This window comes from Mesocricetus auratus, unplaced genomic scaffold (assembly GCF_017639785.1).
Source record: "Mesocricetus auratus isolate SY011 unplaced genomic scaffold, BCM_Maur_2.0 Super-Scaffold_100011, whole genome shotgun sequence".
Classification (NCBI taxonomy): domain Eukaryota; kingdom Metazoa; phylum Chordata; class Mammalia; order Rodentia; family Cricetidae; genus Mesocricetus; species Mesocricetus auratus.
The window spans coordinates 25,959,073-26,030,449 of record NW_024429195.1 but is presented as its reverse complement, the minus strand read 5'-3'; the positions used below and the strand labels follow the sequence as shown (position 1 = coordinate 26,030,449).

Genomic DNA, 71,377 nt, shown 5'->3' with positions numbered 1-71,377 from the left:
GTTGATTTTGTGGGCCATGTTCTCCTGGTGTCCTGAACTCTCTGGCTCCTTTAATTCTTTCTCCCCATCTTCTTGTGGGGTTCCCTGAGCTCTAAGGGGAGGGACCCGATGGAGATCTCCAATTTGGGCTCTCTCTTTGCCTAATGTTTGGCTGTGGGTCTCTGCATCTGCTCCCATCAGCTGCCGGAGGAAGCCTGTCTGATGATGATTGGGCTAAGCACTGATCTGTGAGTATAACAGAACAGCATTAGGAATTATTTCATGGGTTTTTTTTTTAACTCTAGGTCTCTAGGCCTTCTGTGCCTGGTCATGCAGGCAGTGCCAAGCATGAGCTCCTTTTTATGGTGGGGTCTCAGATTATCATGGCTGGCTACTTACAAGTTCTACACCACCATTGCCCCAGCATGCTTTGCAGGTAGGACAGATTAAAGGTCGAAGGGTTTGTGCCTGGGTTGGTGGCCCAGTTCCACCAATGGAAGCCTTGCCTGGTGACAGATGTTGGCTGGTTCAGGTTCCATTTACTCCTTTACTATGAGTCCTTGCTAGGGTCACCCCCAAAGAATCCTGAATGTTTTCACTGCACTAGGTTTCCACATTGTCCCCTAAATACCCTCCAATTCCAGTTACCTCTCCCAGAACTCTCTCCCTCCATTCCTCCCTGTGGTGGTTTGAAAGAATATGGCCCCCATAGGGAGTGGTGTTAGTAGGAGGTGTGGCCTTATTGGAGGAAGTGTGTCACTGTGGGGGTGGGCTTTGAGGTCTCCTCTGCTCAATTTATGCCCAGTGCCACAGTTCACTTCCTGTTGCCTGCAAGTCAAGATGCAGAACTCTCAGTTTCTCCAGCACCATGTCTGCCTGCATGCTGCCATGTCCAGTTAGGATGATAATGTACTGAGCCTCTGAAACTGTGAGCCAGCCTCCATTAAATGTTTTCCTTTATAAGAGTTGCTGTGTTATTTGTAATAGCCAGAACCTGGAAGCAACCTGGATGCCCCTCAGCTGAAGAGTGGATAGCAAAAATGAGGTACGTTTACACAATGGAGTACTATTCAGCAGAAAAAAAAACAATGGAATCTTGAAATTTGCAGGCAAATGGACAGCACTAGAAGGAGCCATCCTGACTGAGGTAACCCAGTCACAAAAAGACAAACATGGCAAGTACTCTCTCATATATGGATTTTAGACATGGATCAGGGGAGTGCCAGCCTACAATCCCAGAGCCAGTGAGTCTGGGAAACAGAACCTTCATCCAGCAGACACCCACAGCTAAACACAGAACTGAACTCCTGGAATCCAGTGACAGAGAGGGAGGAGTGATGAGCAAAGGGGTCAAGACTGGGCTGGTTTAACCCACAGAAACAGCTGACCTGAACAAGGGGGAGCTCTTGGACCCCAGACTGATGGCTGGGAGGCCAGCATGGGACTGATCCAGCCCCCCTGAATGTGGGTGTCAGTGAGGAGGTCTAGGCAATCTATGGGGCTATGGGTAGTAGGTCAGTATTTATCCCTGGCATACAAATGGACTTTGGGTGCACATCCCACAATGAAGGATGCTCTCTCAGTCTGGCCTCTTGTGGGAGGGCCTAGGCCCTGCCCTGAATGAAATGACAGTCACTGGAGATCCCCCATGGAGGGCCTCACCCTCCCTGGGGAACAGAGTGGGGATTGGGTGGGGGGCTAGGGGACCTGGTGGGGGAGGGTGGGAGAGGAGGGGAAGGAGAGGGAGCTGGGATTGACATGTGAAGCAAGCTTGTTTCTAATTTAAATATAAAAATTAAATACCTCATTCAAAAAGAAAAAAGAGTTGTTGTGGTCATAGTGTCTCTTGACAGCAACAGAAACCCAAACTAAGACACTCCCCTCCAAACCTGATCCCTCCTGTTCCCACCCCCACCTGCCCCGAGGACATCTACAAAATCAATTGTTTCCCCAGGAAGATACTTTTGCGTCCCCCATAGATCTCTCCTTGTTACATAGCCTCTATGGGTCATATGTGGACTAATTATCAGGATTTCTGGGAAGGACGTGCCCCTAAAGACACTGGAAAATCAGGCCCATCAAAATCTTGAATCAGAGGGAGATGTACTAACATCAAAGGGAATTTGTTGTTTCTCTTCTTAAAGGCTAGGATTGGGTTGTTTAAATAAATGGTGGTATATTCTTTGATGTCTCTCAGGCTTATTGGTTATAAGGAACCAAATCTGGCCCCAAGCAAAGATAGTAAAAAGGGAGGAAGGAATTGAATGGAATTCAAAGCTTTATCTGTGGTGTGGCTGTGACACCTCAGGAGTCTGTGAGTTCACCAGGTCACTGGCTGCTGGCGGCTCCTCAGGGTCAGAGCAGCCTGTAATTATTACCATAGCCTAACTATCTGTTTCCACCATCTCCTCTCCTTTGCTTTGTCTACAGGTTCACACCCTTATCCTGCCACTTGATGGGTATCTGGTCATTATTGTCTGAGGAGGGAGAGAAGCCATGCTAGTTATTGTGTGTCCAGTGCTGAGGTGCACAACGCTATCCTCCTTTCAGGCCTTTGACACTGACTGCCTGGCAGTCAGGTTGTTATTATCTGTCTAAGTGGGACCATTCATCCAGGCTAAGTGGACAATATGAATTCAGGATGGTATCTAAAAGCCTTCTGCTTATACTTTTTGATAACAGGACATCTTGACATTAAAACTTAGAGGTCTGGAAAGAAAACCAAGGAACAGTGTACAGTCCCCTGCAGAACTGCTGTCTTTGCTCAGAATTCTGGCCTAGCACTCTGTCTGGGCCAAATCTGAACTTGTGGTTTGATTTTGAAGAGTGTGTGTCCTTTAGGAGGTGGGGCTTGGCTCAGGGTTGAGGTTTAAAAATACACCTGCCCTGGTTCCTGGTTAACCCTCATGTGAGTAGCTTTCTGTCCCATACTCCTGCCACCAGACAGCTGCAGACACCGTTGCTTCCCCATGATGGTGGCCTAAACCCCTCTGAAACCATGAGCCAGAAGAATCCCCCTCTCCCTTAAGCCTTGGGTGATAATGCAATGACACCGTCATACCCTGCCCCAAAGATATCCAGATGGGCCAGACTGTGAGTGTGAGGACCTGTAGGAACTTTGAACAATCTGACTTACCTATAGTTTCTTTTTTAGACACACACACACAGCAATGATGTATAGTGAAAATATGCCCAAGTCAACATTAGAAAGTCATTTCAAGGGACTGAGAGAGACACCTCAACAGTTAAGGGTGCACACTGCTCTTGAAGAAGACCTAAGTTTGGTTCCCAGCACCCATGTTGGATCTCTCATGACCCATTGATCCAACTCCAGGGGATTAATTACCTTCTGACCTTTGCAGGCACCTATGCTCACGTGACACACTAATTAAGTAAACTATTTTAAAAGTCATTTCAGAAAAAGTGAGACTAGAATAAGTGACTGTTGTGTAGGAAGAAAACATCTCCCCATAGGTTAGTCACTGCCATGGAAAAATGTCATCATGCTTACAGAGTGAAAGTATGCTATACAATCAAAGTCTTAGACTGCTATTTATTTAGTTATTAACTTTTGCCTAGCATGGTTTGTTTGCTTCCAGCATTCACTTACCTTTTTTAAATAGCGCAAAAACTTATTTACTAACCAAAGGAACCATCCTCACTAAACAAGCACAGGAAATAATTGCATGTAAAATAATTGTGGTGAAGATATTTGATCCCCAAAACAAAAGTAAGCAGCAGTGTGGAATGGAGCATGTTCATAGCTCTTTCTGCCTCTTATCATGATGTCAGAGGCTGCTTTTACAGACTCATGGACAGGTGACATTGTTTATTTGTTCTCTCCTTTTCCTAGTTACAGCCTTTCTTTCCTGGCCCACTGTCTTAGTTAGGGTTTCTATTGCTGTGAAAAGACACCATGACCATGACAACTCTTATTAAGGAAAACATTTAATTGGGTGGCAGTTTACAGTTTCAGAGGTTTAGTTCATTGTCATCATGGTGGGACATAGTGGCATGCAGGCAGATATGGTGCTGGAGAAGTAGCTGAGTATTCTACATCTTGACTTGCGGGCAACAGGAAGTGGTCTGAAACACTGGGTATGGCTTGAGCATATATGAAACCTCAAAGCCCGCCTTCACAGTGACACACTTCCTCCAACAAGGCCATGCCTCCTAATAGTGCTACTCTCTTTGGAAGCCATTTCCTTTCAAACCACCACACCCTCTCTAGGCGTCCATCCAGCACAAGGGCTGAACAGCTGCAGACAGGCTGCTTTCCCTGCTTTCCTGCCATCAGCTACAAGTTCTTCAACTTGTCTCCCCCAAGGACAGGTGCTCCCAGTCCTGAAGTGAAGTTTTTGTGGTGGTAAGTTGTAACACGATCTTGTTCCTTCCTGTGTGCATTCTCGAAAACCTTTGTGATTCATGGGTACCACCAGCAGTTCCATGGTGGCCATGGGAGTCCTGGTGTGAGACACCAGGGTAGAGCTCAGTGAAGAAGCCTGTCCTGCCTCCTGATTACTACTTGGTGACTTCAGATTGATACAGTTGTTGCCTATTCTTTATACAATTTTCTACCTGGACCAATTAATTCTCTATGTTCTCCACCCCTCCCCCCACTACTCATTTCCTTAAATCCACAGCTGTGGGATGGAGCAGGATGCTATAGCCTGGCATTTCTTTTTTGTTTTGTTTCCTTTTTCTCTCTCTTTGTCTCCCCATCATGTCTTACTCCCCTTTCTTTCATCTGAGATATGATGTCATGTAGCCCGGGCTAGCCTCGAATTCACTCTGTGACCAAGGATGACCTCGAGCTCCTGACCATCCTGCATTCACTTTCTGGGTACTAGGATTTCAGGCCTACCCACTGTGAGGTTTGTGAGTTTATGTGGTGCTGGGGGCTTGAACCCATGGCTTTGAACATGCTAAGCAAGCACTGTACCAATAGAGCAGCAGCTCTAGGCCAGGAGCTCGTTTTCTGCCACACACACAGAGAACCAGCAAGTGAGCAAAGTCCATGACTCTCCCACACAATTTGACAATGGATTGTAAAGTTTAAAAAGAAATTTAGGAGCCAGAGAGGGGCTCAGTGGATAAAGGAGCTTGCTGTTAAGGCTGACAACTTGAGATGGAGCCCTGGGATCCACATGGCAGAAGGACTTTCTCTGGGAGACAATCCATGAATTGTCCTCTGACCCTCACATGCACTCTGCGTCACATGGACACTATCACATTCACCCACATATGTAATACATTTTTTTAAAAAATTCAGCAAATACTATCTCTTAATTTACTGAATATGTACCAGTGTGACCCTGATTTCCCGTAAATGTAGGGCTTGAGTTATGTTATGACTAAGGCCTTCCTATAGCCTCATGCTGTCCTGACTCAGAGAATTTGGGGTAACTATTTTGATGCCCTGACTAACTCCAATGGAACATCAGCACTGCTTGATTAGTGCAGTGTAACAGCTTGATATGTCCAACTTTGACCCTGAAGTGGGTAGATACAGCTGCAAACATTAGGAGCTCTCATCACCACCAATTTCCCTGCAAACATTGACAGCTGGATGCAAGAGACCAACAATATCTTTCTCTTCGATAGACAGTCTCCTTTTCATCCTAAAGACCCCAGTGTCAAGTCATCTCTGTGTGTTCAAGTCTCCTTCATGACTGGCTATTTCCAGTCAGGACCCTTAGTGTGACTAAGATAGGTTAACCTTCCATTTCTCTTAGGTTTTGCTAAGACCCGTGGGGAAGACTTCAACCTTCTGCCATGCCATCATTTGGGAAGGGACAGTTAATTTGGACATGACTCTTTTCCTCCTTTTACATGGCCACTCCCAGTTGCTCCACAGTCTTCCCTCCAACCCACTTGGGTTACCACGGCATCCCTCAGCCAGCCCCAGGACAGCAGCCTCCTCTTGGTGCAATCATGTGGTCTGATGAATTTTCTGGGAAGAGACCCTTGCGCAGGCTGACTCCCTTGTACTATACTGAAATTTCATTGTCTTTGGGATGGAGCCCAAATCTTCACTGTAACATTGAAATTCTGGTATAATTTGTCCTTAGCTTACTTACTCAATTTTGACAATTACAACCTTACAAAGGGAAATTTCCGGTGCCCTCGAGTTACTCTGGCTGACTGGCTGCAATCCTAAAGTAACTACAGTCTGCTAATGAGTTGTCCTTTTCTTTTCCTGTTCCATAAGCCCTACTTTTGTTCTGTAATGAGGCTCAAGACCTTTGTTCTACAAGAATGCCTTTTATTTTACAGTAATATGTAACTTGTACTCTGTTCTGTCTTAGAAGATGGTATCAGATCTAGAATTGAAATCAGGGATGGTGTTGAGCCATCGCGTAGGTAGAGGGAACTGAACCTAGGTCCTGTAAAGAGCAGCCAGTGCTCTTAACTGCTGAGCCATCTCAGAGCTAATGAATGAGCACCCACATTAACTTACAATCACCTGTGGATCCAATGCCTTCTATTCTCTGTGGGTACCAGGTATGCACATGGTGCACGGACATACATGCAGCCATGCACATTAGGTAAATGAATGAATAAAGTAAATTAGTTAATTGATTAATTTTATAATGTGTGTATGTGTACATGTGCGCAAACATGCGAGTGTGCTTGGGGTTCCTTCCCAAGGAGCTGTCCCTATTTTTGGAGACGGGGTCTCTATGCTATACCCTATGCTAACTGGTCAGTGAACCCTAGGGATCTGCCTGTCTCTGAGTCTCCAGTATGGGGATTAGAGTCACACACTAGGCCCAGTGTTTAAAAACAAAAACAAAAACAAAAAGCAAAACCATGGGTTCTGGGCTTTAACTTTGGTTCTCATGCTTAAAAAGCAAGAACTTTACTGAACCATCTCCCTAGTCCCCAAATTTTGAGTTTGAAGTATAAGTCACAAGTTTGGTATTCAAGAAGGGAGATTTGAAGAAATAATTCAGCCAGAGGAGGGGAAAACTGAGAGGCTTGCCATTCCACGCTGCCTTGTTTCCCTGTCCACCACTGTTCTCCTGGTGGGGAGGCACCTTAAAGAAAATGAATCCTATGATACCTGCATCCAACTCCCTGTCCTCCAGGGTACAACATGCATACTTCAGGACACTGCCATTACTTCAAAGCTCAGTGTGTGTGTGTGTGTGTGTGTGTGTGTGTGTGTGTGTGTACATCTCCATGTCAATGCACACATTGTGCATTGTGTGTGTGTATGTGTGTGTATGATCAGAGGGCAACTTGTGAGAGTTGATTCTTTCCTTCTATTATTCTTTTGAGAGATCCTAACACTTTCGGTCCTGGGGATTGAACTCAGGTCATCGGGCTTGGTGGCAAGAGCTTTTACCCACTGAGCCCTCTCACCACCCCACAGAAAGCATTTTGGAACCCTCTGTCTCAAAAGTGCCCTCATTTGATTTAGAGTAATCAAAGTAACAATCCGGATCTTGTTGCTTTTCTGTTGACAAGGTCCCAAACTATTTCTCAGTGTACTCGGTGCTGTTGAATTCATTAAGAAAACCCAAATGCAGCCCCAGAACGTGTGACATTGCCATGATGTGGCCATGCAACACAGGACCCTTTGAGCTGTCCAAGTATCTGCCTGAATGCCTGTATGCCTGTCTCTCCCATTGTCAGGGAGCGGGGTCAGCATAATGCCAGAAGGTATTAGATCTTTCAAGAGACTGATGTCAGTCAAATTGATACAAGGATTGTAAAGAAAGCTTTTGCTTCAGTTAGGTTTGTATTGCTGTGATAAAACACCATGACCAAAAGCAACTTGGGGAGGAAAGGGTTTATTTCATCTTACAATTTGTAGCCCATCATCCAAGGAGGTCAGGGCAGGAATTCAAGGCAGGAACCTGGAAGCAGAAGCTGATACAGAGGCTACGGAGGAATACTCTTTATTTACTAGCTTGCTCCCCATGGCTTGCTCAGCCTGCTTTCTCAAATAGTTCAGGACTGCTTTTCTAGTGACAGCCTGCCCACATCAATCATTAATCAAGAAAATGCCCCACAGAATCTGCCTACAGGAAATCTGATGGAGGCGTTTCCACAATTGAGGGTTTCTCTTCGTATGTGGGTCTAGGTTTGGGTCAAGTTGACAATACCCAATCAGGTATAATCAGGTCACCGTTGGACAAAGTGCATACATTTTCTGGGACGTCCTCTTCTTGGTTATATTGGTTCTCATGTGTTAGTTAAAAGTCACTTGCTACTCTAATTTCTTTATATTAATCTTGTAACTTTCTGTGAATGCAGTGTCTCACACGAATTCCTTAAAAAGCAGTTGGTATATACAGATTGCACTTTGTAACTTCACTGAAGACTAACACCCAAAGTTATATGGTGATCTCTAAAAGAAAAAGAGTAAAAGACGCCTTTTTAAAGAACTGAAGTGTAATCCCCAAGCTTGTTCCATTGTCACTGAAATTTGAAATGACTTGTTTCCAACAATAGGTGGCGCTTCACGAAGCTGTTGTTCATTGATGTTCACCGCCTACCGACCTTTGCTTTCAGTTTTCAAAATCAACACAAAATTCATGATGCTGAAATACTTCCATGGTTGATGGAATGCATCTACTACCAACTTTGATATTTGTTATGGAGGGCCAAAACTATTGTAAAAGTCCATAACAAACCATGACAACAAGTAGAAGCATCTTCAGACTTTTAAAAAATATTTTTACTTTGACTTTTAAAGTTCTTCAATTTATTTTTAAAATATTTATTTGCTTTTTAAACACTTGATAATATGAGTTTAAAATTTTATAGTAAGGATTTAAATTTTTCTATTTTTATTTCAAATCATATGTTTATGTTTATTTTTCTATGTGGGTTTGTCCACACTAGCACAGGTGCCCAGGAAGGCCAGAGGCTTCAGATCTCCTGGAGGTGGAGTTATAGGAGGTGTGGACCATGTAACATGTGTGCTGGGAATCAAACCTGCGTCCTCTGGAAGAAATGCAAGCTCTTGTAACCACTGAGCTGTCTTTTCAGCCCCTGTGAGGATTTTAATGTTTACAATGTTCAATGTCTTAACTGGAAATAAAAGTTAAATCACTAAAAGCCCCCAGATAAATGTTAAAGTTACACGTCTTAACCTGAACTTAATGGGCAGCTGCTGCAAAATTCCAGTCAAGATATGCATGTGTACATGCACACGCTCTCTCTCTCTCTCTCTCTCTCTCTCTCTCTCTCTCTCTCTCTCTCTCTCTCTCTCTCTCTCTCTCTCTCACACACACACACACACACACACTCACATGTGAATATGGCAAGACAATTGGCCAAACCTAAAAATTTGTCTTAGAACGAACATGAAACCCAATTGACATGAAAAGTTATAAGGCAAACTAAACTTATTATTTAGGGATGAAACTCTAGGAAATGAGGGTTCTCATATTTCTTCTTTATTCAGTATGTTGACACAACACCAACTGATTATTTATAGATTTTTCCCAGCTCACAAAGCACTTGTATGTGTTTGACTCCATCCTGAGCATCAGGGCATCAGAAACCTACAGTGTTTCTTTTAGCTTCAGGAGAAAACAAAGACCACTTAACTACACAAGTCAGAGCTGGGACTTCTCCCAGTAGGGTCCTCCATCTAGCTTGCTTCAGGACACAGTGTTCTTCCTACTGCCTGTCTGTAATACTGGACAGAGGGCCTATGGGTAAACAGGACACATTCGAGATGTGAGACCATGGAGCAGAAGGAGGATACAGTCAAAACTCAGCCCTTTGTACGTGATCAGTCACTATAGAGAAACTGAGTTTTTTAATGGGATTACTTTAAATGCCATGACAATTACAAAGTAAGGAAATTAAGTATACACTTAAACTTCTTGTGTCCTTTGTCTATAGTGAGACCTACAATATGCTACTTTTTCATAAAAAGGACAAACTGTGGTTCCTGACAATTATTTCATTAGGAAGCAAACATTAAAGGAGACAAGTCCTGGGAGACGTTTCAAATCTTACGTGTTTTAATGAGAAGATACCCTGCTCTGTCTTGATGAGGTTCTTAAGCACATCTGTAATGATGAAGGCGGTAGGAAGAGCTCAGGTTAGGATGTGTTGCTGACCAGAACTGACAAATCAAGTTCATTGCTTTAAGGGACCTTTTGCTCCTCATCCCAAGCTTCTGAAAATGAGAGGAATGTTTATGGAAGTCTTACAGAATACATTAGTCTACTTCTGTCTTCTACAAAGGCTGTTCACAAAAGGAAACTGAAAATAACATGGCCCATCCTTGCAGCTTTTCTGAGGACTTTCAGTAATACAGTGATTATTGCCCTAAAAGGAAAGGAAGGAAATTTTCCATTGCTGGCTCCTTATCGATGGATCCAACTCCGCTGATGCGCCAACTTCCGTGGTGTTTTGGTTTCAAGTTTGTTTCTCAACAGGATGCAAGGCTATGTATGAATGACAATATAGTTAATTTCACCATTAATAACGTAACATGACTAAATACTAGGAAATGTAGAAGGTATTGCTTGTCAGCCTGGAAGCACACACACAATGGCTCTGATGTTTTTATTTGAGCAAACAAATAAATCAACAAGTCTTTGAGTCCTTTAATTTCTTTTAAGTCATCAGCACTTCTGAAGCATTTGCCAAATGAGTTTGTCACTTTATTCTCTTTCAACAAAGGAGATGGCTAATTGTGTTTTCCCATGGAACTGAAGAACGAATTGAGTCTCTCTTCCCACCCCACTCTGTCGATACAGGGAACTAGAAATTACTGTGAGTTCCCCACTCATCCTTGTGTCCTCTTTTTCAAAAATGTTTCCTACATCAGTTGCTATTCCTAGACTAAACTCACTGCAGTTAAGTTTACTGAATAAAAAGCTCTGTTATGAGCTAAAAATGTGTAATTTCTCTCAAATCTTATGACAGCGGGAAATAAAAAGGTGAAGCAGACTTCATTAAATGTCTTCCAGATTTAAGGCGGCAAGTCTACCCTGGTCCTAAGTAGGACTGTGGCATCTAAGGAAACACAAGGAGGAGGCATAGGAGAGAATCACTTTGTGCAACATATTCGATTTTGAAATAGAACATGACCCGTGATGATAGCATTCCCAACAAAAATTCATGGATTGTTATTATTATAATTTTTTAAAACTTAGGAATTTTTTAGCACATCTCGGCTGAAATACTTTGAAGTGTATTTTAATAAGAGCCCCACCAACTTTATATTTGAAAATATTGCTTTTAACACATTTCCTAGCATGAAGGTGGACAGACAGCTAGTTTCCTGGCTTCCAGAATGTTCTGTTATCCTCTAGTGGCCTTTCTTATGGAGGATCTTCTTTGCAGAAGAGTCCTGGATTTCTCCTATGCGATTCCACACACAACTGCGATTTCTAAAAGCATTTAGATGCTTGAGAATGAAGTGTGCAAAGAGCAACAACAACAAAAAGCTTTTAAAAACCCGCTGGTATTGCTAACACTTTAAAAAACTACTTTCAGCCCAAAATACCAAACTCATACTCATGGATGATTTAGACCCTGGAGATCTGTTGTTTATCAAAACTATTCCTGATACAGTTGCCTGGGAAAATATTTCCTATTAACAATTTTTGGGGTCTTAGGTTATTTTAAAAACCCTCTGTGGAATTTTTAGTTCCACATATAGTTCTTTTGACTTCGTCCTGAGCTACATCATTCCGATAATAAATGCCCCAAATCCCAGAGTTTGTAAAGAAGCAAAAAGCATTCCCCACTTCCTAGAGTCCTCCCACCCTGTGACAGACAAGTAACCAAAACTAGAGCTTCTTCATGAATTATTCTTATTTTACTTGGCTTTATGTTGGTTTATAAAAAAAAGTTGGTGTTTTTTGACATAATTATATAAACATTACAAAACAGGAAGGACTTGGGATTTTTTTTCGTGTAATTTTTGGGATCATAACACAAACCGAAACGGAGCAATCACTAAAATCCCACAGCAGGAAATCCCACTCTGTGGCGTATCATTATATTACATTTGCAAAAGTGACTGTCCTTTCGGGAACTTTCATATTTCACATGCTCTGAACTCCCTATTATCTGTCTGTATTAGCATACATTTTCCCTCTACCTGGGGCACGGTGGAGAGGTGTACAAGCTTTTTTGTTGTTGTTGTTGTTGTTGTTTTGCTTTTTGATTTTGCTTACTGCTCTTCACAACTCTTTTCTAACTCATAAGGGTGAATGCACCGGCTCCCTTAAATTGGAGGCTGACAGCTCACTGACTGCCAGGCGCCCTGGAACGTGTGTTGCTGCCCAGTTGCGCTCACAGGCAACTTTTTCAGAGCGTCCTCGACTCCACATCCACGACCGCTAAAATCCTGCTCCGTGTTTTCGCGCAGCCCGCGTGATTGACACATGATATCACCGGGGGCGGATCCCAGCGTGGAGGTGGAGGTGGCGGCGACGCTGAAATGCTGCGGAGCCCGCGCGCGAGTGCTCAGCACGCAGGAGTTTGCGGCGGCCCCGCAGCCAGAGCTCTGCGGGCTAAGGAGCAGCTGCGGGCGGCGTGCATGTGCCAGGAAGGCCGGCCCCGGGCTCTGCACTAGGCAAGAGCCTTGCCCTCCCGCCCAGGACCTGGCGAGATCAGGTGAGAATGGTGCTTTTTTTTTTTTTTTTTCCAAGGACCTGGACGTTTTCGGATCTGGCTCTAGCTTGGTGCCCGGCGCTCTGCAGTCGGCCCTGCAGCTGGAGAGCTGGCTCCTTTCGCTTTCCCGTAGCCGGGCAGCGAGTTCCGCGTGTGCGGACGCGGGCTGGCATCTCCGCGCACCCGCGTGTCTGTGCGCATTGTTGGCGACCGAGCCGCCGGGCGCTCGTGCCAGACCTGACTTTGCCGTCCCCGAGTGCGGACTTGCCTGGAGCAGACGCGCCGTTCGGACGCGCTTTTCACTGCTGGGCATTCCGTGGGGGCAAAACGTGCACGGCCGCGTGTGTCCCGGGAGCGTGGCTGTCCATCGTGGCGAGGAGGACAGCGTCCCGGGCTGGCAAGGGACTCACGTGTTTCTGTCTCTGCTCGTCTGCAGCCGGCGTGGCGACTGCGGGGACGCGGACCTGCGGGGACCCGAGCGCCCGGGACGACGCCGGGCCGCGCGCCTGACGACCGGGACGGGACGGTGCTGTGGAGCGGGCGCCGCGCGCACCCGGCGGATGTCCCGGAGCCGCCCTCGGCCGCCGCCAACCGCGGAGAAGCGCCCCTGCCCGGGGGCCGCCGAGGCCGCAGCGCGGGCTATGAGCGCCCGGCCGCCCCGCCGCGCTTGATGCGGCGCGCACCCCGCCCGTTCGGCGCCCCGGGCCGGCGCCGCGGAGGCCGAGGTGAGTGCGGGCGGCAGGTGCGGGCCGGGGCGGGCCGGGCGATCCAGGCGGTCGTCGCACAGCCCGTGCCAAGCGCGCGGCACCCGATGGCGCTGGGGAGCCAGCGGCCGCCTGTGCTCGGAGCGCAGTGCCTCGCGACGCGGGGAGAGGGCGCTGCCTCCTCCCGCCCGCGAGCTGTTTTCATTCATAACTTTCCCCAGCCCGAGCCGCGGCGGCTCGGTGTCCCTGAGGCCTCGGTGCCGGCCCACAGAGCTGTCTGCGCGCACCGGCTCCTCTCCGGGCGGGTGCGGGCGCCGAGGTGCTCCGCCAGAGCGAACTTGCTTGGGAATGCCCTGTAAAATGCGAATTAAAGCTATGCCTGGGGGTTTCATTACTCAAGCCATTCCCACGTCTTCCTTTCTTGTGGATGAGACTTGGCACCTTTAAAGTCTTCGTTTTGGAGTTTTAAGTTTTTTCAAATAGATAGGGCACGGGAGCAACGACTAGCTGTTTTCCAGTGTCGTTTAGGGGTTCGGCACGAAAACGTGCTGTTACGGATGTGCCCTCGTGTTTGGGGAAGGTAGAATAAACTAGGGGGGCCCCCAAGAAGCTAAACATGTAGTCTAGGAGCAGTAGTTAGCATCCGTAGCAAACTGCCTTTCCTTGAGACTTTTTGTTTTCTTTGGCACCTAATTCAAGTGTCGTCAAGGGTGCATCTCTGGGTTTGGAGGGCATTTGTGTGAAAAATCCTAGATATCTATTGGCCAGAAACGGAAAAGTCAGCTTTTGCTCTGTGTTAGGAAGAATACGTTATAAATTGTAAATTATTTCTTGACGTGAAAACGTGATTGTTGTGTCAAGATATTAGTGTATTTATCTTACTACAAAAAGCAGCTCGATTCAGGGTTTGTTGGAATCAAGGTCTGCGGTGTAGATGAAGGAAAGGAAATAGAGATAATGCAAAGAGACCAGGGTTCCTCTCCCTGCTCTGCAGGCTTAACACTTGTGCATAAAAGTATTCTTGTTACATGAATGAGCCTTGTTTAGCCTTTAAAGAAACTTCTATCCAGAGTTTGTGTGTATGCTCTAATACCAGTAAGACAGCCAGAGCCTCTGCCTTCTCCATTCCTGGTAGATTCTTTTTCTCATCTCACAGATGAGCTTTTAGATCCGGACTTGTGCTCAAAACAGCCTATTGAGATTCCACGTGAGCTTGGTATATGCAGTGTTTTGGAAATGGCCTTGATTAATTTTCTCATTCATCTAAAGCTCTTAACAGCGTACAAATGGCCAAGAGGCCGCAGCACTAAAGCCATTCTTAAGCTTTAAAAAAGTAGCTGACATTTTCCTTACGTGAACTGCCAGTGAACTGATAGTGAACTCTCCGAGAACAGTTCCAGGGCACACACTGAATGCTCCCTTCGAAGGCATACTTCATTTTAATTATTTGTTAGGTTTGCAAACAGGAAGACACGACTTCCTCTGCTTTTTTAGAAGCTGGGGAGCAACTTCTAATTTTTGTGGCGGGAGGGCTTTTGTTGCTTTCTTCCTGTGATGTGACCTTCTACAATCGTGTTTTTTGTGGTTGGACTCCTGCCAGGATTCTGCATCATTGGAATCAGCCGATGGAGGCGATCGTTACCAGGTGGTTTGGGCAGTTTGTGACTTGACAGGAGCCCGTCTCCCCAGAATGCTTTCTCATTTGTTTTCTCTCTCAACTCTTCTTTAGGATTTCCGATGCATGCCCGGTTTCTGCTGACTGCCGGAACCGGAGACCACTCCACATGGATCCCCCAAGTCAACATAGCAGCCACACTTCCCTAGTGGTGATTCAGCCACCGGCTCTGGAAGGTCGGCAGAGGTTAGACTATGACAGGGACACTCAGCCTGCTGCAATTCTGTCCCTAGACCAGATCAAGGCCATCAGAGGCAGCAATGAATACACAGAGGGACCGTCGGTAGTGCGAAGACCGGCTCCTCGCACCGCACCAAGACCCGAAAAGCAGGAAAGGACTCATGAAATCATACCAGCCAATGTGAATAACAGCTACGAGCACCGACCTGCCAGCCACTCCGGCAACGCCAGGGGCTCGGTGTTGAGCAGGTCCACCAGCACCGGAAGTGCAGCCAGTTCAGGGAGCAGCAGCAGTGCGTCTTCCGAGCAGGGCCTGTTGGGAAGGTCTCCGCCCACCAGGCCCATCCCCGGTCATAGGTCAGATAGGGTCATCCGGACCCAACCCAAGCAGCTGCTTGTGGATGACTTGAAGGGTTCCTTGAAAGAGGATCCTACCCAGCACAAGTTCATCTGTGGACAATGTGGCAAGTGCAAGTGTGGAGAGTGTACAGCCCCCCGGGCTCTGCCCTCCTGTCTGGCCTGCGACCGGCAGTGCCTCTGCTCGGCCGAGAGCATGGTGGAGTACGGGACCTGCATGTGCCTGGTCAAGGGCATTTTCTACCACTGCTCCAACGATGACGACGGGGGCTCTTACTCGGACAACCCGTGCTCCTGCTCACAGCCCCACTGCTGCTTCAGATACCTGTGCATGGGAGCCCTGTCTTTATGCCTCCCCTGTTTGCTCTGCTACCCTCCTGCCAAGGGCTGCCTGAAGCTGTGCCGGGGCTGTTATGACTGGACCCACCGCCCCGGCTGCAGGTGTAGGAACTCCAACACTGTCTATTGTAAGCTGGAGAGCTGCCCCTCGAGGGCCCAGGGCAAGCTGTCATGATTTCTGGAGGTGGGTTAGACCTCCTGAGTGTCTAGCTTCCGAACTGTGGCTGTTAAGAAAACGTGGTATTTTTTCCCCGAGTCTCTGTCTCTGATGGTCCTCGGTAGGAGTGGACTATGAAACTGTGCCCAGCTTGCTCTCACCCCAGCTCAAGGGTTCTGGGAGCTGGGAGTCCTGTGGAGCCTTGTGCTTCATCGGGTTTCCAGCTGTGTCCATGAGGATGTGGGCACGCCCAGACTTGGCCAGACTTGGCTTAGAGATGTTTGGGGTCGGGTACTGTGGGATCAGGGACTTGGTGTGCTTTATTAAAAAGTAACCATGCAAGTGCTTACATAAGCTATATATTAATCTGCCTCCGATGAGAGCTATCTAGCCTCCGGTCCCCAAGTCGAATGGGAGGATCTACTTACTCCTTAGAACACCGTTTGCTCTGCAACAGCTGGCTGCCCTCTCCCTCCAGCCCTCAGATTCTCCTCACAGTGTACTGGGGAGACACCAGTGGGTCACCCCCTCTCCACCCTCTTTGTTCTGTATTCATTCTGCAACATCTGTCTTCACAGTAGAGATGGTGTTGGCTAATCCTCCTGTGCCCCGCATCTGTGAAGGACTTCCCTTCCCACCGGCACTTCACTGAGGGCAGTTGACAACTAGTTGAAATTCCTCACTGATCTGCCCCTAGGCGCCTGGGAGCTGTAGCAAGGTGCCCTTGGCCTCTGACTGTCCTTTTGACTCTTAACAGCTGGGTGTTTCCAATCCTTCCTGTGTTTTCATTGCCTTAACCACAAATTGTGGTGCTTTTTGTATATTATATGTGTAAATCACAAAGTTGAATCCTGGCTATTTTTAAGACAAAAGTCTGTTAAACTTTTTTATTGTAAAGAATATTTATTATGCGAATCTCTATTATTTTATGATATTTATTGCAAAAGACTGTTGAAGTGTACTCATGTCTGAATATAACATATCACTACTTCATGAAAAACAAGGTGACTCGAAAAAAGTACATATATGTTAACTACAATGCAGAAAATATATTAATTAATGAAACTGTCTCCTGATTTCATCTTTTACTTTTCAGCCTGTGCTGCTGTGGAATTGTTACTTGTTTTAAACTTTTCAGACGTTAAGTTACAAAGTCCAGGCACAGGCGACCTCAAGTTTTAAGGGAAATGTTTGCTGCAAAGTCCTTTAGTCAGAATTCTATGGTCTGTACTGTTTCATCAAACACCCAAGTGAGTTAGTTACTTTGTAAAGTGAAGCATTTTTTTTAAGATTAATGTCCCCACTTTATTTCATAAGTATGAGTTTTCTTCATATCATAGTTATTTGAGATGAGGCAAAACTACATTTTTAAAAATGTTTATCTTAACTCTGGCCTTCAGATTAGTTTCCAGCCGTAGTGCTTAAATGATTTAGTAAGATAAACATGCTAAGAGCCTCTGGAGCTGTCACTTTAACAAGCATTTTCATAATTAGGAATTAGGATTGCCAAAGAAAGCTCTTAAGATGCCAGAGAGCTGTCCAGGAACCTTCCTGTGGCAGCCTTGCCGTACCTTTGATGGATGTCACCCAGCTGCGCTCAGTGTCCTATAAGCCTGAAGCTTCACATGGGAAAACAAAATGTTGATGCCTTACTATTGGGGCTAGTCAAGCGACGTCTGGTAGACTTTTGCATCTTAGGTTTTGTTTGCAGACCCTCAGTCTCCCCAGGTCGCTGACCCGGCCTTCTACATTGGAAAGGAGGATGATGCTAATTCAAGTCCAGGCACCAGAAGCCACCCACCTAGCTTCCTGTCAGGTGGTTCCTTGTGTGTTCTTCGTAGCTCAGCTTTCCTGTTTTATCAGTCAGGGTGTAATGGGGAAAAGCTTGAAGTAGTTTTCTTTTAGGTCACTAAAGCTTCTGGTTGGCATTATGATATTTTGCAGTTAAATATTTTCTCAGCTCAGCCCCCAAGGGGAATTGTTAAATGAATATTCGTGTTCAAAGACTACTTTGAGATACAGACTTGAGTATTTATGTCCCTGATGTCTTAGTGTTTAGCATTTTCCTGAGCTGGTGCCTTACTGGAGTCTGTCGATCACAGGCTGTTCAAAGATCTGGCTTTTTCAGTTGCTGTCAGACACCATGTAGTTAAGGACTTGATCTGTAGTAACCAGGCTAAGCAGCACTGGCTTAGTCTAAAAGCCTTTTCAGGGGAAAGCATGCCGTATGTAGAGTTTTAGCACCAGCAGTATACTGTGGGGTTTTAGTGCCATCTGTATGCTGTGGGGTTTTAACACCAGCTGTATACTGTAGGGCTTTAGCGCCAGCTATAGACAGAGCTAGTTGCAAGCCTGGTATTCATTCTCTCATAACTTCAATCTGTTCAGAAGTGACGTAGGTTCGAAGCTGGGCCCTCCTAACAAGTCTGTAAGGTTGGTAAAGCATAGATCTGATTCTTCGTAGATCAGAGAGTTTCTCTGTGATGTCTCTTAAGTTCTGGAGACTTGGGCTTTTGCCCCTAACAAACCCTGAGCACTGCCATGAACTTGATAATGTTGGCAGAAAGGGCACACCGGGCACGCAAGCCTATGCTTTTCATTCTTAAACTTGGCCATGCTGCTTCAGCTGGAACCCGTGGCAGACCGGATGCCTTAAAAAACAAAAACAAAGCAAAAGGCAAAACACGTGGTTCAGGCTCTCCTTGAGCTTCCAATCCTCCTGCCTCAGCCCCCAATGTGTTAGTATCATAGATGCACCAACCACTCGTGGAGCTGGCTTCGTATTGAGCAAATGGTTCATTTCTGCTGTATTTTCCTAATGCCATTTCTTTTCAGTTTTAAAGACTTACTATTAGAAATATAACTGAAGAGTAGAAGCCATGTGGGATTTCTGAATTGCGTGATACCCTGTACTAAAGCTTATAAGATGTAACCCAGAAGGAAGGGGAGACAAAGTAGACAAGTCCATTCTGAGAGGGCCTAAGGTGGATCTTTAAATAGTTCTAGCTGCTACTTCCAAACAGGAGTCTTTAATGGGAAAGGAAATGAATTGAAAGCTATCACCTAGGATTTTTTAAAAAACACAAATACTTAAATTGAAAAATTCTGCTTTCTGAGCATAGAGAGGGAAAATACTTATCAAGGAACATTGATAAATTTTGAAATTATATTTCCATTAAAAAAGTGATGACGTTTGTGGCAGATTTTATATAAAGCTGTGTAAGAACACCGACTCCTTTCGGAATGTATCAATTACTGAATCAGAAGTATTTAGATGGACTTTCAGTTACCACATTCCCACTGTCCTTTTTTTTGTTTGTTTTGTTTTCAGGTGCATGAGGCTTTTTAAACATATTATAAACTTAAATTCTTCTTTTGGCTAAATGATAATGGAGATCTGTTCTCCGCCATCACTCACTCATGAGTATAGTACAATTAAAATGCCCATAAATGTGCTGGCAGTTACTGTCATAGGCTCTCATTGCCAAGTCGCATTCATGCTCAGTAGACTGTTAGAGTTACAGATCGATCCCAGCGCATACCTCTTCAAAAGGTGTTTATTTTACTGTGTGCTTGATGGGGGAGAGGCACGGACATGCTGCAGTGCACAGGATGGAGGCACCAGGGCGACTCTAGAGTCATTCTCTGTCCACCGTGTAGGTTCCAGAGACAGAACTCAGGCCCCGGAGCATGGAGGCAATTGTTGGCCAGTGTGTTTTAATGTTTCTCTATCAGGTATGAAACCAGGTTGCTGGTTAAACATTTTAAAATTCACAAGTATAGATCAGACCTGTTCTGAAGCTTCTCTAGGGAAGGGACCTGCACTGTTTAAAAAGGTTTCTGGGGTGACTCTCAGTTTTGGAACGGACTCAGCTAGTTTGCTCTCTTCATTTTGAGATGAAGCAAAGCCATGGCTCAGGAGGTGACAGCCTGGTGTCTGCAGACTGCCCAGGCCTCTTTCATGCAGTATCGAGCTTTTCCCTCATTTTGCAGCCAGCTCTGCCTTCTGGCTGCACATGGCTTTCACTGTCTCGTTCTTCTTGTCAGTCTTTGCCTCATAGTTACTATACTTGGCTGTGAGTTAAGAAATGGGCCCGTCTTGTCTCCTCCATGTGTTTGCTCAGGTGTCCGGAACAAATGGCTTTGTGGCTGTGGTTATTTTTCATGTGTTAACATTAAAATTAGCTTCAAGCTGAGCCTGTGTTTGTCCTGTTATGTCTTCTTGGTGATAATAGACTGGACAGGTTCATGTGCTTGGAAGAAGCAACAGCAGCTTGGTGTATAGGTGTGAACTTGGATGTGGGTTCTCAACATTTTTTTTCTGAGTGTGTTGGGACACCAGTGGTCGAAAACCTTCATTAAGGCCCCTTTCTGCACCTTTAAAAGGGTTGATGTCTATCTGTCAGGTAGTTCCATACTAGGCATGCTAATAATTCTAACTGCAAAGCCAGTAGGGAGCCTAGGACTGCTTTGAACTAGCTTTTTAGTAAGATGTCCTGGCAGCACCACTTCCTGGTAATCTGAAAACTATTTCAAAAGCCATCACAGAATCTTAATTTTTATGTAGAAAGAAACGGAGCAGTCATGTAAGCCAGTCTTTATCTTGGGAGCAAGAAGCCCAGTGCCAGATGGCTATTTACCTATCGTCACCGTCTAGTAGTCAAAATAAACTAGCATAGCTGCGCCTTCTGCGTTTGTCTTCATAGCAAAGAGCTGGAAGGAAGGTGAGAGGCCAGGAAGATGGAGGCGCTGGATGGATGTTTCAGGTTAGTTTAGGATAACATTGAGCAAATTTTTTAAATAGTGGTAGTTCGAGAAAGACAAGCACGGGAAGCTAGACATAAAGGATAGGAGAAAACCCAAGTCTTTATTTGCCAGCCAAGATGCTAAAGTTACAGTCTCCTGAGAGGACATACCAGCAGCTGTATCACTGATGGGCAAAACCCTTCTGCCCAGAATCTCCGAGAGGCAACTTGGCTTTTGACTCAGAAACAGCCCTTATGGCCCTAACACTGAGTGTGCAAATGTTCTAGAGTTAGCTTACAGGCGCGTGTCTAGAAATTGTGAAAGGAGAAGCAGAAGCTAGGTGAGGAGAGCAGCCCAGAGAAGGGAGGTCTGGAAGCGGTAAGCTGACTTGAACGGAACCGGAAATGCAAGAATATGAAGAGCAGAAAGCCGCAGGGCGGTGAGGCTGTTTATACGTGGGTTTTCGACGCAACTGGGAATGATAGGAACGTTGGTGGCTTGGTTGACCGGGTGTGATGCATTGTGGGTGGACGCCCGGAAGCTTTGAGAGGTAACCATGAAGCGCGCAGGGGGCCATGGGAAAGGCCTGGCAGCCGTGGGGGTGGTAGGCCGACTGAGAGGTGTTCTGTTTTGGGGGGGTTGTTTGCTTTGTGTTTTAAAACAGTCTCATGTGGTCCAGTCTGACCTGAGCTTACTGTGTGACCGTCTGATCCTCCTGCCTCTACTCCAGGGTGCTGGGGTTGCACGTGTGTGCTGCCAAGCACTCTCGGAACTGAGATGTCTCTCGTCTCAAGAGTTTTGGGAACTACCTATGGTTTAGGTGTCAGAGCACGGTACTAAGCCAACAGGGAGAAGGTGGGGCTAAGTGTACAGTCACCAAGGATCCGAAGACCAGACTTTGAGATGGAAAGGAGTAACAGAAGTCAAAATCTGGCAGCCAGACTGATGAAGAGTAGCGATAAAGAGTAGCTAACTAAAGAGTAACTTGGCAAGCCCAAAGAAAAGAAAGGAAAGAAAACATGGCTATCAAGAGGGAAGAGAGGAAGGCCTTGGAAAAGGTAAGAAGACATGGACTTGTCGATAGGTTGCTTCAGGGACTGGCCAGACACTCGGAGGAGCGGCACCTCGGCTCACATGGAGCAGGAGTGTTTGAGGGGCTGAGGGCCTTCAGGGTCACTGAGGCACAGGTTAGAGAACAGCCAGGCAGAGTGTCACCTAGGGCAGTGAGAAGCACAACCTCTCCAAGGGCTCGGGTCATTTTGGACAGTGCTCAAGGGTTTGCAGAAATACCTGCTCAGAAGTCTGGGTGGTTCCAGTGAGGGTGCCACACGTAGATTGAGGGAGGAGCAGGAAAGACAGCCCCAGCCCTGGGCCCAGCAGCCTGAGTCAGGATCCTGGCAGGAGGCCACCGCTGGCTGAGGAAATCTGAGGAGGAGGAACAGCGGGAGAAAGGGGAGGCTGAGGCTCTGGAAGTGGAGATGGTGGAGCCAGTCTAGAGGCTGGCTCTCCTGTTTGGAAAATATAGGTGCTTTGACTTTTTTTGAAAATTATTTTTAGACTTATGTATTTTATTTTATGTGTATGAATGGTTTGCCTGTGTATATATTTAACAGCCCTGCTCTTGGCTCCCTTCGGAGGGCAGAAGAAGGCGTCAGATCTGCTGACACTGGAGTTGGTCATGGTTGTGTTGGGTGCTGGAAACCAAACCCAGGTCCTCTACAGTCACAAGTGTTCCTAACCAGTGGGCTGTCTCACTCACAGCCTGCTTTAACGTGCTTTAAGACTGGTGGTTATAAGTTCAGTAGTGTGGTCATTTGAATGTGAAGTATCCCCCAGTCTGAGGTATTTGAGCCCTGGTCCCCAGCTGGTGGTACTTGGCCAGGGTCAGGTCCCTGGGGGAGGGACCTTCCACTCTGTCTGCTCTGTGCTTGCAGATTGGAGGTCTGTGCTCTCTGCTTCCTGCCCATGCCTGCCCATGACTGCAATCCTCCCTGACATCGTGAGTTCTTGCTTTTCTTGAACTATAAACCCAAAGAAACCCTTCTATGAGTTGCCTTAGTGGTATATCACAGCCACAGAAAAGAAACTATGATGTGATAAAATGGAGGACTCTTGGTTTAGGTGGGGTCTCATGTAGTCCGGGTTGGCTAGAGCTCAACATAGAGTTGAGGATGACCTTGAACTTCTGATCCTCCTACTGCCACCTTCTAAACACAGGGACTGCAGGCGTATGAGATCTGCATCTAGGTTTATGTTGTGTTGGGGGAGGAGGCCAGTGTTTCATCCATGCTAAACAAACATACTGAGCTTTATCTCCAGCCCCAGACGTACGATTTCTTAAAGAATACCAGGAGTAAACTAGGGAGACTTTATGGCAAGTAGGGTGTGCCTTATTTATAGAAACGTTCTTTGCATAAAATCCCTACTGAATAGTGAAAACACTGTCACGAAAGCTTATGGAACAGTAGCTTCACTTGAGGAGTAGGCTGCAGCAAAAGACCTGTTTCTCAAACTCCTGTACTGGCAGAGTGTGGCAGAGGCTGGCTGAGGGTGGCTGATGACAGGATGGCAGAGAGTGTCAGAGGGTGGCTGAGGGTGTGGCACCTACATCTGAATTCTGTACTCTCAGCTGGCTTTGTTTGTTTTGTGTTGTTTTTGGTCTTTGGTGATGGAAATATAAATTCAGCAGGAGATAAAGGGAAGTTGAGATGATGTTAAAATTGTACAGTCAAACTTCTAGGACCCAGAACAGTGTTTGTTCTTACTGTACAGAAGGAGCTAGTAGGGACTGGGACATGGTTCAGCCTGTCAAGTGCTGACCCCTAGAAACCATGGAGGAAGCAAGGTGTGGTGGGTGCATATCACGGATTGCAGGGGGACAGATGGTGTTGGCCTCTGGCGTCCACATACACAGACACACATGTGCACTCACACATATGTGAACACACACAAATCAGGAAATATTTATTGTCTCAGTGACTTTCAGATTCACCCCTAAAAGCTTCAGGGTAAGGACACAAGTCAACACTGATGACCAAAGTGAATCTGTTCCTGATGTTAACAACAGCAATTTTTAGCAAAATAGTAATAGTTTGGCTTTGTTGACAGTGTATTCATTTATCCAAAGACCACAAGCTTGTGTCAGGATCCCAGTATCTGAGCAGTGATCGGTAAGGTTTTAGTATCACCATTGGTGCTGTTGCAATAGGAAAATGGGGTGATGTGCACAGCCTGGGGGAGAGGAGATCAGACTTTGCAAGCCTGGGGAGGCTCTCCTGAAAAGACATATGTGAGGTCTAGGGTGAGTGAGCTGTAGAGTCCACCAGGGTGGTGGAGACATGAGCTGCAGAGAAGTACCGAGGATAGGACCTTAGCACGGTGGGAAATCACAAACAATTTGGTGTTTGGACCGAAAGTTGTCTGGTGTCTTAGGTTTAAGTTTCTGTGGTAAACACCATGACCCAAAACAACTTGGGAAGGAAAAGGTTTATGGTAGCTTATAATTCTCAGGTCACAGTCAGGGCAGGAACTCAAGGCAGGAACCTGGAACCTGGATGCAGGAGCTGAAGCAGAAGCCATGGAGGAGTGCTGCTGGCTGGCTTGCTCCGGGTGACTTGCTCAGCCTGCCTTCCTATACACTCCAGGACCACCTTCCTAGGGTTGGCACCTCCCACAGTGGCCTGGCCCTACCACATCGATCATCAACCAAGAAAATGCCTTACAGACTTGCCTAAGGCCATCCGATGGATTTCTCAGTTGAGGTTCCTCTTCCCAGATAATGCTAGCTTGTGTATGAGCACACACACACACACACACACACACCACCACCACCACCACCACCACCACCACCAACAACAACAAAACCCAAACCAAACAAAAAACTCCAAAGACCAAGCGGGATACCTGAGGACTCAGTTTTGGCAGCAGCAAGAGCTGAAAGTGAGCTCTGTCCTGTGGGAAGTCAGAGCCACTCCCAGAACATGGGACCGGACTCTGGAGTTACAGGGTGGGTCCTCAGACAGTGGTGGGAAAAGCTGCCGGGGACAGCTGAATCTCTGTAGTCTAAGGGGAGTCCAGTGGACCGTTAATACAACAGTGAGGTGAGTTCTGAGCTGAGACCAGATGGTAGCGAGGAGGGTGGAGAAGGGCTCTGTACAGCTGCTCCCTATAAAGGGAGGGGGCACTTCCGGAAAGGGATGCAGAGTAGGGAAGGCCAACAGTTGTCTCCCCGCTGTTCTGAACTGCACTACTCTCCTAGAACTGTTAATAAGTAATCCAGTGGCCAGGAAGCAAGAAGGCAGAGGAGAGCTGCCAACACCAACAGAAACAAAATTATCAATTCGTTCTTCCATCCGAGCTCTCCAGAGTTCCCTCCCTGCCTGGTACTCAAAAAAGTCTATTGAGTGTGTGAGCTCTGTTGTCAGAATCAAATCCTAGCATTTTAACATTCCGAGCCAAGCACACCCTCCCAGTTTCCTAAAACCTCCTTCTCCTTCCCTTGGAGCCCCATCCCCACGGGCTTCACCCAGCCTGCACTTCACAACATTGGAGAATCATAAAAACCAGTTTTTCAGGGTCCTGAAAAAGGGGAGGGCAGTGCCACCTGCAGAACAGGTCTACAGGGCCTGTGGAAGTTAGGATCCTAAGACAGTGTGAAGCCACTCAAACCAGGGAAGGACTTTATGTGAACTTGGTTTCTTTCTTCAGTGTTCAAACAGCTGGTCAGAAAGAGAACCGACCAAGAGGCACACAGTGACAAAAGCTGCTGTTCAGAGGCCTTGCTGGGCTGGGAGCTGGCTCAGTGGGGCTGCTGGGTAAGCATGAGAACGTGAGTTTGTATTCCCAGCACCCGTGGAAAGGCCAAGTAGTAGTATGTGCTTGTAACCCCAGTGCCAGGTGGGGCTCTCTGGAGCTTGCTGGTCAGGCAACCTAGCTGAACTGGTGAGTTCCAAGTTCAGTTAGAGGCCTTGTCCCCCAAAATAATGTGGAGAGCTATAGAGGAAGACAGCCAATATTGGCCTCTGGCTTCCACCCTCAGGCAGCTGATTTTATCGTACAGAACTGTCCATACTTGGAATCTGGGAGCTTTAATCGACAATTCCTAAGAGGGGTACACCATGGCATAGTAAGTGAATGCAGGAGAGTCCTGTGTGTGTGTCTCTGTGTGTGTGTCTGTGTGTCTGTGTCTGTGTGTGCATGCTATAATTGAAAGTAAAATACTTTGTGGGTTAGACCTGGTTGCTTTTTTCTGAGTTTGAAATGCTTATAGGTGCTGTGCTGGAGCACAGACAGAGTGAGCCCCATGTGGACATCTGGAAAGCCCCATTCGGAAGGTGATTATTAGAAAGAAGGATGATGATCTCAAAGTGTGAGGGTCAGCCCTCCCTCCCCGGCCCAGACAGGGGCCAGTTCATTCCTCCCCACTGTGTGGGCGCCTGCGCGTGGTCTCAGGTGGATGTTTTAATGGGGTAGGGATCCTCTCATGGGGGGTGTCCTTTGTGTGCATTGTGAAAGGAGGCAAAATTCTGGAAAGAAGAAAAGCTGGCAGAGCTCGTGAAAAAAAAGTCTGTTCCAACTTGCCTGTCTTGAAAACAGAAACCCCAACATTCCTTGAGAAGCAGTTTTTTCAAAGTATTTGCCCCGAAGCCCTTCTTCCTACTCACCGAAGCTTACCTTTCAAAACAAACATTTATTCCTTTCTACTACAGTGTGAGGAAGTTCCCCTGAGCTAGTGGCCTACCAACAGATCCCAGAGGCAACTGTCATCCCCACCCCCAGGGCAGGACAAATGACTAATGCGACCACAGGCCTGGGGAACCCGGCAGAGATTCTGTGACAGGCTGCTCAGATGTTACTGTGGGGAAAACATAAACACACACACACACACACACACACACACACACGCACGCACGCACGCACGCACGCACGCACGCACGCCCATAATGCTGTGTGCAAATAAAACCTTGGGTCCCTTTGACCCTATGGAAAATGTGTGCCCCATGGAAAGAGATGAGTGACACCTGGAAAGCTTGTGTCATTTATCATAAGATGTTCCCGGCTCAAGGCTTGACTGCAAGACAAATAACCGTATTAAAGTCAGCCTTTTCCAGTTCCTCACACCGCCAGCTGTTTTCTTTGCCTCCCGCCCTGTCCTGTTCGGCCCTGCTCTGAGCTGGTGGCTGGGCTCGAAGGCTCGCAGTCCGTCCTTTCTGTTTTCTCTCCCACTGCTTTGGCACAGAAATCTATTGGAATTGTTTCACTCCTAATCCCATAACACACCTTCAAATCCAGCCCTCGGAGGCCACCTCTGCCTCTTTAATCTTACTAGTTTATAAGCTTCTTTTATAGCTAAATCTAAACCACTCCAATGGAATCATGAGAAAGCAATTTCTCCCAGAAATTCTTCTTTAGTAGCTACTTTTTGTAAACTGTTCATTGCTCTTGGTGTTTACTTATGTGTTTGAGAGCAGCAGGTGTGCAACAGTGCGTGTGGGCACCTGTGGACTTGCAGAGCTGGAGGAGGTGTCCTGTTCTAGAACTCTCTGCAGTATTTCCTGGACTTTCATACTGATCCTCTGGTCTCCAGTTCACACATCTATGGGGTTACAGGCACTTCTGAGACCACACCCAGCTTTTTGGATGGGGTGGGGATCCAAGCTTACAGTGAGGTTCTCCTGCATGCACACTCTTACCCACAGAGGCATCTCTCCAGCCCCTTAATACTTAAATTTTGTCTCCATCTTGCATTGGGACAGTCTGGCATTACAGGGACAACCCTCCTATGCCCTCGGATACTTGGTTCATGGTAGGCATTCAACACATATTCATTGATATTTTTCTTACATTTTATAAGTGAATCATAAAAGGCAAATTTGATTCCTGTTTTTTTCTGATCAGAAGTCTATTTGCTACATTAATATCTCCATATACTGATATGATACACAACCAACTGAACGTCAGCTTGATCTTACATAAACAGAACTCTAATATTGTCTCATTTCTGCTGCAGAGAATTTTTGTCATATCATCAGTCACATCAGACGTTTTAGGGGAGGATAATTAAGGGCAGTGGCAGTAGCTTTATGGACACCTTGCCTGGGACCCCTCTGTGAGACCTGCCTGCATAGGCTGGCCAACAACTACCCAAAACTATCCATTACTTCCTTTCCCTGGGCCCAGTTATGCACAGAGCAAGCCACTTGGTCTTTGCTGGGAAGGGTCTAGGTATCTTTGAGTGGCACATCCTGAACCCATGAATCTTGGGAATGGCCCATGCCACCTGAGCAGTTCAGCTGCTGGTTTACTGTGGCTCACGTTTCTGAACATGAAGCAGGGTTCCCCAGATACCCATTTCACCCAGTGAACTACGGCTGTCAACACTTTGCTTCTTGGAGAGAACACATCTCCAAGTGTCTGGTGGTCCCTCCATATCTGCCAGGCAGGTTGTCCCTGTGATCTAGGATAGCATCATCTTAGGAGAAATAGTATGCTCAGCACAATAGTCTTCCTTATTCTAAGTTTTAGCTTTCCAACATGCTTTCAAGTTCATGAGGGGCCACAAGGTTGGCATAGTCTTAGAGATAAGGCAGTTTCACAGGAATACAACACTTTTCACCTTGACTGAGAACACTGAGGCTAGACATGGCTTTCTGGTGCGGGCAGATCACTGTGCTGTGGAAGGGAAACCATGGCTCCCAGCCGCTCCTGATGCTTTAGCACGTGACTTAGGCTGTGAGGGTACACTCTGTGGAAAACAATCCCTGGGCTGGGAAGACGGCTCAGTCAGTAACATGCTTGGTTTACAAGCCTGAGGACTTGGGTTCAGTCCCCAGAACCCGGGTGTGGCAGTATACCCTTGCCCAGCATGGGGGAGGCAGGTGGATTCCTGGGGTTCACTGGCCCAGCAGGCTAGTTTACTTGGTGAGCTTCAGGCCAGTAAGAGAGCTTGTCTCAGAAAGGTTGTGGAGGTGGCATCTAAAACAACACCAGATGTTGTCCTCTGGCCTCTGTGTGTCTGCACATCTGCACACATCCATGCACACACACGTGATTCCTATTCATATTTGAATTTTACAAAGGGCTCAAATTTACACTTAAACTTGAAAGAAAAACTGAGCAGTTTTTACATCACATTCCACTCCTGTGGCTTAGAATCAATGTTATTATAGGGAGTGTAAAACAAATATACAAAGGTAAGTTTAAATTGCCTTAGATTTTTTTTTTATTATTTTAGTTTATCATAACTTGACTAACTCTAGTGAACAGCTGACATCTTGTAAAACTGTCCTGTCCTATCTCTGCCCAAATTACTAAGCCGGAAGAGTCTAATTATACAGTTTTATCACAGGGAAAATTGGGAAGTTCAGGAAGAAGTTTTGCCCTCTGAGATTTTGTCCACAGTCCAGCACAGGTTGGGCGGTGTTCGGCAGGAGTTTCTCTGCAGGAATGTGGGCTTCGTTTCTTTGAATAGTTGAGTACAGATTAGTGCTAGACCAATTTCCTGTGCCTTTCACAGCTGCAATTTGAGCCCTGTTTGCTCCTGGCCCTTGCACCAAGGAAAACAATGGGTAGCTTCTTTTGGGTTTCACTTCAGGGCTCTTAGGAACAGGGGAGGGGCTAAGGTCCAACTTTACAGGTAATTAACAATAGATAATGTTTGCTCTGCACTTTTTTTTTTTTAAATAACTGATAAAAGGTAGAAAGCATTAGGCGCCTGATTTAGACTCTGTGATGGTTTTATACATACAAGAACTGTCTTAGCAAGATGACATCGATTGTCTGGGTCACATAGATGACTGATCTTTTAAAAACAGAAAAAATAGGGGTAACTAAGGAAGCTTATAAGATGCACCAGAAAGGTAGCTAAGACATTGCCCATTGAGCCATGCATTTTGTTTCAAGGTGCCCTGAATACCTTTGTTTCTGTTTTAAGTGGTGAACAATTGTTATAAGCTGTTGACGGTTTGGGTTTTATGAATGTTTGGTCATAGTGGCTTTAGCTTTTTAATATCCCATCTCATTTAGCTATCCAATATTGTCATCTGTTTTGTGTCTTTGTGGTAATTGTGTAGCAACGTTCTGAGTAAATAATATCTTGTTGACAGTCTCCCCCAGACATAATGCCCCTGCTTTTTGGCAAGGTAGGTGTAGGGTGCGTGGCTACACCGGTGGCTCACCGCTGGGTAACCGCTCTACCAGAGATCTGCACTGATGGCCTCAGCATTTTGGGGAGGAGAGGGAGTGGCGAATGGCAGGCTGGACCTTAGGGCAAATACAGCTCTTCCTTTTGGAAAATAATCACCATTTAAATCTACCCCCATTTGAAATGTGTAGGTGATATCTTGGTAAAATGTTAAGACTGGGTCATGTCTGCCACGCTGGCATAATTTATATTTGTGTGCCACCACGTGGTTGCTGGGAATTGAACTCAGGACCTCTGGAAGAACAGGCAGTGCTCTTAACCCCTGAGCCATCTCTCCAGCCCCATAATTTAAATTTGTAGTTGAGTGCAAGTAGAAGTTAACAGCCTTCTTGTTCCAAGTCCCACCTCTCTCTGTGTCTCTCTGTCTCTGTCTCTGTCTCTGTCTGCCTCTCTCTCATTGTGTGTGTGTGTGTGTGTGTGTGTGTGTGTGTGTGTGTGTGTGTGTGTGTCTCAACAGGGTTTCTCCGCATAGCTTTGGCTGTCCTGGAACTCACTCTGTAGACCAGGCTGGGCTCACAGAGATCCGCCTGCATCTGCTTCCCGAGTGCTGGGATTAAAGGTGTGGGCCACCACTGCCGGCTTCCAGGCCACTTCTAACTGGCCTTACCCATTTGCTCTGGAGAAAAGATGAGCTGTTGCAGGTACTTCAGCCGATAATTTATAGGTTGTTTAGAGCTGGGGCGGCTCCTGCCAAGTGTGTTTGGACACCATGGAGAGCAGTGTTTTAAGAGCAGGGGTGGATGGAGCAGAAGCACTTATGTTAATTCCTCTGTGGTCCACACTGACTGCCAGCCTGGGGAGCGCCATAGACAGCTGGGTCAGGAGGCTTACTCCACAACCAGAGTGGAAGACTTCAGTCCCCTCCCTGATGATAAGAGTCTGCTGTTGACTCTCATATTATTTTGGGGAGGCACAGAAAAAGGATGAAGGGGTTCATGTGACTCTCCTGGGTATGTACCTCACCTCTGCTAAGGCCTTTACTTTCAAACAATGGAATGGGCAAACAGAATACTCTGTCATTTGTCCTTTACTCTTCTGTAGCCCACAGAACCTTCCAGAACAGAGGTGTTCCTTCCTGTTAGATCTCAGGCCTTCTGTTACTGTGCAACCCTTGCATACACTCCCTAAATACGGTACAGTGCAGGGTGGACTTTTAGAGAACAGTTGCTCTGGAAATACGAGTTAGTGTTTATGTCTTCACTTTTTCCCTTCTCTCCTCTCTGGTCTTATTGAATCAGTTGGAAGGTGGGGACACAGTTTGTACCCCTTTCCAGTTCTCGTTTAGCTAATCACAGATATTGGTGGAGAATATATGTACAGCGATGCTAAATGATAACTCGGGCATGTGGGCTAGGAGCAAGTATGGAAGAGCTTAGTGGCAAGAATACACTTTTTGTCCATCCCTGGGATGGGATCTCATGTGTCCCAAGCTGGCCTTGAACTTGCTACATTGTCAAGGATTGTCTTCAACTTCTGCTCCTCCTGCCTCTACCCCAAGTGCTGAGATTACAGATGTGAGTGGCCCCTTGTCTTTTATTTAGGGTGGGGGATCAAACCCAGGGTTTCTAGCTGACTTTGAATACTGTTTTCTGCCGACTGAGTTACCAGTACAATTTTTACTTAAACAAACTATAACTATTTGGCACTCCCATTGATTATCATGCAATAATCCCCAAAAGACTTTAAAAGAAATCGTGATACCAGGTTTTAGCTGTTAGAGCCTAGGGGCTGTTTCATACTATCCCCACTTTATGCTAACCACATTAGGAAACACTATCTCTGTCATTACTTTCCCCAGGGCAACTGGCTTGGAATTACATAATCAGCTTTATCATCACTGTCATTAAAATCACCATCAGCTCATTCCAGTTGCACAGGAAGCAATTGCTGTGAGCACCCATTTGAAATAGGACTTAGATAGTGAACATGTGTTTATCATGTTAAAGCCTCAAGAGATTGTCCTTACGCCTTAACTGCTCTGACTGGTTTTGTGGTCACACATACATGGATCGGGTTATCAGTGTCAGAACCATGCTCTCCCCTCCTGTGATGCTTAGAGATCAAACTCTGTTATTTTCATTCACATATGAAGGGATTTTTTTTTAAACTGTAAGCAAAGTGACATTTCGATGTGCTCAACAGTCTTGTACTGAAGCGGTGACATTGTTCCTCTTTTCAACGACAGCACCTCATTTCCTAAATCAGAATCCCTTTGGAAGCAGGGACAGCCCTATTCTGACTTTATTTAATGAACTTTTACTGCTAGGTAGACAGGTTTTTGTTCTGCTAGAAATGAGTGTATTGTAAAGTGGCAATGAGCTCACTCAGTTTCTGTTTTAAACAGAGAGTGCCCAAGGGCTTCCGGGCAGGACATCACTTTCCCGTTTCATACTCAGATTAAGCAAGTTGGAGAAAAACAGGGAGCATCAAAGCCTGGTAGGGTTTTGAGGCTGTAAAAGAGAATTAAAGCCACAATGGCAAGGAACCAAAGATACACCTCCCCTTTCCTCCCTTCCTCAAAGGAGAAAAGCTGAAACAGGTGATCTAAAGATGGAAAGAATTATGTAAATTAGTCACTCAGAAGAGTTAGTAAGCCGCTATCTGAAGATCTTGCTTCCTAATCGCAACTAGCTTGGCCTTTTAGGTCTTGGTTAAACTGTGTTTCATAGTCTCCAGAAGAAGGGAGACTTAGGGCTCCTTCAGGCCTTAAGGCTGCTTGATCTCTTGCAGTTAGAGTTTAGTGGTGGTTGTGCCTGTGGATCAGTGTTTAGTCGTGATAAACTCTTTTCTCCGGTATGTGGGAAGTTTTAAAAATTAGCATTACAGATCACTATTTATCTCTATGTGTGTGTGCTTGTGTCACAGTGTTTGTGAGTGAGAGGACCCAGTTCTTGGCGAGGGCAGAGTTCTCCTGTTGCATCTGGAACACAGTTGTTTACTGCAGGCTAGCCGACCCTCGGATTCCATCTCTGCCTCCCATCTCACCTTAGGAGTTCTGGCATTACAGATGTGCGCCACTGGACCCAACTTTCGATGTTTGGGATCAAAAAACTTAGGTCATTGGACTCGAGTGGCTAGTGCTTTTACAGTCAAGTGGTCTCCCTGACCAACGTGTGACTCTTGTACATAAAAATAAACAACGAAACAAAGCCTTTTTTACAAAAGCAACCAAATGACACACTGCTTTACAGAAACTCTCTTTGAAACCTGTGTAATTAGACCTGATTAGTGGGAAGTCATTAACTCAGTCCTGTGAGAGGAAACACTAATACATGATGATTTGAAGGGACCAGGCCCTCACTCAGCTCCTGCTTTGGCAGCCATAACAGACTGCAGAAAAGACCCAGCAAGACATAGGCCCCTGACTCAGCAACATGTGCTGAACTTCTGACCTTGCTCCTCATGAGGAAGCCAGATACCCTCCATGTGGCAAGGAACCAATCAGAAGTTAGCTGACTGGCTCTGGATGTGCTTTATGGTAATAGTGGAGTGCAGAGCATAGCAACTGCCCTGGGAGGGCCTATAAACCATAGCAACCTACCTGTTGGCAGGTCAATCAACACGGAACAGATCATCCAAGCTCAGAAGTACACCAATCCTGAGGCTGTTGTGGATCCCAGACACTCCCTTTGCTCACCCCAATAAATTCCCCTCCCCTTGGTCCCTCTGGGTCCTTCTCGCCCTGTCTGCTGTGTTGGATGGACAGAGGAACCAGTTAATACAGTTAACTCATTAAACAATAAAAGACTCTTTGCTTTTGCATTGGTGACTTGGGAGTTCAGAATTTGGGCACAATGATTGAAGTTGTAAGTTGCAATAATTTGATTTTGGGTGTGTGTGTGCATGTGTGCATGTCTGTGTATTCATGTTTGTGTGTGTTCATAAGGGTGTGGTTCCGTAGGGTGGTATCCACCTTGCTTTTAGAAATGAATTTATTGACAGTTGTTTTGTTAATGTATGTGGGCATGTGCATGCCATGGAGGTAAGAGGGCAATTTAGAGGAGCTGGGTTTCTTCTTCGACCATTTGGCCTCTGAGCATCAGGACTAGGTTGTCAGGGTTGGTGGCAGGAGCATCTCGTCAGCCCCACCTGCCCTGTTTTTTTTGAGACAGGGCCTCTAGCTGTTTTGGACTTTGGGATCCACTTACTTTCACTTCCTCCACCCAGGGAGGAAACCAAACCGTTATGCCTGCCTTTTATTGTGTGGATTTTGGGGCATCCATCTCAGACGTTCAAGCTTGCCAGGCAAGCACTTTTCAACTGGACTATTCCCTCTGCCATTTAAATCTCTTTCATTGCTACAAATGGCTAATATCCTGATGTCAATATAAGCAATATCCCCCCCCCATTTTGTAACACCAGAGACCTCTCAATCGTACTAGGTAGCACTCCACCACTGAGCTATATCCCCTCCTATGATCTTTTTTTGTTTTGTTTTGTTTTTTGAGACAGGGTTTCTCTGTGGCTTTGGAGGCTGTCCTGGAACTAGCTCTTGTAGACTAGGCTGGCCTCGAACTCACAGAGACCCACCTGCCTCTGCCTCTGCCTCCCGAGTGCTGGGATTAAAGGCGTGCACCACCCCTCCTATGATCTTTAATAAGGTTTTTGAAACTGAAAAACTGTTCTTGATCACAGTGAAGGATTAGCCAGGCAACGCCCCATCTTCCCAGCCAGCAATCACTAGGAAAGGGCTTGTACAGGTTCCTGGTATACATTTGTGCTGCAGTGGGTTCTACGGCCTGTGGATGTGTCTCTTAGTTCTGACTGCATGTCAGTGTCTTGAATCAGGCCATATGTGTGTATATGCATTTATATATCTCTATAAAATGTGTACTTCTATTTATTGACCACACTTGTGTTAGTCCTGACACTGACTTTTCTGACAGCCTAGCAAGCTAGGTGCTGCACTTATTCATAGACCTTGGGCTTAGCCTACTGGCTGACGGGGGTGAGGCAGCTGCAGAGGTAGGGCCTTTCTCCTCATTGTTTCTGGGTTAGTCTCTCCATGTCGTCGTTCACTATGAGTCCCTGCTCAGGATGACCCAGGAGAACTGTGGCCCCTCCCTCACAGGGCTGCTTCATAGGAGGCACCATGGCTGAAGATGGGATACTGAATACATGAGCCTTGGCTTTTCCTCATTCTGTCTTTCATGTCATAACATATGGGGAAAATGTGGGAGCCATTGGGAGGTCCTGGCTCTTCTATTTCCATAGCTCTGACTTCCAGGTGCCTTCTGTCCCTGGGTGATGGGAATATAGGGAACACTTGGATACTACTTCTTCACTGGTGATCACAGGGTATGTCTATCCAAACATACCTGATTTTTCGATTGCAAAATTTATTAAAATTTCATTATAAAGAACTTGCAAATTAAAAAAAATCATGCAATAAAATTAACTCAGGTCTATACAACTCAGTGAGCAGAAGAGCTGATTTTTCTTGAAGTGACAGGATGCTGATAATCGACCTTTCTTTGTCTTTCTGGTGCATCTGGAGTTACTTGAAAGGTGCTCTTGTCCTCTGAGGAGAGGCCTTACTCCCCAGCCTCCATTCCCCACAGCACCTGCCTCTTCACAGAGAGCAGTGCAGAGGACTGTGGGCTGGCTCAGCCAGGACCCGCTTGTCACTTCTAGAAACTAGTGCTAAGATGCAGGCTCACTCTCAAAACTACTGGATGATTTGAGAGTTCTTTTGCTCACAATGGCTCCAGCTGTCCGCTCACTGCCATGGAATTCCTGTCTTCTTTGCAGTGGACTTTGCTGCCTTCCAGGCTTTATTGTCAAGTTGGCTTTATATCGTGAGGCTGTGGAGTTTGGTCTTACAGTCTGCATGTGTGGCCACAAGATTGGGATCCAGGACTGCAAACAGGGCAGGTCTGAGAAGGTATCTGACTAGTGTGGAAGCCACGTCCATCCTTCCTGTGGCTCAGGGGATTAACACCCCACTCTGATTTTTGCAATGGAGCAATAGTTACTGAACTACAGTCACAACAAGCAAAGACTGGTCTCAAAATAAGTTTTATTTTCATATCTGCTATGGGGTTCCTAGGAGTCTCCACTTTAGAGGTAGCTCAATTTTTTATTCTATAGGCATCAGTTCACAGAACTAAATAACTGACACCTCATTTTTAAATATCGGGTTTAATCTTGTGAAGGACTCGCTTTGATTTGCTTAATCACTGTCATAGAAGGTGTTTCTGAGTAGCTGAAAACATTAACAGCGACCATTACCAAGGCGGAAGCAGAGGAGCAGAAAGGCCTGAGAGGCCAGTACACACACCTCTGGACAGATAACACTTCCAGTGAGATCCAAAATTTCTGCCAGGCTAACTAAAAATACTGTAAGAATTAATATAAAAAAACCATTCAGACTTAAAACTAAGTGCAGGAAGTCTGGCAAAATTTAGGCTAATTCAAGAATGCCAGATGAAAAAAAAATCCACTAACCGAATGGATTCTCTAGACACTACTTTGGGACTCTGTGTCTGGTGTGGCCCGTAGGACACAAGAGCTCTCTGGCTGCCTTGCTGATTTAGAGACAGACAGCATGCAGTTCCAACTGTCATCAGATTTGCAGCCTCCTTGCCTCTGCCTTCTGTGTGTGCATCACTGCATGTCAGAGCATTTCTAGAGAATATGTGTTTTAGGGCTAGAGAAATGGTAAGGGGTTTCTTAACTCTGAGTAAGGTATTACTCTAACAGAAGCAGCTCAGTGCTTAGCCCATGTCATATGGCTCACAACCACCGGAACTCCATCCCCAGGGGGTCTGATGTCTCCTTCTGCCTCCATCTGCCCCCCCCTATAGACACACACATACACATAAATGATAAAATAGATCTTAGTTACTGTTATTATTCATGTGTGTATGGGGTCCCGAAGAGGCCAGAAGAGGTTGCTGAATCCTCTGGAACTGGAGTTACCAGGCCGTGTGTGCTGCCACAGCACTTCAGTTCGGAGCCTCTAATCTGGCTGTCCTTCTGCATGCCTTGGTGAGGACAGACTGATGTCCTCTTTACTCTTGACCAGAGCCCGTCTGGCGTTCATCTCAGCATTAAACTGTCCCTGAGGTAACCTGACAAGAGTCTTTAGTATGTTGTATGTTTTTCCAGAGTCCCTTGAGTTTTTAGGAGCAGCCAGCACTGGGCTTAGCTGACCTTCCAGTCTCCTGCAGACAAACTCCCTGACGAAATGGACCCATCTGTGGCCACCCCCAGCATACCTCTTGCTTAGCTGGGGTTGATGAGTGGTGGCATTTACTGTGCATAAGATGTGTTGATGCTATTTCTAAAGTGCTTCAGTATTTTTTTCATATCTCTTCTATGGCAGCCAGAAAGGACGCTCTGGTCTCTGAGCCTCTGTCTCCTCTCAAACGAAGCCTTCTCTGTCCAGCCTTCTGTCGGCATGTTCTTTGGGGACAAAGGCGCAGCTGTCCTGAGAGTAACATTTGAGTGCTGTTTACTTCCTATCAAGGATGCTAGGTGACCCGATGGATATTCAAGCCAAATCTCAATAATTTTCAAAAGATGCTTAGATTTAGAGATAGTACTTCCCTGGTGTCCCACCAGCTGATGTGCTATCCTGACAGGGCAAGACAATGCAGAGGTTCCTCCATCTTGATTTCTTCTTTTTTTTGTTGTTGTTGTTTGTTTTGTTTGTTTTGCTTTTCAAGACAGGGCTTCTCTGTGTAACAGTCCTGGTTTTCCTGGAACTCACTTCGTAGATGAGGCTGGCCTGGAACCCACAGAGACCCACCTGCATCTGTCTCCCGAGTGCTGGGTTTAAAGGTGTGCACCACCACTGCCCGCTCCATCCTGTACTCTTGCTGAGGCCATTCAGGGTTAACTAGAGTTAACTGGCCTCCTTCATGCAGAATCCCAGGGAAAATTACCCAACTCTATTCTAGGAACCCAAGATCAAGACACCCCAGCTAACTTATGTTAGCTTCTGTTACACTGTGCCCCAGCTAACTTAACTTAGCTTCTGTTACACTGCAAGACACCAGGATGTGGTTTCTGTCTTCAAAAACCCTGTGGTCTGGACCCTGAGTACCTGAGGACAGTCTTGCTGGCTGGAATAAAGACTTTCAGTTGGCCGTAAACTGCGTCCGAGTGGTCATCTCTGGTGGACTCCCAGTAACACCACCCTCCCCCTACCCCCCAAAAGAAGAGAAACAGAAAAGTCTCAAGAGGGCCAGGCTTCCTGACTTGTGGATTCCGGATTACTGTAATTAGGGTCTTTGGCTTACAGCCCTGTGGCCAGCCACGGTCTCAAGCCTGGGAGCTTGTTACTCAGTCGGTAATTACACAGCAAGCACAAGAGAGGACAGAGTTACTTGGGAACAACTCAATGGGGACAGACAGGAAGGAGAGGTGGCGAGAACAGGACATACTGGTTGCAATTCCACCTTTCCCCAGACCGAAGCATCTCCCCTAGCCGGTGCCTAAGGGCATTTTACTTCCTTCATCTTCCCAGGAATGCAAGGTGCTTCCTAGTATCAGGTGAGAAGACCTGGGGGCCAGGGAGTGTGGATGAGCAGTGACTCCTGGGGGGACCTGGGAAGACATCAACATAGTGTAATTTTAAAAGAAAGTATTATTCCTTCAGAACCATGTGAGTATGCCATGTGTGCATGCCAGTGCGCTAACTTATGGTCAACTTCAGGTGACAGCTAACGGCAGCGTCAGCTCCTCTTCAAAATGTTATTTACTCATCTGATCCCAAACATTAGCTTCTGCTAAGCGCACCCCCCCCATTTTTCTCTGCCTGGGAAAGCTGGTTTTATGTTATTCAAGTTTGAGTCGCACAGCCCTGAGTCACTGGCCCCTTAAAGGGGGTTTTCTCTCTTGTTTTCAGCGTAGGTCTGAAGGGAGGCAGATGGTTCCCGTCTGTTGCCCAGAGTCAATGCGCTTCCTCCGGAGGACTGGTCCCTTCCCCCTCCCCCCCCCCCCTCCCTGCACTCCGCCCTGCCGCTGGGCCTCTCTGTTTTGTCGCTGGAAATAATCTTTTATTGCCCGGTAGTTCGGAAGTGACCTTCTGCCCTTGATTAGATAGGGCCAGGCTGTGTCCTGGCTGCGGTGAGGCGGCAGTTGCTTCTTTCTTTGTGTGGGTTGCCCCGATAGGGAGGACAATGCCGGCTAGGGGGCCTGTGGGGGTGGAGATGTGGGGTGAGAGTAAGCAGGCTGTAAAAACAAATGACATATTTAAAACTGCACTTGTCCTTATTAAATGTCTCCTATTGACTTAAGAAGGCCGTTCGGAGGGCTAGGAGCTCACACCAGGATGTCAGCAGTGTTATACAAGCTGTAAATTTGCCTGGCTCCACATCACAATATTAATCAAAAGGACGAGTGGATTTCTTCTGGAAGAATTTTCCACATGGGCCCTCGTACTCTAAATAAAATGTGTACAAAGCCATGGAATGGGAGCATGTTTAAACTTTGAAAGATGGCTCAAAATTTTTTTATTATTATATAATATTATTTTTCTAGATGTGTTTTTCTAGATGATGTCAAATTCATGGGGATGTCTGTCAGAATTGGTATCGGGGATGATGGGAAAGTTGGATTTTCCTGCTCTAAACTGTACTGTAGATGTGGATAGATAGTCTGCTATTCAGTAATAGTCAAGTTTAAGGACTGTAAAGTTGATTATCCTACTGACGTCTTAAGGTAAACTGTCGTCTTGGCTCCCAGCTTCTGTGTAATCCTGTATTTTTGTTATGATTTTATTGTCCCTTGTGGTGGCTGTCTCAGGTCACCTAGGTTTGAGTGTGGACAGGAGCCTGATATAAAGGTGAGTCAGCCGGGAAGGATGCGATAGGAGGAAGTGAAAGATGAAAGGGTGAGTGCCTTGTCCAGCTTTGCTCCAGGGACAGGACAGTGTTCTAGAAGGATTCAGAACACCCACAGCCTTCTTAATTGTCTTCTATCCTCACTTAAGGATGGATATTTTCATTAATGTTACAAATAGGTGGAAGTTACAAAGAAAAATGATTCTTTTTTTGTTTTTGTTTTTTAAGACAAGGTTTCTCTGGATTGCTTTGGAGCCTGTCCTGACACTCACTCTAGACCATGCTGGCCTGGAACTCACAGAGATCTGCCTGCCTCTGCCTCCCGAGTGCTGGGATTAAAGGCGTGCGCCAACACCCCACTGAAAAATTATTCTTGTTCTCCTCCTTTTTCAGGTTTTTATCATTTGTGTGTTGAATAAATATATATCTTCCCAAAAAATCGGCATGACACAAGAAAAAGTTCACATAATTCTGAGAATGTACTGATACATAAATATGTTTACCTATTACTATCTGCCCATCAGTCTATCACCTGTCTATCGTTTATCTTTCTGTCATCTGTCAGGTGCTTCAAGTAGTGGATACTGCTTTTATTAGGGTAGGTTTTACTAGCAAGCAAGATAAACAGTTTGAAGCAAACTGGCCATTTGCTGATTTCTTGAGTTGTGTCACAGTTTGGTAATGGCCAAGGAAGACGAATATTGACTTGCCACTGCAAGAAACATAAGTGTTTGAGTTTTTCCTCTTCCAATCTGGCTTCTCATTCACTAACAGAGGTAGAAGATTGTGTCTATTTTTAGAAGAGTGATGGTGAGTGCTGGCGTTTGAGGTTATTTTATCTTTTGTGTATTACTGTCTGTCCATGTGCGTCTCTTCACTGTGTACATGCAGTGCCTGTGGATGCCAGAAGGGGGTGCCAGACCTGGAACTGGAGTTACAGAAGGTTGTGAGCTACCTTGTAGGTGCTAGGAATCAAACATGGGCCCTCTGGAAGAGTAGCAAGTGCTCTTAACCACTGAGCCATCTCTCCAGCCCTGGCATTGCAGTTTGTTTGTTTTTTTAAAGTCAGAGAATGGTTCTGAGTTCTTCTACTGTTTGTTTTTTCTTTCTCCTTCCAAAACAGCCTCAACCCTGGCTCTGCACTGAGAACTACCGTAGTGATCGGGTGGGCTCCTGTGGGACCTTCTCAGGCGCAGCAGTGGTTACAGGTGACAGATGCTGGATCACAGCAGAGCTATCTTATTTCCTTTAAACTCTTCAGTGTGCATTGAAGACACTTTTTCCTTCACGGGACTGTTGGATGGTGTGGTGGTTTGAAAAAGAGCAACCTCCATAGGCTCTATGGGTGTTTGGTCCCCAGTTAATAGAAATCTTAGGAAGGATTAAGAGATGTGGCCTTGTTGGAGGAAGTGTGTCACTACGTGTGGGCTTGGGTGTTTCAAAAGTCCACACCATGCTCAGTTTCTCTCTCTTGGCTTGCTGCCTGCAAACAGGCATGTAAAGCTCCAGCACCAACCCTGCCTGTCTGCTTCCTTCCATGATGGTTATAGATTAACTCCCTAAAATGGAAAGAAAGTTCCCAATTAAATGCCTTCTTTTCTAAGAGTTGCATTGGTCATGGTGTCTCTCCATAGAAATAGAACAGTGACTCAGACAAATGGTAAATTGTTTACAAGAAGAATTTGCTGTACAGGTGAGCTGGAGAGACAGCAGAAAGACTGAGCACTTGGGAAATTAAGATTTGTTAGTTAATAATTTCTAAAAAGAGCTTCAAGACTTTCCCCGAATTTACAGTTAATTTAGTGGCGGGTGGACTGTGTGTTGCTTCTGGCGACCAACATCGCTACAGCAAAACAACAACTAAGCCAGCAAACAAGTAGTCCCTCAGAGTCAACATTTGTTATTGCACATTGTTGCTATTAAAAAGTCCATGTTGCTGGGCATGGTGGCTTTACAATCAGGAGGCGGAAGCAGACATAGGTCTTTGAGTTCAAGGCCAGCCTGGTCTACATAGTTGGTTCCAGGCCAGCCAGGGCAGCATAGTGATATCCAGACTCAAAGAACAAAACAAACAAAACAATCCATGTTGAGGGGCTTGAGAGTTGACTCAGTGTTTACATTTACTTATTCCCATCAACCATATGGCAGGCCACAACCTTCCATAACTCTCATTCCAGGGGATCTGGCTCCCCTTCTGACCTCTGAGGGTACTTCACATATATGGTGCACATATATAGATCTAGGCACACACATACACAATTAAACAAATATTTTTGAAAACCTATGCTACCATGCTCAGACAGCTGACTATCTAGAGATTCAACATTTCAGTTTTTGTTTCCTTTTTGTGGGGAATAACACAAAATCAGAGATAATGATCTCTCACCAAACAGAGCATATTATCAAGGAGGTTCATCTCAGAATGGAGACAGGTAGTGAGAGCCTCCGCGCTGACATGATTACAGTCAGCAAACCTCGGTTCTTTTGATTGGGAAGAAATGAAAATCTACTCTTTAAAGTTGATCCAAAGTAAAAGGCTGAGTGAAAATACAAAGGCACAGTCAAATATCACGTGGAAATGCTGTCCTCAGTTGATCAGCCAGACGTTAGTTCTGTCGTGAAACATACAAGCCATTTGTTGAATTATTTCTGCCAATATTTCTTAATATTCAGTTTCATGCATGCCTCCTTAAAACTTGAATTTTGCTCCATTGATAGGTTCTCTGTGGTCCCTAGAAGTCCTATTGCTGGCACAAAACAAACCCCTTCATCTGTAGACTCACAATCTGGTCTCAGGACTAGAAGGTAAAGAAGTCTGCATTTTCTTTTCATCTGCTGGGGATTAAACCTAGGGCTTTGTGCATGCTAGGCAAGTACTCTACCACAGAACTGTGTCTCAGCCCAGCACCGCATTTCCCTTCCTTCTTTCTGGAAAAAACCTCGTTCACACCGGGTGAAGGCTTTCCAGTACAATTGTATGTGAGTCGGTCATGCTCTGTAAGAAGGCCCCATATGCCTCTATGGGGAACGTTTGGGAAAGGACCTTTTGGTTTCTTGTGCTGGATGATTCTATGTCAATTTGACACAGGTAGAGTTATCTGGAAGGAGGGAACTTCAAATGAGGAAATGCCTCCATAAGACCCAGCTTTAGGACATTTGCTTAATTAGTGATTGGTGGGGGAGGGTCCAGCCCATGGTGGTGGTGCCAGCTAGTGGTTCTGGGTTCTATAAGAGAGCAGGCCGAGCCGGGCATTGGTGGCGCAGACCTTTAATCCCCAGTACTTGGGAGGCAGAGGCAGGCAGATCTCTGTGAGTTCAAGGCCAGCCTGGTCTACAGAGCGAGTTCCAGGACAGCCAGGGCTACACAGAGAAACCTTGTTTCGAAAAACAAAATAAAACAAACAAACAAACAAACAAAAATCAAAGCAGGCTGAGCCAGCCATGGGGAACAAGCCAGTCAGCAGCATCCCTCCATGGCCTCTGCATCAGCTCCTGCCTCCAGGTTCCTGCCCTGTTTGAGTTCTGTCCTGACTTCCTTTTTGTGATGAAGTGTGACATGGAAGTGTAAGCTGAATAAACTCTTTCCTCCCCCAAGATGCTTTTGATTATGTGTTTCATTGCAGCAATAGGAACCCTGACTAAGGCATTTGTCACATTTGTCTTGGGAGTTTCTATGGAGGGGTCTTTGTTTTTGTCTCTGCAGGGAAGAAGTTCCCTATCAGACCTTCAGGCTCCTGTACAAAGTGATCCCTGCGGTCATCTCGCAAGCACGGGAGGAGAGCTTCCTACACAGCTTTTTTTTTTTAAACTTAAAGAAGTTCAAAATCCCTTCCTGAACACTACACTCTAGTATTTGAAATTGCCATACCTGTAAAATGCATCTAAACTTAAGGTAAGTCATACAATGAAAAGGAATGGGCTTGGGTTTGGACAGACAGGGGTTTGAGGCCAATCTCTACCGCTAACGCACAGCCTCTACTTCCAGGGTGGCCCTTGGACCCAGGCAGCAGGCCTTATCCTGGTGGACTCCCCACCAGGGAGGTCCCTCTTCTGCCCTTTCTGTGACCCCCTCGCTCCCAGAGTTGGCAGGTCTAAGATGCTCCCAGGCCCTGCCTCCTACTGTTCTTATCCTAGAATCCCCACCCAACTGCAGGGCGGGTCCCTGGACCACCCCGGTCTGTCTTCACAGGCTAGACTACCACACCATAGCTGCTATGAGAGAAAGGCTCCAGAGAGAGGAGCGGAAGTTAGACATAGCTGGGTGTGGAAGGCTGTGATACGTCTCCAGTGTGTCTGTGCACTGGGACAGGGTGTGTGAAGGAGAGGTTGCTCACCAGTGTGACGGCTGCAGAACTATGCGGCTGAAGAAATGGTTGTGATGCTCAATTAGCTGACTACGTAAGCCAGCCAGCTCGGATTAGCAGAGTGGGGGCAGTCAGATGTTGTTTCCCATGAGCTTCCAGTGCTGAAACTTCCTTCCTGCCACACTGGTCCTGAGCGTCATTTGCGTGTGGTTAGCCTCAAGTACCCTGGAGTTTTAAAACATGGAGTATTGGGCCTGCTGCTGTTCAGGTGGTAGTTAGAGATCTTGGCGTGAATGTTGCTTAACACCACAGACTGATTTCCCTGAGTTTCAGTCCTAGTTCTGTCAGAGGCCCTTAGTGACAAGAGGCCCAACTGAAGTCAATCAAGCTAGAACTCGAGGATGGAATCAGAATGGTGGTTACTTCTGGAACTCATTTAACTTAGTGGTACCTCGATTATATATATGTAACTTAGTGGTGCTTTAATTTCATATATGTCTTTCTCTATATACATTTGGAGAGTAAGGAGGTGAACTTTGAAACACTTTTTATAAAAAGGTGGCCAGACAATAGATCAATCTCAAAGTCGGCAGCTTTCTAACTTGGCAGGAATAGTCACCACAAAGGTATGACGTAGGAAAAGATATAGCCAAAACTAGGAACCAGGCTGAGGCATGACTCAGGGGTAAAGCATCTACTTGGCATGGATGAGCAGTGAAAAAATGTATAGTAATAATAAATTTACCAAGCTTGGTGGAACAGGTCTTTAATCCCAATACTCAGAGGCAGAGACAGGCAGATCTTTAAATTTGAGGCCAGCCTGGTTTACAGAGCAAGTTCCAGGCCAGCCAGAGTCACATAGTAAGACCTTGTCTTAAAAAATAAAAATGAAAGGCAGATGCTTTCCTTCTGGATGGACACACTGACACTGAGGACATGAGGGCTGTTTTTAAATCAATGTACAGAGCAAGTGTGTCTCTAATGCAGTACCTGCTCTTAAGGAACTTGACTAAAGTTTTCTGAAGTTTGTCTAAACATAGTATCTTACTGTTCTGAAGAATGGTTAAGGACACATTTTTCCATGAGAAGTAAGAACATTCAAAATTTTCTGTGAGAAGTAAGAAAAATGAACGTGAGACAGGATTCAGGAGTCAATATGGAGAGAGAACCTTAGAATCTCCTGTATAGCAAAGGCGATCACTCTCTGTTCTTAGAGTGCATATGTGTATATAGTCAAATAAGTCTGCAATAAAGCATCTAACATGGTATTGGCAACCACACTCATGGCTTGAGCTGCAGCGCAGTAACTGCAGTGGTGCCATACACTGCAGGTGTTCATAAACCCCACCACAATAAAACCCTGCTCCCAAGGGCATCATGGAAAATGGGCTGCAAAGGTTTGAGGAAGGAAGCAGAGTCCTCAAGTGTTACCCCCCGTAAGAGCAGACAGGCATAACGGAAGCACCAGAAGGCAAGGTTTCAAGTCTGTGTATTTCAAGTGTTGTCTACTCAATATGCCCTGCTTCTCTAATAGGAAACATGGCTGGAGGGAATGTCCCCTTTCCCTGACCTAAGAGTCATGGCTACGTGATCTAAACTTCTCCCGGCCTTTCTCTTCTTATCTCCTAGGATACATTTCAGTTCTCTCCTAAAGTCCCTCTCTCCTCCTCGAAGAAGGAAAAGTGTGCCCTTGCAATGTTTACTTTAGCTGGTTTATATAACAAGACCATCTAAAGCTCACAGCTCCTGCTTGGTTAACGCCACATCCTTGCCAAGCTTACGGCAGTCCCAGCTAAATAGAGAGGCATGGATCCGAAGATCATAGCAAAGTCATACTTCACTATCAGAATGCTTTAGAGAGTTCTCACAAACTCTCTCTCTAGGCTGGTGGATTTCAATCACAGAAGAGTTTTCCAAATTCAGCTTAATCCAGAGTCCACTTAGTACTGCCCAGTGTTTCCATGTGTTAATATACGTCAGTTCTGAAGACCACGTGGCTAAGCAAAAAGTCTCTGCTACTTCTAAGACCCTGTGACTGGCCTCTCCTAAAAGCCATTTTCAGTGAGACCCTATGCACTCTTTAGCCAGAATGTGAGAAAATGTGTTCCCGGTTGTGTTTTTCCTAGCTCTGTGGGGGTATTCTTGCAGGTTAAGGGATTAGTCCCTGGGTTTTAGCTGAGGTATTGACGACTGTCTTTGAATTGATTTGCACACTTTCAAATCATGTAGCAAATCCATATATTTTGCCACAGGCTACTAGTTTTTATGTAATTTTTCCTTCCGGTTGAAACCCAAGATAATTACATAGTGTATCCACTGGCATGTATGCACGTTGTGCTGGCTAGTTTACGTCATCTTGACATAAGCTAGCTGTCATTGGAGAGGAGGGAGCCTCAGCTTAGAAAAGCCTCCCTAAGATCAGGCTGTAGGCAAGCCTGTGAGGCATTGTCTTAAGTAGTGATTGATGGGGGTGGTGCCATCCCTGGGTGGTCCTGGTTTCTATAAGAAAGCAGGTTGAGCAAGCCATGGAGAGCAAGCCAGTAAACAGCATCCCTCCATGGCCTCTGTACCAACCAGCTTCTGCCTTTAGTTTTCAACATGTGGGTTGTGACCCCCATTTCAAAAGACCCTTTCACAGGGGTTGCCTAAGAAAACACAGGTATTTGAATTATGACTCCTAACAGTAGCAAAATTACAATTCTGAAGTAGCAATGAAAATAATTTTATGGTTGGGGTCACTATAACATGAGGAACTGTATTAGGCTTAGGGTTAGGAAAGCTGAGAATCACTGTTTGAGTTCCAGCCCTGTTTGAGGCCTCTGTCCTGACTTCTCTCAGTGATGGACTGTGTAGGCTAAAATAACTTCCTTCTCCAAGTTGCTTTGGTCATGGTATTTCATTATAGCAATAGTCACCCTAACTCGGATACATGTCTTTGAACAAAAGACTATAAATATGTCGTTTCAGCTTGACAGACAATTTCAAGCGTGAGGTTTGGACACACTGACCTCACCCCAACTCTGTATCCCACTATGCCACTATGCCAAGTAGTCAGCATTCTTCAAGAAGCGAATTTATGGTAGACTTGACCCCCTCCCCTCAAGCAGGGCCTTATTCTGTAGTCCAGGTTGGTTGGGATTCATTCTATAGCTTAGATTGGCCCCAAGCTAATGATCTTTCCTCAGTCTTCCAAGTGCTAGGATTATAGGCACGTGTGCTACCATGCCAAACTAGACATATTTTTCCACAGCCAATGCTCAAGAACTTTAATAATAATTTATGGCTATAGAATATATATCTCATATATTCTTAACGTTTTAAAATTTGAGCCTAAGAGCATGTATTTTGTTGGGACTTTTTCACATGACTATTCATGTAGGTCTCTAGAATATCGCCATTGCTTCTGCAATTTTTCATGTTAGAAGCAAACCTCCATTGGTCTGGTGTGCTTAGGCACAATGCTGATGGGCACTCACCCCAGTCATACTGATAAAGAGACACATCTGCAAGTGAAAGGCTCGAGAATTCCCAGAATTGGTTCCCAACTTTTCAGTCAGTCAAGGACCTGGTATTCCTTCCCCGTGGATTTTGAAGTCACAGGTGAAGGTTCCTCTTACGGGTGCCTCCAGTTTGACCCAAAGCTGTTGGCCTGTTGTCTTAAAACAGGATGCAGATCAGGGGACACAGTGCCTTTCTGTCATCTGTCACAGAGATGCAGGTGGAAAACGTTCAGGAAGAGGCGGGGTTTATAGTGAGCCGGACCAAGGTTTTAAAAATAGGTTGAGAATGTGCACACAACACAGTTTCCTTTCTTTCTTTCTTTCTATCTTTGGGTCTTTCCCCACCAACCCCTCCTACAGCAAGATAAGAAATAATAGTAAAGGACTTTCTCAAGCGATGACTCGGCCTTGTCACTGCCTGGCTTTGTTTCCAATAGCTGCTTTATTGAGCTTTTGAGAAACAGTTTGTTGGAATTTATCATTTTTTTCCCTCTTAAATCAATGAGGTGGAGGCGGGCTATGAGAGTCCCCTAGGTTCAATTCTATCTGTGTTGGCATTTCCACTGGAAATTCGGAGTATGGCCTTTTCTTGTTTGGGTGTCTAATCCCATTTTAAAGCCCTGTCATGCTCCTGCTGGGGGTCAGCACCCTGGGAACAGACCCTCCTGCACCTGCTCCCCTTTCTCTCTCATCCCCCTCTGAGGAGAACCAGAGGGTGTTCCGGATGGCAAATAATACCACGCTTCACTGGCTTCAGTGACAGAAAACCACCCCAGACCTGGGAATTTGGTAAACTTTAAAGGCCATGAGAAAATAAACATGAAAACTAGCCAGTCTGAAAAGGACTGGTAGGGTGGCCCGAGAACATCCCATTTGAAGGCTCAGGTACCAGGGTGAGCACAGCCTTGAGTTTCTTAGCTGACAGGGCTCGGACACTGAAGAAAGAGCTGCACAGAAAATACGAGACACCTGCCTCACAGGCACCTTACTGAGAAGTTAACATGAGGCAGCAGTGGGAACAACTCAAAGTCCTCTAAATGACCACAGTGACTAGACACGGTTGCCCTGTTTCCCAGAGTAAAATTCTGAATTTTTATACTTTCTGGATCTGAGTAAGTATGCCTCTGAGCATATTGAAAACGGGAGTGACCTAGAGTTGGGAACAAGCGAAACCCAGAACAAGCCTCATAGACTTGGCCACATTTGTCCAGAAGAGAGTTTGTCAAGGCAGCTGGTGACAAAACACACAGTTGGGCGCATGGCCAGTTACAGCAGTTTGGTTGGCAAACACGGTCAGAGGGAGAGAACTGTGACTGTGGCCGGGCTGTGACCGTCATCTTTGTCCCTCAGGTTTGGAGAATCAAATGAAGCTATTCGGACAGGGTAGAGATAATCCAGCAAGACTTGCTCCTCAGAAATGCACAGGGCAGATTGGGTGGGGTGGCTGGTCAGAGATTCCTCAGAGATAGCAGAGAAACTGGTTAGCAGACAGGAGTTAAAATCTAGGTCTTGATTGGGGTGAAGGGAATGAGAAGGCGATGAGGAGGAGATTCTGAAAAGGGAGGATGTGCAGGATTTGGAGACCAACTGGCCAGGCACCAGGCAGAATTCACAAATCACCCGCGATTTCAGACTGGACGTCTAGGAGAAGGTGGAGTAGATGGTTTTAGATACATGCTGAGGGCTTAGGTTGTTTATCCCACTGAAAATGTCCCACGGAGTGGGTTAGGAAGGGTATTTGAGTCCTAAACTCGACACGTACATTTGAAATTGTAGCAGCGCTGGTAAATAAGCCTTGGACAAAGTAAGGCTGCAAAATGGAGCAGATTCAGGTCGTCCTTGTAGTCATGAACTAAGAAAAATGAGAAGACTAGGAAGCAGAGTAAAGGAAGGCAGGCTCCCGGGGATGGCTGCCTCTGAGGCGGGGATGGGTGTGGGAGGGAGAAGGGGAGCAGAAGCGAAGACGAAAGTATACACAGTGTTCCTGAAGCAAGCAAGGAAGGCAGGCTGCGCATGGGGAAAGAAGTCACATCACAGGCGACAGGAGAAAATGAGTTTTGCAAAGGCAAAGTCACCAGTGTTTATGGGAAATAGAAAATGGGGTGTGTGGGCTGGGGTTTCAACAGCGTCACAGGCTCTGAGAGAAGGCCTAAGATGCAGAGGAAGCCTGAAGCTGGACAGCAGAAGGGAGGGGGCTTGGGGGTGAGTCATAGGAGGGCTCTGGTGGCAGGGACATGGCCTGAGCTTAGGAAGGCTAGAGAGGAAAAGCAGTCATTGCCTCCCACTCGGTTGGGTTGTTCTGTAGCCTCTGTAAGTGTATGCAGACATCCTGTTGATACCCCTCTCTTGCCTTCCAGGTACAACTTGGATGTCCCTGGGACACAATAGGCAACTGATCAATTAGGGAACGTGCAGAAGGGTTCTCTAGATAGACAGGGACAGTCTTCCTGCTGGGTAGGAAGAGAACAGAGAAGCAGAGACATCAAAGGAAGCTTCCACTCTTGGGAGACAATTTCTGCCACCCTGGGAATGTGGCACCTGAGAACGTTCCCCAGACAGAGCAGTGGCAGGGCCTGGAGGACACAAATGTTTTCTGTGACTGACTTACCCAGTAGTCACTTTACCATACTCCCTTTAAGCTCATGGTAGCACCAGGGGCCATTGCTTTTCTGACTGAAATAGATGTGAACACAGAAGACCACAGTAAGATTCCAGATCTCTTGACTGTGACACCATCGAGCAAAGTCAAGGGTCTAACCAGGGTGATGACCTTGAACTTGTCTAATATCCAGGCAGTAAGCTTCCATGACTTCTAGAAGCCCAGAGAAGGCCGAGACTGCGGAAATCCAGGCTTGCCTCACTTTAGAGATGGGAGAAAGAAGTTTAAGGAGGGAGGGTGTTGAGGGTCAATTCAGCAATTACCTCAGGAGGCTAGATTTAGTCTCCTGTGAGACTTTGTGGCTCTCAAACCTTTCCCTTGCTAACGCCTCATAGAACTACAAGGGTGGGCCAACTCGTCCAGCGTGGCCTTTCTGTTTGATGGTGCAAGCAGTGTCCTTGGGTTTGTAGAGAAATGTGACAGGCTTTCCAAAAGGCCCATAGTTCATCTTTCCTCTGAGGTCAGATAAATTCCCTTTCACTCAACACCTGGGCTGTCAATTGTGTTTGGAAGGAAATCCTTTTTCTTATTCAGGGTGTGATGTTTGTGTCTCAGTGGCTCCTTGGGGGAAAATGTTCAAAACTGCAAAGACTGTTTTCCTGTCTTCCCATAAACACCAGGGAGACTGAGCCAAAATGATGGCCACGTGAAGTAATTCTTTATGAGAAGAACAATGAAGTTCATCACACTCCCTGGGAGCACCAGTTGGAGGGGAGACCCCACTGTGCTTATGTGCTGAAGACACAAAGGCTGGAGAGAGCAGTTCCAGGGAGGTACCCTGTCTCCTGTGACTCTTACACCAACAGCTAGACAGTGATGGGTTCCCCCTGTCCTAAATGGATCACTCAGAGACAACTAAGAGAAAATTAGATTGTTTTGAAATGAAAGTAAAGGTTGGATTTAAAAAGTCTGTTCTTCAAAGCATGCCCAACTGTGGGCTGCATGCTCCTCAAGATAGTTATGAGTCAAACCCCAAATCACACACTTACCACAGTCTGAGGATGCTGCAGAGAGCTCAGGGGTAAGTGCTTCCGGAGCTGACATCGACTTCCTAGGACCCACATAAGACAGACAAAGGAACAAGCAACACTTGCGGGGTTTGTGACTTTTTAAAAAAGCTTGTGATTCTCAAGTGTGATCTTGGCAGATGGCAATGTCTTGTGATATCGAAGTCCAAACACCTGGAAAGGGCATAACTAATCAAACTGATCTAGAAGAATACTTCTCTAGGGCTTTTAAAAGTCAGAGTGCAAGTTCTTGCTACTAGCTCAGCCAGCACTAAAGATTCAGTTTATTCTCATCTACAAAATGAATTGCTCAAACTACAGCACAGAACCATCAACACACGCAACAAAATCATCTCTAATGGGAAATCACTGGCTGAGTTTCCAGAACAGAGGATCACCTCTGCCACCTTTCAGGGTTTGTCTGGCTGTTATCTACTGTTATCTAGGTAAGATATTACAGCACACACACACACACACACACACACACACACTCTCTCTCTCTCTCTCTCACACACACACACACACACACACACACACACACACACGAGTCTGCTCATCTGGCATCTAATAGCATGTGTGCCTGTGGCCATGCTTCCCCAGGGCCGTGTGCACAAGCACTAATGCTCATATTTTGTTAACACATCCCTCTTTGCCTGGGTCCTGGCGGTCTTAAAGTGTGACTGGTTGATAGCCTCTGTGTGCTGCAGTATTATAATGTGCACTTTCAGGTTTAGTGTGTAATTAAAACTCCTGTTCTTAAAACATCTAAAACCCAAATGTTTGACAAATGGCACCAAGTACTATGTGAGTAAAGTAAACATTAACTCACCCAGCAAGTTCTGAATTTTCTACTAGAATTATTTTAGACATGCGAGGCTACATGCTTGTCAGATTTCCCAAAATGAACTTTGTATAAAAACCACACTGGCCCTTCAGCTGGGTTTTCTTCTATTGCTTATAGATAAATAGAAAACAAATGTTTAAAAAAAGAAAAAAAAAGCCTAGTGAACTGCAAACAGGCTGCCAGGGTGAGCGCTTTTCTCTAAGATTAGTCTATACTGAAGTGTGTGACCAGAGTCACTGAAGTCTCGATTTCCCTAATGGTGACTTTCACAATGTGCAGAAAACCATTGGCAGCCTCCATTCCCTCCGCTGGTCGCTGAGACTAAAACAGGAGGCACATTTCATTCTGGGTGTCACTGCACTGCAAATAGAGAACTTTGGGGGCAAGTTTTAAGTGTTTTAGTGAATATTGTACATGGGGTTATGGGTATTTCGCTCATCTACCTAAGCCTGGAGTGAATGCTTGACCAAAACACAAGATCACAGACAATATAATTAGCAGAAAAACTCAGAACACATGCACGGATTATTGGATGACTTACTTGCGTTATAAACAAACAAACAAAGTCAGGCAGAGGCAGGTGGATCTGTGAGTTCTAGGCCAGCCTGGTCTCCAGAGTGGGTTCCAGGACAGTCAGGGCTATACAGAGAAACCCTGTCTCAAAAAAACAAAACAGCAACAACAGCAACAAAAGCCCCACAAACAAACACAACAACAAAAAACAAAACCACAAAAAAAGTTAATGTAACAAAAATACTTAATTTAGAAAAAGCATGTTAAGTTACCAGGAGCTTATATTGAAGCCAAATGTTCAGACTATTAAAACACCTTGGACTTTTAATTTTGTTTTGTATTTGCCTGTAAAAATATTGTCCTTGGGCTTGAGAGATTCTCAGCAGCTAGGAGCATGTACTGTTCTTGCAGAGAGCCTGAGTTCTGAGCCCGGTATCCACATGCTAGCTCACAACCGCTGGTAGATAGTTCTAGTTCCTGGGTATCCTGGGTGCCCAATGTCCTCACCTGGCTCCTGTGGACTCTTCAATGTACACGATCCCTATAAACTCACACAGGCCCACGCATTATGTTGGCCTGCGCCTGTCACTTGGCAGAAGGCACCCGGGCAGTACCCTGGTCAGCCCAGGGTTCAATGAGTACTAGTCTGCTCTCAGGTGCAAAGGACCCTTTTAAAAGACAGACCCCGCCCACTTAGCTCTCTTTCCTGCTCCCACCTCCCCCCCCCCAGCTCTCCCCTGCCCTCTTCTCTGGTTCCCTTGGGGCAGACAAGACTTTTCCTGTCTCCGTCTTCTCTTCTGTCCCCTCTGTCTCTATGTCTCTTTACCTCTTTCTTAGTTCCTTTCCCCACCTTCTAATAAAGCTTCTCACTTAAAGAGCTCTGTCTGCCTGGCATGTTTGTCCTTCCGCCTCAGTCACCCTCGCCTGCCATGGAACCTGCCAGGATCCTCCCACGCAAGGTCCCCCTCAAGCTTTATCCCAACACTGAAGACCCACAGGGGCTGAGGATGGGAACCTGAAGAAAGGGTCGTGTGAATCAAGATACGGGATACAGGTGGCACATTCCATGGAAGCACTGCCACACTGTTAGTGACCGATGCTGTGATGCCTGAGTGCCCATCAGTGGGTGACAACGGAATGAAAAGTTAACACTGGAGCATCCAGATAAGGACACAAAGATGCACTTTGAATTGCTCTCACTTTTTCTACGTCTGATTGTTTTCCCCAAGTAGCAATGACATCTGAACTTATTTTCAAACTGATTTATTTATTTATTTTTTGACCTAATTTACTACTACTATTATTATTTTTAAAATTGTCTTACTGGAAAATCATGCTTCCTGGGGACTGCGGTCTCTTGGTCTCTTCTTGATAAGAACTGTTGCCGGGGTCCCGTGACTGCAGCCATTGGGTGATGTCGAATGTGGTCTCGGTGGCTTGGTGAAAGACACACCTGAAAGGCTGGATGACTTTAGATTTTTGTTTCACACTCAGTGGTCACTGGTAGGAGGCACTGTGTAGTCTACACCTTGTTCTGCTTTTCTAGAAGTGGCTTTTTTCTTGCCACTAGTCTTGAAGGGATTTAGTAGTCTCACAAGAGAAATATTTTTATTTAAATTTTTCTATTGCAATGTGTGTGTAATATTTGTACACGTGTGTGTGTGTGTGTGTGTATGGGTGTGGGTGTATGACACGATTTTGCAGATAACATTGGGTAACCTGCTTTATCACTCTCCATCTAATTCCTTTAGTCCAGGGGTTCTCTTGTCACCAACCCCTTAGTGCCAGGGTTACAGATGCATGACCACACCCAGTTTTTTATGTGGGTGCTGGAATCCGACCTCAGGTCCTCAACCATGTACAACAATCACCCTTACCCATAGGGCCATTGTTCCAGTCTCATATCTTCTCCTCCTCCTTTTCCTTCTTCAAGACAGGGCTTCATGTGCAGCCCTGGCAGTCCTGAAACTCTTTATGAAGACCAGGCTGGCCTCAAACTCAAAATCTGCCATCTGCCTCTACCTCCCAAGTGCTGGAATTAAAGGGGTACGCCACCACTGCCCAGCTCACGTTCTTTTTCTTACGGGCACATCTCAATTTCTCCAAAGCATTTTCCAATGACAGATTTTAAGAATTTTTGGTCTTTAGTGTACTGTCCTTCCCCTCGCGGAGTGTCCCCACTGTGAGATGCGGAGTGCAGAGGTCATCTTCAGCTCCCTGCTTTATCTTTCTCATCAACTGCTCCTCAGCCCCCCCCACTTCCTCATTAATTTTTCCCCATTTGTGATATGACAGCTTTAAAGATTCAAGTATGTTTAAAAATATATGCTGGGTTGGCGGCACTTGCCTGTAATGCCAGCCCTTGGGAGGCAAAGGGGCAGTGAGTGATCAGGATCGACCAGGGCTCCATAGTGAGGCCCATCCTAATCTCACCGGCGTGTCTCTCCTAGGTGAAATTTCTGGATTTTGTGTCACTATCTGCTCGCATTATTCATTGTTACTTGTTTATCTGCTCGCATTATTCACTGTTACTTTTTCACATATTACCTGCTCATAAGATTCAGTGTTATATTTTTCTTTTATGTTATAGTCAGAGACGTATAGCATAAGGTTTACATGTCTTGACATCTGTTGACTCCTATCTGTGGCTTAGCTGATGGTCAGAGCGATCACTGTAGTGTGTCTACAGCACTTGCTAGCTATACGTCTTAGGGAATTCGATTGTGTTGCTTAGAATGTTGGTGACTTTCCCCTCTCACCTGTGGCACGATGGATCGAATCTGTGCTTCACACGTGCTAGGCAAGTGCTCTACTACTGGGATGTGCCCTAGCCCTTCCTTATCCTTTAAAACTTTGGGACAGGACCCGCTGAGCTTTCCAGATGGGCTTGAACTCTCTTTGTAGCCTATTCAGGTCTTGAACTTGAGATCTTTCAGCCTCAGCTTCTCAAGTAGCTGTGTCTCTGGGTCAGGCTCCTGAAAATGCGTGGGGCTGCTGGAAAGTCTGATTGTTGTGGTCTGTGTCTTACTTTGGGTCTCTCATGAATTTTAATGTTCTGTCTTTGGGTCCATGTTTAGGATTGTTGTCTTTCTCATAGATTTCTTCATTTATTTTTATATGATGTCTTCATTTTTTTATAGAAGTTTACTCATCTGATATTAATGAAGCCACACTATTTGTACTGGATATTTTCACTGCCTTTATGTTCTTTCTATGTATATTTTCTAGGCAGCATGTCTCTGATGCTATTTTTTTTGTCTGCCTGTGAGCTGGGGCTTCTAGTCTCCTTGCATTTGCTTTGGTTATTGCTGGGTGGGGTTGTATCTGTCACTTTCATGTTTGCTCTGTCTGCCCCTCCGCTGTTCTCTGATGTTCCTTTTCTGCTGTGGACCTCATTAAATCCCCGCACTCTGCTTCATCCACTCTCCCATTTATGTAACTTGTCATTATTCATGTGCTGTAAAGCTCGCCTTACATGTTTCAGATGTTGGCCTTCTAAGGACATCACAAGTGAAGCAGTCTTGCTAAAGAACAGTCCCTTACCTTTCTGGCCTCTTGCTCTCTGCCTACAGCTCCATCAGTGCTCACTTAGACACTGCTCTCACCTCCAGCTGCTTCTGCTGAGCCTCGGGTTACCTCCAGCACTGCCTCTAACCACAGACCATGGCAGGCTCCCTCCCTTGCAGTTGCTGCCCTGCCCTGCAGGCTCCCACCATTCTAGTGGTCCTGAGTTCTGACCTCAGCTTGCTCAGTGTAGCCCCAATATCATGCACTGGTTGGTTTTCCTGTTCATCCCGTGCTAGAGTTTGAATCTGAACTATCTCCTGTGAAATCCTGTTTGGCCCCCCAGCTAGTGGTGCCATTTGGGAAATTGTGAAAAATTTGAGAGGCAGCGATGAAGAGTCTTTAAGAACGTTACTACTGTCCCCACTTCTTCTTCTTCTTCTTTTTTTTTCTTTTTTTTCCTTTTTTTTTTTTTTTGGTTTTTAGGAGACAGGGTTTCTCTGTATTGTTTTGGAGGCTGTCGGTCCAGCCCGGCCTCGAACTCACAGAGATCCGCCTGCCTCTGCCTCCCGAGTGCTGGGATTAAAGGCGTGCGCCACCACCGCCCGGCTCCTGGGCACTTCTTGCCTGTTTCCTGTTAGCTGTGGTGTGAAGAGCTATCCTCAGCCACAGGCTCTGACACTGTTATCATCTGTGCCAGGGCAGGGGGAGAAAACCGTGGACTGAACCGTCTGTAGTCACGAGCCAAATTAGCCCCCCTGTCCTCAGGCTGCTTCTGTCAGTATTGTGGTCCTTGTGACACAAAAGTAACTGGCTCACCTAGCTGAGGAAGTTTCCCCACCGTGAGAGCACTGGGCATCCTTGGAGTCTAGTGTTGAGTTTCTGTTCCCACAGGGATTGTAGGTTTGGCTGCCTGTTCTCCATTCCTGGAAAGAACTATTTTGTTCAATTGTATGATAATTTTACAAGAAAGAGGGCTACTTTGGTTCAGTTATGCTATCATGGCTGGAAGCTCCTATGGGTTTTACACTGAGGTTAAAGAAAGGGAGGGGGAGGAGCATGGAGAGGGAGCAGGGAAGGAGACAGAGACAGAAACAGACAAGTAGAAAAAGCATCTACTTTGATACCTAATTAAGGTTGAGTGACCTAAAAGGTTTCCCAAGTTTGTCCACTAGAGTTTGTATTCTAATGTTTATAGCCTAATAATATTAATAATGATTATTTCTTATTATTGAACATTTGTAGTTCATTTAAGATTTTAACTTTTCAAAAACAATTACTTTATTAGGATGCTGTTTAAATTTAAGTAATGTACTCTCTAGGCTATTTTGTCTGCTGTCCTCATTAATTGGTTTAGAAATATTTTAAAACGAAAAATAACCATTTTTGATTATACAGTTTGTTTCAATTTATCCATACCAAGAAACTACTACACTTCTCTGAAATTTCCTAGAATACTGTTAGAGGATAAAAACAGTGGTTTGTAATTTGCGTGTGCTTTTCCCTGGCAGCTGTCAATGGCTGTGGACAGTCCGAGGCTGCTCCAGTTTATTCTGTTATGAATAGAATGGTGCTTGGGGTTGGGGAATTGACTCCATGGGCAAAGTGCTTGCTGTGTTCTGTAGCTCCCCAGCCCCTGGTAGGGAAAGCCAGCAACCCCAGCCCCAGCAGAGGTAGGCAGGTCCCCTGGAGCTCGTTGGCCGGCTAGCCTAGCTGAATCTGCGAGCCCCAGGTTCAGTGAGAGAGCCTGTCTCAAAAAAAAATAAAGATGGAAAATGATGGAGGAAGACACTCATTGCTAATATTGACCTCTGGCCTACATGCACACACGCATGCAAAGTGGCAGAGCGTGTAAGTGCTGTGTGTTGGAACTGAGTAAGCTGAAGCTCTTTCATCAGATGTTACTCCCCATTGCCCAGGGGGACATGAGATACTTAGCTTTCCCTGCCTGCTTCCTTCAGTAGTTTCCCTTTTTATAGAGAACTGAAGACCTGGGCTACTTCCTGGTATGGATCTAGTGTGAAATATTTTAATTGTAATAACAGCAACTGCCTAACTTTGATCTCTTACACAATTGCTCCCAAGTCTCTTTAGAAGGCTTGCTAGGGGATGACAGCTTGTCCATAGTAGGGATGACAGCTTGTCCATACTAGGGAATGACTGTGTGTCCATACTAGGGGATGACAGCGTGTCCATACTTTTTCTCAAGGCAAGCCAGCACCTCTGTGTGTCTAGCTTCAGCCCATGAATAAGCCAGACCTGCCTGTCAGGACTGAGATGGAATATATCGTTCCTGCTAACCAGGGGCAGGAAGAGTTTGCCTTTGAATGTGCAGGCTGCTCAGGTAGGAGTGACATGGTGTCCGTTCCTTGCCACAGAAGGTTCCCTGAAGCCCTTCTGCCTCTCTGTGTAAAGACAAGCCCTAGAGTGAGGGAACACAGTATTGCCAGAAAATTACACAGGAAAATGGTTTTGGTACAACAACAAGGAAGAAAAGCAATGTCCCCAAGGGACACATTTAGAATTAGAACTTGGAGGGTCAGCAAGATGGCTCCACAGGTAAAAGCTCTTTGCCACCAAACCTGATTACCTGAGTTCAGAGACAAGTGTCCAAGAATGAACACCCCTTATCTGAAACGCTTGGCAGAACAGTGTTTTGGATATTAGGTTCTTTCTACCTGAGATTTAGGCAAGTCTGAATATGTGTGTACCATGAGGTGTCTTAGGAATGGGACCCGAGTCTAAGCAGTCCTGTTATTTCTTTCATTCTCCATTCAACTTGCACATGTAGCCTGGACACATTCTAATAGGAAATATTCCGTGTGTATTTTGGCTGCAGTCTACCACAAAGACAGGTGAGGAATCTGACCCCAAGAGACCCCACGCAGTTGTGGGTGCTCAGGAAATTTCTGATTTTGCAGCTTTTGGGACTTCAGTTTCAGACCTGGATGGTATCATTTGCATTATCGTGCCCATAAGGAAAGTGGAGCTTCAGAAGATGGAGAGGTCTTTCCAAATGCCCATGAGAGCCATGAGAAAGCTTGGATTCTCACTCAAGATGAGCTTGAAGACAAGGCTTGTGATTTTCAAATGTTTCTGCAGCATCTAGGGTAGCTCCAGCAGGAGAAGTCTGTCTGTCGGTCCATCTCTTTCCTCTATTTTCATAAAGTGCTGTCTTGGGGCATAACTGGCCACTGGTCAGGAAAACCACTCTCCAGGCTGAGCTAAATGTGACCAAATGAGTGACCACTGTACATGCCAACAGTCCAGAGAAAGAAAGAAACACGGATTCCTGGACAGACACCCCAGAAATACAGTGTCTGTGTTGACTTAAAGGAAAAAAGCGTGAAGCCTGTGGCTTGCTTCAGGAGCTGAGACTTGTGAATGACAGCCACAGAGGACAGGCAGAGGGAAAGACTGACCGTGTCACTCGGAAGCTGGGGACATGCCACCTCTGCAGGCAGCACCAGTGAGCACCTTCTTACCCTGCTCGCAACTGCGGCTGTTCTCAGTGGCCACAGTCCCATGAAGAAAGCAACAGCCGCTGAGAGGAAGGTAGGAACTTCACTGGGAAGCCCTCCCTTCTTGGTGGTGGTAGGGTCTGAGAATGTAACCCCACCTTCAAAGGAACTGGGATGGTACATGCAGACTGTGGCTGCAATGGACATTATATTAAGCTGCCATGCGCTATTTGATCTCGTCAAGAAGCTGGCTCTGGAGGTGCTGTTCCCTGCCCCATTTCAGACCTAAATATGTGTGTCTTAGTGTCTCCCAAAGTCTAGGGATTGACTGCCCCCGACTCTGTGACAGGGAGGAAAGAAAACAGCCCAATAGCCCAGGAATGGAAACACTGTGTCCTTGGCAATCACTGGAACAGAAGGATATGTAAAATGTCTGCAGTGGGGAGGAAAAGCCAGTCCAGCAGTGGGGAGCCTATCCAAGCGAAAAGATCACTGGGCTGCGCTAGCCGATGCCTCGGCCCCCCACCCCCACCCCGTCCATTTCTGCGGCTTGTGTCCAGTTTGACTACGTTTTGCTCACCCATGAACACACTCTCTTTCTCCCTCTCTTCTGCCTTGTGTGCTTAGTAAACACACCCATTCAAAACCAAAAATATGGCCCATGTAGGTCACTCTCTGGACTGCACAAAACAATGAGTTTTTAAAGGTTTTGTGGCATGGCTTGTATTTGTTTTATCTCGCCAAAACAGACTGGCAGGATGATTTGGCTTTCACCAGAGGCATGCCCATTAGTAGCTTTCAAGGAGTGAAGGTCTGTTTCTGGCCAGGAACTCACAATGTGGCCCAGGCTGACCTAGAACTCATGATTCTCTTGCCTTTGCCTCCTGAGTGCTGAAATTATAGACACATGCTATCTTGTCCTGCTGAGGACCTGTGCTAAGCGTGGGAATGCTACCCAGAGGAGGCCAAGCCTCTACCCTTCCTCTTTCAGCCTTCCCTCTGTTCAGCCTCACTGGGATTACTTCCTCCAAATGTTCGGAAGATTCACAGAGACAGGAGTGGAGACAAGGTACGCTGCCACACAGCAGGGCGAGCTTCCATGTCACACCAGGGGCATAGGGGCTGCCGGGCTGCACTTTGATGTGGGTCAGTGCCCTGCACTGAGCACAGTGAGAGCTGGGGGCAGGGTGTGGTAATGGATTCCAGGGAAGGTTGTGCAAGGCAGGCACACTGCCAACCCAGCCTGGACAAACATTCTCACCCCTGGCTGTCTCCCTCAGGTTCGTGAAGCTCGTGCGGGGCATTCCTGAAAGACAGGCACATTTGTTTGACTTACATAACGTCTTACATCAGAAGACTAAAGCCGTCCTTCCGGGCTCGTGTCCTGTTGAACCGGGTCCAATCGAAACTTCTTTCCTTTCCATAGGCAGAAACCTGACTACCTGTGTAGGTGCCGCCTGCCGGCCACACAGCTGCCCGCCCGCCCTCTGCCCTCCTCTCCCGCGTCTCGGTGACACCACTTCTTCCTCGTGAGATTTCGGCTCATTCCCTAAGTCCTTAAAAGGACTCTTTCAGCCCTGGTCTGCTAGGGATTTCTCACACATTCACTTACACTGAGCATGCATTAAGTGGCTAGACTTTTGGAGCAGAGGAGATACAGGAGACTCTGAACTGCAAGGGAACCTGGGGATTATTATGGTATGCATAAAGAGACTGCAGTTTGGGGCATGGACTCGCACTCATTCTCTGCTTGCACCAGTGAAGCAGGTTAACAAGCACACGCAGTGGTGCTTGATTTGGCTTCTGTTTCCTGCTGAGTCTTTGGTTATACGTCCCTCCCTCCCTCCCTCCCTCCCTCCCTCCCCCTCCCTCCCCCACCTCTCCCTCCCTTCACTATGTATCAGAGGATGACCTCGATCTGTGATCTTCCTACCTCCACCTTCTGAGTGCTGGGATCTAGTTATTCAGCACTAAGCCAGGTTTAATGTCTTCATTTATTTTTAGTTTGAAGTCCTTATTAAGTTGTTTTAAAGTTCTGTGACTGACACTCCCTCAGAAAAGTCTGTCAGCTAGTGGCAGGGCCTGTTAATACCCCACTGAGCCCCTAACAGGACTCAGGATTGAGTCCTGTCATGGGTACTTTGAAAAGGGGGAAATGTAGTGACCAGTCCCCCATTTTAGCAGCCATTACAGGCTAACATGTGCCTGCATGACCTTGCCGCTCCTGTCCTGGTCACTAAGGTCAGATGCCCTCCTGGTGGCAAGGAACCAATCAGAAGTTAGCTGGCGGGCTGTGCTTTATGGCTATGGGTGTGCTTTACAGACAGTGCACAACAGTGATGTGCAAAGCATAGCAACCGCCCTGGGAGGGCCTATGGGCCATAACAACCAGTTGACCAATCAGCACAGGCGTGCCGGCCAAACATGGAAGCATACCAATCCTGAGACTGTTTCATACCCCTAGACACTCCCCTTACACTGCCCTTTAAGATACCTGCCTAGGTTGCTCAGGGTCTTTCTCCAGCCATCCGCCGTGGTAGAGGGACGAAGAGCCCGAGCTAATGGGTTTACCTCATTAAATAACTTCAATAAAAGACTCTTTGCTTTTGTATTGGGAAAAAAAGCTCTGTGACTGAATACACCTCTGGTTGGTCACTGTTCCCCTGGTATTTCTTTTGCTACGGCCCCACCTGAAGACGGAAGCAGACCTGGGGTCAGAGATGACTTAACACAGGTCTTTTGGGGTGTATGTATATCTTCTCCTGGGTCTTCCCATTTGACTTCAGTATGAACCCTGAGGGAACAGCACAGACACCGTGAAGGATGGGGGGGGGGGTAAGGCCACAGCTCAGAAGGAAAGGACTTTTCCTGCCCAAGTGTTCCTTCAAGTATAGGACACCAGGGGCAGTAACCGTTGTCTCCACATCCTCCTTCTCATGTCACCTGCTAAGATGGGCCCAGGCTCAGGACAAAGGAGAAGAGAGGGAGGGAGGGGGGACAGAGAGAGGGAAAGGGAGAGTGTGTGGCACATGGTGGTGGTATGGCTGTCATAGGGCTGTCCATAAGAGGCTAAGAGTCACGCACAGTCATTCCATGCATCTGGGGCAAGGTGAGAGGACACGGATGGTCTGGAGTGAACGCAGTGGCTCTCCAGAGGTCAGGTCAGTATCGCTACCAACCCAGAGGAAGCAGCTTCTCAGCATGGTGTCTGTGTGGCAATCGACAGCCTGACTGGAGAAGTCTGTCAGCCGGGCACAGCCTAGATTTCCCAGAGAAGGGAATCGTCAATTGTGGGACTGCACAGATCCAATTGGTCTCTGGGCTTGTCTGTGGAAAGTTGTCTTAAGTGTTAATTGATGTAGGCATGCCCAGTCCACTGTGGGTGGTACCATCCCTGGACAGGAGGTCTAGGCTGTGTAAGGAAGCTGACTGAATGTGAGCCTGAGAACAAGTCAACACGCAGAGTACTCCATGGTTTCTGCTGCAAGTTCTTGCTTGAGCTCCTGACCTGACCTCCGTCACCGATGGACTGTGCCCAGGAAGTATAAGACAAATAAACCTTTCTTCCGCTAAGTTGCGTTTGGTTAGTGATTTATCACAGCAACAGAGAGAAAACCGGAACACCCAGCAAAGAAAGCTTTCAGCACACCATGAGCCCACCCCTATTGTCTCCTCCAGTCTCTCTCCCAATCAATCAACCCCCCTCCCCCATTATCTTTCCATTATCTACTAGTGCCTTTAGAGGATTTGACAAAGACTGGACACACAGTGGGGAAAAACCAGAAGTGGAAAGTTTGAGTAAAAATCTTCAGGAAAATACAATAAAAATGTTCCTAAGAGTTAAAATTAATCACTTGAATATGTGTGGCTTATATTTTTTAAGTTAAAAATAAAGTTTTAAGGTGTGGCCCCTTATCCCCTTATAATATTCATGAGGCTGGCTATAAAATCTTGCCATTATTTTTGAAACTTTCTGTTTCAAATGGTGGTGGATTAAAAAAATATTCTGAAGTAAGAACTGTAATATCAGCCAGAGCCTCTCAATAAGCCTTTTCACTTGTAAATGGGAATTTCAGATACCTGCTAAGAGATACAGATCCATTTTCAGGTACTGGATATGCCAAGAAAAGTGTGATTATAGAACTAAGATGTATTATTCTTTACAAGAACAGAATAATTGTAAAGAGTCAGCTAGTTTGATATCGTAAAGAATAATTGGCTGAAATTCTCGTGGCTTAATGTGGGGCTGCAAAGACTTGTCTCTGTGTAGTCTGGCTCCCTTTGTACAGTAGGAACAGCCATTGAAACCACAGAGATTGGGACTTTTTACCGGAGCGTGGCCATCTGTAGGGGCTGGGTGACTGACACTCCTTAAACAAATGGTCAGTGGCCAGGAAGACAGAGACCACCTGCCTATTTAGGTGATAGGTTTTAATCTAGAATTAGGTACTCAGGAAAGGGATATCCCAGTGTCAGGGTCAAAAATCTGACCCTCACGATCAGGGAACTCCCCAAAATGTCAGCAGAGGGATGCTGAGTCTACAACTCAAAACATTCAGAGCAGTTTTCAAGACCTTGGTGGTAGCAAATGAACTCTGGGAGATCCTAGGAAGCCTTCATCCATGATCCTGGGCTGCTGAGTGACAGTCATGACTCCTACACATCTGCCATCTGCTCTCAGAACTAATTTGTGTCACATCTCTTCATTTGGATCCACACAAGGCAGTTCCCAAGGAGTTCCTACACTGAAAGCTGTGACAGATCATGGTAAGTTGTTAGATGATCAAGTTCAGAAGGCCAAATTCTCTATACTAATGAAAACTATCAAGGAAAAGGATCCTTGGAGGTTGGAGAGTATAGTTCAGTGTATTTTTTTGCATGCTTGAAGCCCTGGGTTCAATCCCCAGCATCCATCCACCCATCTGTCTGTCCATCCGTCCATCCATCCATCTATCCATCACCCATCGATCACCCATCTTCTGTCCATCCATTCATCCATCTATCCGTCATCCATCCATCTATACATACATCCACCTACCTTCTGTCCATCCATCCATCCATCCATCCATCCATCCATCCATCCATCCATCCATCTATCACCCCACCTATTCATCACTATATCCACCCATACATCCATCCATCTGGCTGGCCAACAATGAAGTGAAAAATACCAAAGACTTTGGCATAAGTTTATGTTTTCACTCCATCTATTTCTTACTTTAAGTAGCAAGGTTCCACATTTCTCACCAGGGAAGACAAATCCTCAACCATTCTGGTTAGTGAGACAGTTCATTTGTGGGTAACACTCAAAAAGAGATACTTGAGCTTGTGGTCATGTGCAGGGAATAAATGATGTAGTGGTATTTCATGCTGATGGGAAAGTCTCTCTTAGAAATTAGACATAACTGGGGGAAAATTGATGCTTGATCAACACAGATCTGAACTGCATGGGTTCTGTTATTTAAGGATTTGGGGGGAAGTTTCCACAGTTTGAACAAAGCAGATGAACTGCATGACCTAGAACAGAAAAATAACTGAGTTAGATGTGTTATAACTACACAAAATATATGTAGCAATAAAAGAGTATTTTGTCACTATCATAAAATACACATAAAAAAGTTAAAATGGACAGAAACAGTTAGACCAGATGGGAGAAATGTAAACAAGAGCCAAGATGCAGATTAGCTGAGGTGCACAGCCGCAGTCCTGTTCCTCAGGTGGGTACTGTGTTCCCAAGAACATTGCTCATCTCAGTAAAAAGGAAGCTGTCTTGGCTCTCTTGTAACTTTCCGCATTCATACATGTGGCAAACAGCATGTGCTTATCTACCGTTTGTGCCCTCAAAGGCTTCAGGTCAACATCATGTTGTTTGTTTGCTTTGGGAAGAGCCAAGTCTCATGGACTTTTGATGACATCCTAATCCCCGTGGTGTTCAAAGTCAAATATTACTCGTGTCCTCGGCATGGTTGTAAGGGCTTGGAGAACAGGACAGTTAGGTCACTTCTTTTCCTTACAAGTCTTGTGCTAAGTAGGAAAGTAGAGATTAAAAAGAAAAGGTCTGAGCTGGACCTTGTGGCTGGGGCTCAGACGTGGCAGTTTACAGAGTGTAGTTTCCTTTCCACGTTTGACTCGTTTGTGTGGCTAGGCTGCCCAGCTGCTCATGTGTTCCACATTCCCTTGTTGGCACCTGGGGCTTCAGCCTGGATCCTAGTTTTTAGAGTTTTAATCAAATCTCTCACTTTTGAGGGTTCAGAGGGCTGGGTCACAGGTTAGTCAGCCCCAGCAGAGGGCCAGTCAGTGCATGCTAACACTGGTGTCTGGTTACCCCTCAGAGACGTTGTTGTCTTCCTAGAGTGGTTTCTCTACAAAGGACTCTGCTTCCCCAAAAAGGTAAATAGGACAAAAATAAATAAATTACGGCTCTCTAAACTCAGAACAGACTTTTGACTTGGATTCATCAGAACAAATAATTGGAATGAATGTCAGGATATCTGGTTTGTACTCAAACAAATAAAGGTTGCCTAGAGATCAGAGTTCGGAGCTAGCCACTAGTTACCTATAGTGGCCAGACAGTGGTGGCACACACCTTTAATCCTAGCACTTGGGATCTCATGCCTTTGATCCCAGTACTTGGGAGGCACATGCCTTTAATCCTAGCACTAGGAAGGAGGAAACAGGAAGTGATACAGTTTGGTGGAGAGAGGAATATAAGGCAGGCAGGCACAGGAGAAAGCCCCTTTCAGTCTGGGATTTCATAGAGCTAAGAACTCTAATATCTGACTCTGGGTTTTTATTATTAAGACCAATTAGACCTTGTGTTACAAACGAAGGCAATAATTGATGCTGCAGAGCAATTCTTCATGGTTTATGAGTAGTAGGGGAATTGCTGGAGCGTTAAGAGTTAACTTGGAAACAATGTTAGACAGAAATGCCTGTCTCAGGGCTGGAGAGGTGGCTGAATTGGGAAAGTGCTTGCTATGCAAGAATGCAGATTGAAGTTTGATCCCCAGATCCCGTGTAAAAAAGCCAAGTGTGTTGGTGTTCCTTAAATTCCAGCAGTGGGGGGTCAGAAACAGGGAATCCCTGACCTTGCTATGTGTCAGCTTAGCCAGCAGGACTAGTTCCAAGTTCTGTGAAAGTCCCTATCTTAAAAAATAAGGTAGGGGGTGACAGAGGAGGACATTCAAGGTTGACTTCTGGTCTCTAAGTGTGCTGCATCCAAATGTGCCCAACACAGGAGCAGTACACGTGCGCTTACGCCTAAATCCATATCTTTCTGAAAACCAGACCTTGCTGTGAGTACATTTCTTCTTGCTGGTTGTTTACAAATTGGGATTTATAGTCTTTTATTCTTCTTCAGATGTTATCAGAACTGAGGTATCTGAAGGGGAACTATGTCGAGTGAAGTTTCTAGTCTTTTAGACCAACTCTCAGCGGAAACCTGTTGAAATCATCTCTGCTCCCATGGCGGAGCTCCCTGGTAGGAAGCTGTCTGCACAGCTGCAAGTGGCCAGAGAGACCACTGTAGACTTTACTGCTGTGTGGGAACAGCATCACAGGTCACAGGAGAGAAGCTTGTTTTCAGTCCTGATCCTTCCAGTGAATCTCCGCCTTGCTGGCCTCTTCCCTCACTCCCCCCCTCTTCCTGTTAGTGCACAGGCGGTTCCCCACAGAAGCCGGAAGATGGGCCGCTGTGAGCATCTTCTAGTCCTCTGCTTTCTTTCTACCCAAATCTCTAAAAGTTCAGGGCGCTCTCACTTTCCTTCCCTTCCTTCTCCCTCTCTTCTCTTTCTCACCCTTCCCTCCCCTCCCCCTCCCGACCCCCTCTCCTCACCTTGTTTCCTGCTATTGCTGTCAACTATTTTCCCAGTAGTGATGTTTGTAACATCTCTATGGAAGGAAATTGATTACAGCAAAGATCTGGGAGACCGCTGCAGTGACCTCCACTGCCACAGCTTAGGGGACTTGAAACAGTAGTTTTCCTGGACTTTTTAACTGTTATAAAAAATTCTTATTCCCTCTCCTACATCCTGCACCCCGCATCAGTCCAATGTGCCCTGCGTTGTGTTGCGGGTCATGATGGGGTGTTCTGAAGACTGACAAGGACTGTGAGAATGTTCCAGGTCTCCAAAGCCACAGGGCTCACACTCCACCTACCCTGTTGGCTTATCAGCTTCTGCCAGGTTTAAGGGAGAGTAACACACTAGGGAAACGGTTCTGGAAAAGTTTTAAACCCTCAAACTATGCATCATTGTGATTGTAATATGTGGATTTTAATCTGTGGTTTTGTTTTATCTGTGGAAACCATTAATTAATCAAATATTGATCGTTCATCTCCTCTGGGCAAAGCTCACTGCCATCTGCCAGGTGATCCTGTGAAAATGGCGCCATCCCCCAAACCCACACAATAGCACCTTGGGCTGAAATGTGTGTAGAAACCCCAGTGCCTGGCTCTCCAAGGGGTCAGAGTGTGTAGCATAGGTTAAGTCAGTGGTTCTCAATCTTCCTAATGCTGCGACCCCTTATGTTTCTCATGTTGTGGTAACACCCAGCTATAAAAATTGTTTTTGCTGCTATTTCACAGCTGTAATATTGCTACTGTTATGAATCATAATGTAAATATCTGTGTTTTCCAGTGGTCTTAGGTGGCCTCTGAAGGGCTGTTTGACCCCCAAGCGGCCCACAGGTTGAGACATGCTGGATGATGTGGTTTCGATTGGGGTATATCACACAGGCTGAAGTGGTATCTTCATGTAGGTCAATATGGGAACTCCCCTTTGAAATCAGGGCATCAGTGGGTAAATGCAGAAGGATGGGAGGGGAATGAATGTAAAAAGGTAGGACTCAAACGTGGCAGGGAAGGCCTGACACCTTTGAGAGCTGATGTCCTCTGTTGCTTCATAGACAAGATGCGTTGACTTTCGTGAGTCCCACCGTTTGGCCTTGTAAGACTAGAAATTAACTTCATGCTAGAGTGAAATGCTTTCTTATGTAGAAACCAGCACATTCATCTCCTAGAGACTGGTGTATAATCACAGTGTTGTTTATTTACATTAAAAATGACTGGCAGTCAGGTGGTGGTGCTGCTGCATGCCTTTCACCCCAGCACTGGGGAGGCAGAGACAGGCAGATCTCTGAGTTCGAGTCCATCCTGGTCTACAAAGTGAGTTCCAGGACAGCAAGGACTGTTAAATAGACAAACCCTGTCTCAAAAAGCCAAAAAAGGAAAAAAGGAAGAGGAGAAAAGATTGGCAGGGGCCTGGAGTTGGAAGGAGTGACCTATCATGCACCGAGTGTCCATGCCTTATGTTTGAGCCTGGACTATATAGGGAAAATTGCTTTGACCTTTCCACTACTTCTCCTCCTGTTTTGCCCACAAGTCCCATGTTTGCTGTCTAGGTTTGTTAGAGTCTGTGATTATGTTCAGGGATTCTCCCCTGCCTTTTAGATCTTTCTAGATCTTTCCGGATGTCTAAATATCATGAGTGAGTATTGAATCGTGTTGGATACTTGCCTGGATCTGTTGAAGTGACTTTCTTCTATAATCTGTTCTATGGCCAGAAGTTTTTAAAAGTTAAACTCCTCTTGCCACGAGTCAATAAACTGTGCTCACTGACATTTCTTTGTAATTTCTGGCTGAATTCAGTGGATTCATATTTCATTTAGAACATTGGAATCTGGGAATGTAAGTGGGACTGGTCTGTGATTTTCCTTTTTTACTCTGTGCGGGTTTGAGTTTTATATTGCAGTTATATTAGCTTTATAAAATACTATGAGGTCTTAGATCCCCTTTCTTCCTTCTGGGAAAAGTTGGTATAACTTTGGAATCATGAACTTTTTAACTGTCTGGTGGAAGTACTCTATAAGACCATGTGAATCTGGCCTTTTGTTTTGTGTAGGAACACTGCTAAATGGTTCCGTTTCCTTCACAGATCTTGTTTGAGCCTCTTTCATATAACATCTAGACAGTTTCCACTATGTCTGAGTTTTGAGGTAGGCTTACTTCGTATTTTCTTCACCACACCTTCAGTTCTGCCTCCTTGTCTGTTCTAAGAATCAACACATAACCTTCATCTCTCCTTCCAGCATCTGCAGTTTATCCCAGTTGCTTCTGGTATTAAAGTACTGTTTCTCTTTCAGTACTAAATCAACTCATTTGTCTTGGTACTTTTTCTGAAGTCCATGAGTTAGTTTTTATTTTTAGGCTCTCAAACAAGCATTGGAAATGTTTTATTGCCAGCATCTACTCTTGGTACGGAGCCCTGGCTCTCCTTTGTCATGTCATGCACTGTGCTCACTCACTCCCCTCCCCCACCCCGTGATTCTTGCTTTTCCCCTTCCCTTTCCCCATTCCTCTTATTTTCCCCCAAACAGCTCTCCTTCTACTTCCACATTGTATAAGTGGCATGCATGTATATGTAAATGCATACAGATGCGTTTTGTTTTAAATCGAAATTCCGCTTATGATACAAACCAGACAAATTCGTCTGGGGAGTCTGGTTTATTTCACATCACATGATCTCCAGTTCCATATACTTCTCCGCAAATGAAATAATCTCATTTTTATGGCCGATTGCAACTCCATTGGGCATATGAGCCACATTTCCTTTATCCATTCATCTGTTGATGAGTGTTTAGGCAGATGCCATATCCTAGCTATTGGAAATATGTGACAATCGACACGGGTGTGCAGGCAACCCTCGGCACATTGATAGATAGATACCCTCATGTGTCTACCAAAGAAAGGGATAACGGTTTCTATGGTAAGTTTAACTAATTAATTTTTTTTGTTTTTTTTTTGGTTTTACGAGACAGGTTTTCTCTGTTTTGGAGGCTGTCTGTCCAGCCTGGCCTCGAACTCACAGAGATCCGCCTGCCTCTGCCTCCCAAGTGCTGGGATTAAAGGCGTGCGCCGCCAATGCCCGGCTTTAACTAATTAATTAATTGGAGACAAAGAGTCATTGTGTAGCTCAGACTATTGTTGAACTTGCAGTGCTCACTCTGCCTCAGCTTCCTAATTGCTGGGATTGTATGTTTAAGCCTTATTGCCCAATCTCACTTAGAGCTTTTGAGGATCCCCATGCTGATTTCCACAGTGGTTACACCCATTTACAGCCCCACAGGGTGGGTCCAGTGGGAACAGCCCCCATAGGGTTATATATTTGAATGCATGATTCCCCAGCTTGTGGAACTGTTTGGGAAGGATTGGAGGTGTGGTCTTATTGGAGGAAGTGTGTCACTGTGTGGGTGGGCTTTGAGGTTTCCAAAGTCCTCATCATTCCCAGTTAACTCTGCCTTGTGCTTATGTTTCAGAAATAAGCTCTGAGCTATTTCTCTGTTGTAATGCTTTCCGCCTCCTGGAACTGTGAACCCCCAATTAAATACTTTCTGAGTTGCCTTGTTCATGGTGTCTCTTTACAGCAATAGAAAAACTAAGACAGACATTTTGAGTGGAGTAAGATGAGGTCTCAGTGTGCATGTTTTCTATTTTCATTTTGTGTGTATGTGTGTTTGCCTGTATCCATGTATGTACACCCCATGTATGCTGTGCCCATACAGGCCAGAAAAGGATGTCAGATTCCCTGAGACTGGAGTTACAGGTTGTGAGCCACTGTTTGGATACCGGAAACCAAGCCTGGGTCCTCCGGAAGAGTAGCCAGTACTCTTAACTGCTGAGTCATTCTTCCAGCACCCCTCCAGTGTAGTGTTGATTGACATTTCCATGTTGATTAAGGATGTTAAACATTTTTTCATATATTTATTGGTTATTTGTATTTCTTCATTTGAGAACTGTCTATTCAATTTGTTTTTCCATTTACTGATTTGGATTATTTGTTTTTTGAGTGTTTAAGTAT

The 71,377-nt window shown here is 45.9% G+C and overlaps 1 protein-coding gene and 1 long non-coding RNA gene across 5 annotated transcripts; both read left to right on the top strand.

The window, feature by feature from the left end:
• The first annotated feature begins 12,374 nt into the window (after positions 1 to 12,374).
• Spry1 (sprouty RTK signaling antagonist 1) lies at positions 12,375 to 17,061 on the top strand. 2 transcript variants are annotated; one of them, XM_013113048.3, is made up of 2 exons: positions 12,375 to 12,582; positions 15,013 to 17,061. In XM_013113048.3, the coding sequence occupies exon 2, from the start codon at positions 15,068 to 15,070 to the stop codon at positions 16,007 to 16,009; it is 942 nt and encodes a 313-aa protein (XP_012968502.1). In that variant the 5' UTR covers positions 12,375 to 12,582; positions 15,013 to 15,067; the 3' UTR covers positions 16,010 to 17,061. The 2 variants fall into 2 exon arrangements, with proteins under 2 accessions (XP_012968502.1, XP_040610405.1); XM_040754471.1 differs by lacking the exon at positions 12,375 to 12,582 and adding an exon at positions 13,221 to 13,304.
• A 4,281-nt stretch (positions 17,062 to 21,342) lies between these two features.
• LOC121143207 lies at positions 21,343 to 53,432 on the top strand. 3 transcript variants are annotated; one of them, XR_005880389.1, is made up of 3 exons: positions 21,343 to 21,795; positions 43,434 to 43,622; positions 50,814 to 53,432. It is a non-coding gene; the product is annotated as an uncharacterized LOC121143207 (long non-coding RNA). The 3 variants fall into 3 exon arrangements; XR_005880388.1 differs by lacking the exon at positions 21,343 to 21,795 and adding an exon at positions 25,419 to 25,551; XR_005880390.1 differs by lacking the exon at positions 21,343 to 21,795 and adding an exon at positions 42,448 to 42,535.
• Positions 53,433 to 71,377: the final 17,945 nt, after the last annotated feature.

Bases quoted from the DNA above. Each gene is read 5' to 3' on its own strand.
- Spry1 (XM_013113048.3), top strand. From the start codon at position 15,068: ATGGATCCCCCAAGTCAACATAGCAGCCACACTTCCCTAGTGGTGATT.